This window comes from Bufo bufo, chromosome 8, assembly GCF_905171765.1.
Source record: "Bufo bufo chromosome 8, aBufBuf1.1, whole genome shotgun sequence".
Taxonomy (NCBI): Eukaryota; Metazoa; Chordata; class Amphibia; order Anura; family Bufonidae; genus Bufo; species Bufo bufo.
The window spans coordinates 108423366-108495454 of NC_053396.1; the positions used below are offsets into that span (position 1 = coordinate 108423366).

The following is a 72089-nucleotide window of genomic DNA, read 5'->3' on the forward strand; positions in this document are numbered from 1 at the left end:
TACAAGAAGCCTCTGCTGCCAGATCCCTAACCCTTGTCACACATAATTCAATTCACGATTTGTTAGCCACAGAGTGTATTCTTGATACTGTATTATCCTGCTTTGCTCTCTACTAATGGAAATGGCCAGACAGATCATCTTCTTTCTCCCTGTTCAAAAACTGACAGATGCAGAGAAATCCTATTTTCTAATCTCATTTTGGTTATTGGATATCTTTCCTTCTGCTTTCTTACTTCGAGCTGCAAAACTATGAGGGACTCCCAGGGCAGAAGCCGCATCGAGGAGGGAGGATGGAGCCTGAATCATCAATTACTGTAATTCATGTTGTGAGAATCCTGGATGGATGGTATATTTCTACACCACTGAGCGAGGCACTTTAGTTTGCAAGATAGACAGAAAAAAAAAAATTGCTTCCAAATTGAGTTTGGTGTGACCTCAATGTTGGAGGTCAAGTGGAAGACCAATATTATGTGCACTTAGCAAAAAATACAGTTTCAGAAATACATAGCTACATATGTTTTGTTCAAGGCAGGGATACATAATATATATTCTACTCTGGCTTATGTCAAAAATAAAATGTCACCGATGGTCTACCATTATTATGGCAATGGCAACATAGTACACAATAAATCTATTTATCCTGTATTATTAGAGAATGAGATGACCCTGTTGGAGATGATCAGATTTCACTTTGCTGGTGTTTCTTCAAGTCATCTGTGTCAAAAAATATATAGGAATCTTGCGGTTTTCTTTGCCTTATCCTTAACAATGGTTATCACTATAAACTATTATGGTATGTCAGTAATTTATGCAATTCCCGCTCCCATACTATTAGTACACGTGACGGAGCTGTGCCCATGCCGGTTCCAGTTGTATTATATAGCTGGTACCCTACTCTTACTGCTGGCATTGGAGTTAACGCCAATCCCAGCAGTTTAACCCCTTAAATGCCACTGTCAATGTTGACTGCAGCATCTAAGTGGTTAGAACGAGGGAGGGGTGTTCACACTCTCACCCCATCGACCTTGTGGGGTGACGGGGGGTTGTTATGGCAGCCAGGAGCCTAACAATGGCCCCTGGATGTGCCACATACAGATGCCTATTTGGCCATTGCCATAGTCATAATGTCAGTTATTACAGTTCCTGATATAATGCACTGTAATGCAGAAGTATTCTTGTGTATTATATAAGTGATCGGAGGGTCACACCTTTGAAAAAGTAAAAAAAAAGTGTTTGGAAAAACAAAAAAAAATTCAAGTAACTAAACTGAAAAAAAATCACTGTAGCGGTGGTGGTCTGTGCTTACTGACAATCCACCCCAGTTGGTGCAGCCTTGCTCACCCACTGCATAGGTTCAGGGCTCCGGTGGCCTGTTCCCACATGTTCTCTGTTCCGACCCTGAGCTGCCCGCCCTGACCTCGGAATGTTTATCTTGTTGCCCATACTCTGGATTCCCAGACCTGGCCTTTCCCTGACTATGGTCTTGACTGATCCCAGTGTGCTCCACACTGGTGTCTTGACTCCTGTGGGTCAGGTGTCATTAGAATAGAGACTATTCTAAGAGGTAGCAGCTTGGTGGTTCCCCTGCAGCGGAGTCTAGATCCTTGTATGGGGGTAAAGAATGATGGGATGGGCACTTAGTTAACACCTGTCATCTTGCCTCTCATTCTGCGGTAGTGCAGGAGAGAAAATGGAGGCTGCTTTGCAGAAATGGTGAACTGGATGTTGGGACATGTGACAGGAAGCCTGTGCTGATCTGCATACATTTGAAGAGACTGCAGACTAACAGAATGTGATGAAATAGCTTTCTGCTGGGGGTCTGAAAATGTAACTAGTCCAAAATTTCTTCGCCGCAGAGCAAGCTTGTCAACCTTTGGAAGGGCAGCATGGTGGAGAGAGACTGGAAGCTGATCTGTGGAGGTGGTGAGACAGAAGACCTGTGCAGATTTGCTTAGGAGGTATAAAGAAAGCGAGTATGACTGACTGGTTGAGCGGAAGTCTTGAAGGCATGTCATAGAGGGAAATGACATCATCCACACCTTCATTACAACGATATGTGCAGCAGCACTCCAGATGTCTATATGCTAATATAGGACATAAGGAAAGAGTTGCCCTAGGCTGCAACTACACATATCATCACGCAGCAAATTGCTGTGAAATCACTGTTCATAGGGAAGGCATTCAGTAATTTGAAAATCTCTTTAAAATCACTGCAGCAAACGAGTATTGCTGGAGCAATTTAATCACTAGAGATTAGAGGAATTTGCTATGAAATTGCTTCAGACAAGTGAGTAGGTAGAGATTATTAAACAGAAATAGGCCTAAATTAGGCGTACTTCTGGCGCACATTGCGGCGCAAAGGTCCTTCGAGCCGCAATCTGCGACTTCTCCTCGCTCGCACCACATCTAAAAGAGTGCGAGTGGCGTGGTCAGGGAAGGGGTCAGGCCGGCAGGAAAAGGGACTAAATGTATGACATCAAGGAAGCTGTCTTACGTTTAGAAGTGGCGGAGGATCCACTGAAGTGGCGCCTCTACGTAACTGCGGTGATCCACCGCCAGCGCAGGTGCTTATTAAGACCGGTATATAAAACGCTGGTTTTAATAAATGACCCTGTCACGAACTATGGATCCGATCGCTCCGGATCCCACAGCTCTGACGTAGTGGTCTGTGACGGAGTCTGCGCACACACAGAGACCTCACGTGACCGGGGTATTACCATTCGGCTAACACCCCCACACTACACTTCGGTAACTGCCACCACGTGGGTTCCCGGTCCACGAGCCGACTATCCGGGTCATTCACTATCACACAGATCAGTGGATGAACCGGATATCACTTACTGACCAACCACAGTCAATCACCCCCAGCTACAATTCCTAAATGCAATTTAACTAACTACCTGGTAACGTCTCTTCAAAGGCAAGGTACGTTGTTCAGCAGCTTAGAATATGGAAGACTTGGCCACTTAGATTTTATCATCTTTAATAAGAGGTAAAAAGCAGTGCATACGAGTCTAATGAAAATGACTATAAATCTACAGAATAATAATAACAATATAAATAATCACGACAGTTCAAATGAAAGGGAAAAAGGTGAAAGAATACTTAGTTTCTCTGGAGGCTTTCAGATGGTCGTTCATATGTCCTTTTTGAATCCTTGCAAACCCCGTTCAGTATGTATCAGGGGAGACCCTCAAAGTTCTTCTGATACAGGGATATGCTGTCAATGTCCAATTAAGTGTCTGGTGATGTTCCATGGGTCTCTCTCCTCTGTCCTTGTGCACAGATTTTTATGAACTCTGCCATGGGCAGGAGACTTACTCCTGTCAGCCAATGGCAGCAGAGTGACTGTGAAGCCTAGGGATTGGCCTCCAAGGGTTTTATGACCCCCATCAAAGTTCAGTTCCTACAATGAGGATTATACTTAAGCCTGTATCTCCCTGATACATCGGCATATTTTTATACAGAATACATATTTGCGATCCTTATTTATTTACATACAGAATGAGACCACACACGGTAATGCTGGGACCTGTAGTTCTTCTACCACCCATAGGTGAGCTACAGAATCACATCCTCTGGTCATATTTGATACCCAATTAACCACAATACTCTGTAGAGCCTGGATCTGGTGTCAGAAAGGGCATAAGTTGATTCATAACTGAAATATGAAAGTGGACTGGTTTTATGCCCAGAGCTAATTAAGGGCTATTAGCTCTCCTCAAACCAGACCTGGAAATTAATGACGTCACGCTCCAGCCAGGCTTGACAGCGAGCTGATCTTTATCTTATAGGACAGGATGAGCTGGGCCTGGTATAGCCTTTATGACCTTTTATAGCCGGCCTCACAGAGTAGTGGTAATAAAAGTGTCCATCTATATCATACTTGACCCAGGCTTCAGGAAGATGAGAGTTCACTGTTCTTTTACATAGGCCAGAAGCATACAAAATGGCTACCCAGAGGAGTAATGTATGTATGCCGACACAGACCCCCTATATGCCTGGGTTCCAGAGCTACTTTTTCCTCTATATAGTAACATGAAAATCTCTTGCCATTAAAATCGATTTGAAATCAGTTCTTAATCTTTAGTCACAGCTCCTTTAACAAGCACCCCTTGACATTTATTCTGGAGCAGATGTAAGGCCTCTTGAACGCGAACGTTGTGCATCCATTCTGTGCATTGGGGACCGTCTGTGTGGCGGCCGGGACGGATTGAGACCCATTCAAATCTGTGATCCGTCCGTACTGCAAAAAAATTGTTGTTTTATTTTTTTGCGGTGCGGAGGCACGGACAGAAACACCACGGAAGCACTCCGTAATGCTTCCGTGGGGTTCTGATCCTTGCTTCCGTTCCGCATCTCCGTGATTGCGGACCCATTCAAGTGAATGGCTCTGCATCCGTAATGCGGAGTGCACATGGGCCGGTCCCCCATGTATTGCAGACCCGCCGTATGTGGGCCGCAATACGGCCATGGTGGACACAACGTTCGTGTGCAAGAGGCCTTACTTTGATTTAATAAAATGAAAAGGAAAGGAATGTTTTAGCTTGCCTCCAGGTCAGTTGACCTCTGTGCGAGACGGACTGGTGACGAGATGGCACTCTCACAGTGTAGTAGAATAGTTAGAGGAATAACATCTTGCCCTTATGTCTAAACGATATACATACTGTATGATGTGGACATGCCTGTCAGGTGTGAGGGAAAAAAAGATGAACAATTTCAGTGAGAAATAGTTCAGAATTTTGTTTCTCCAACCTTGAAAAATCAGAAAATGGCCAGTTCACAATTTTTTGTCACTTTACCTCCCCCCACAATATTGAATAAAAAGTGATCAAAAAGTAATGCACACTTCAATATCACTGAAAAGTACAAATAGCCCTGCAAAAAAATGAGCCCTCACACAGCTCCGTACATATAACTACAAAAAACATTATAAGGGTCAGACTATGGCAATGAAAAAATAAAAAATAAAGTTTACAAGGTTATTTTTTTCAGTATTAAAATGCTATAAAAACTATACAAATGTGGTATTGCCATAATCGTACTGACCCGGAGAATGAAATCACATAGTGAACGCCGTAAAAATAAAACCTACAAAAACTGGCTGAAGTGCGTTTTTTTCCAATTCCACCCCATTTGTAATTTTTTTTTTTACTCCCTGCTACATCATATGCAATATTAAATGGTGCCATTAGAAAGCACAACTTGTCTTGCAAAAACAAGCCCTCATACAGCTATGTGAACAGAAAAATAAAAAAGTTATAGCTCCGGGAATAAAAAACAAAAATGCGAAAACGGAAAATCGCAGGATCCTCTAAGGGTTAAAGGGTTTCTGTCATGAGAAATAACGTTATGTCAGCAGTACATAACAGTGTGCTTTATAACTCCCTGCCTGCCGCCGTTCTCTTAAAATAAAGACTTTTAAAATATGCTAATGACCCTCTAGGTCAGGCATCCTCAAACTGCGGCCCTCCAGCTGTTGTAAAACTACAACTCCCACAATGCCCTGCTGTAGGGTGATACCTGTAGGCTTGAGGATGCCTGCTCTAGATGCTATTAGGGCATTGCTTCAGCACCTAAAGGCTCGGTCTATGCACCCTTTGGCGCGCCCAGGTCCCGTTGATTGACTTTCGAGTTCTCCTCATCGTCCCGTAAATCCCGCGCCTGCGCCGTCCCCTTTAGTATTCGGCGCAGGGGCAGTGAGTGAAGGGTGCGCATCGGCTGCCGGCTTCCTCATTGCGCCTGCGCCGAAGGAAGGAAGCCGGCAGCAGGAGCGCATCCGTCACTCACTGTGCCTGCACCGAATACTAAAGGGGACAGCGCAGGCGTGGGGTTTACGGGACGATGAGGAGAACTCAAAAGTCAATCAACTGGTCCTGAGCGTGCCAAAGGGTGCATAGACTGAGCCTCTAGGTGCTGAAGCAACGCCCTAATAGCCCCTAGAGGCTCATTAGCATATTTTAAAAGTCTTTATTTTAAGAGAACGGCAGGGAGTTATAAAGCACACTGTTATGTACTGCTGACATTAGCACAGCGCTAATGTCAGTCAGCTGCATAACGTTATTTCTCATGACAGAAACCCTTTAAATCTGTCCTGATGATCACATAGATGCAGGACTGACGACAGTACAGTTATCAGAACTTTCCCCTGTATTCTATGTGATCCACACATGACCAGGACAAATGATTGAAGTAAAAAATTACATTTCACATTCACTTGTGTTAGTGTCGGTTGGTCAATCAGCAGCAGGGGCGGAATGGCCATAGACGCTACAGGGAAATTTCCCAGTGGGCTGATGCACGGGGGCTTCCCAAGCCCTCAGCAGGGTACATCAGATCGCTGCTTTCATTTTCCAAAAGACTTCTAAAAAAGAGAAGTGACATTTTAAAGGGGTTGTGCCAAGTTTGTAAGTTATCTGCTATCCACAGGTGATTGCTGGAAGCCCAACCACGGATCCTGAGAACAGGGGTGCCGTTTCCCTGATATGATGGAGCGGCAAGTCGGGCATGTACCCTGCTTCATTCATTCTCTACGGGGGTGTCAGAGATAGCCAAGTACAGCGTTCGGCTATCTCCAGTAGTTCCTTAGGCCTCTTTCACACGAGCGTGAAGGATTGGCTCCGGATGCGTTCAGTGAAACTCGAACAATTTTGCAAGCAAGTTCAGTCAGTTTTGTCTGTGATTGCGTTCAGTTTTTTCCGCGCGGGTGCGATGCGTTTTGATGCATTTTTCACGCTCGTGATAAAAAACGGAAGGTTTACAAACAACATCTCCTAGCAACCATCGGTGAAAAACGCAATGCATCCGCACTTGCTTCCGGATGCAATGCGTTTTTCACTGAAGCCTCATTCACTTCTATGGGGCGAGGGCTGAATGAAAAACGCTGAATATAGGACATGCTACGTTTTTCACACAACGCAGAACTGATGCGTAAAATGAATGGGTCAGGATTCAGTGCGGGTGCTATGCGTTCACGTCACACATTGCACCCGCACGGAAAACTTGCTCGTATGAAAGGGGCCTTACGGAATGGAGCAGCAGGGCAGATGCCTGACCTGTCATCAGATTGGGGAAATGACACCCCCATTCTTGGGATCGTTGGGGGTCCTGGTGGTCTGCCCTCCAGCAATCAATTATTTATCCCCTATTCTGTGGTTAGGAGATAACTTGAAAACTTGGCACAGTCCCTTTAAAGGGGGGTTGTCTCACTTCAGCAAATGGCATTTATCATGTAGAGAAAGTTAATACAAGCCACTTACTAATGTATTGTTATCATCCATATTGCCTCCTTTGCTGGCTGGATTCACTTTTCCATCACATTATACATTGCTTGTATCCAGGGGTTACAACCACCGTGTAATCCATCAGTGGTGGTTGCGCTTGCACACTGTAGGAAAATGCGCCAGCCTACGTGCACGCCAAGGTCTTGGTCACAAGAGAGGCCAGTGCTTTATCCTATAGTGTGCAAGCACGGCCACCACTGATGGATTGCAGGGTGGTCGTAACGATGGAAACGAGCAGTGTATAATGTGATGGAAAAATGAATCCAGCCAGCAAAGGAAGCAATATGGACAATCACAATACATTAGTAAGTGCCTTGTATTAACTTTCTCTACATGATGTTTGCCATTTGCTGAAGTGAGACAACCCCTTTAATGGTTGCCAAGGCAACCTTTGCACAATTTTTGACACATATCCCCATTTGTATGTGAGAAGCCAGACCTTGAATGTGAGAAGCGGTTGTCATGGCGTCCTCAGGGCTCACGACGGCCTGTAGTCGTGCAACATAAGATGCTGCTACATTGCACCTCGCTACCATGCAACTGGAGTGGTTTTGGACAAGTGGAATATTCAGGGGTGCTGCCAGGACAGGCTGGCACGCCACATAGCTATTGCCTTCTTGTCTTCTGTGATGGCAACCAGTATACAGAACCCATTACCACAGGGAACTGCTTCATTTATTACTTTCTGCAATTCCATTAGTGTGAATGCCCTGAACATGGATACATTATACAACCCCTGCAGCGACTCATCCTGTGGAGGTTACTTTCTATAGGAACTGAAGTCACCAGTCGCGTTTGTGGAGGGGCTTTATTCCTGCTGCACAGTGTAACCATGGAGACGGTGGTGTGCGGGAACAGAAGGGGAGCTCCTCTCAGGCACTGGTGTGTATGTTGTTGGGTGTTGCAGCATGGGCTGTGCCCGCTCGTGCAGTGGGTGACTATTGGTTTGTATTGTCTCTATGGTTTCAGATGTATGTCAGCGTTCAGAAGGGCAGGTTGCTATGGATACCAGCGGTGTACCTGCTCCTGTTAGTGTTCACATTACTGTACACAGTGTGCAGCAAACCTCCCAAGTGTCCCTCTTTTTGACCTGGAGAATGAAGGCATAAATGTGCATTACTAAATGTACTAAATTGCTCCTTCCTATTAGACTCCAGGGTGGCGTTAGAGGCGTGGCCTAGTATGAAAAACACTGCCGCCATGTGCGCTGCAGTCATTGTCCCTCCTATTTCAAAAGTAGGGAGGTTAAAGGTGTAGATCCTGCCGCTGTCAGGACCCCTGTATGTGATGGAAGGGGCGTCTTATCACTAGTACATGCACCTGGATGAGAGCCATGCCCTGTAAGGGTACGTTCACACGCAGCAGATGAGAGCCATGCCCTGTAAGGGTACGTTCACACGCAGCAGATGAGAGCCATGCCCTGTAAGGGTACATTGCCACGCAGCAGATGAGAGCCATGCCCTGTAAGGGTACATTCACACGCAGCAGAAGAGAGCCATGCCCTGTAAGGGTACATTCACACGCAGCAGATGAGAGCCATGCCCTGTAAGGGTACGTTCACACGCAGCAGATGAGAGCCATGCCCTGTAAGGGTACGTTCGCACGCAGCAGATGAGAGCCATGCCCTGTAAGGGTACGTTCGCACGCAGCAGATGAGAGCCATGCCCTGTAAGGGTACATTCACACGCAGCAGGTGAGAGCCATGCCCTGTAAGGGTACATTCACACGCAGGAGGTGAGAGCCATGCCCAGTAAGGGTACATTCACACGCAGCAGGTGAGAGCCATGCCCTGTAAGGGTACATTCACACGCAGCAGATGAGAGCCATGCCCTGTAAGGGTACGTTCACACGCAGCAGATGAGAGCCATGCCCAGTAAGGGTACGTTCACACGCAGCAGATGAGAGCCATGCCCTGTAAGGGTACATTCACACGCAGCAGATGAGAGCCATGCCCTGTAAGGGTACATTCACACGCAGCAGATGAGAGCCATGCCCTGTAAGGGTACGTTCGCGCGCAGCAGATGAGAGCCATGCCCTGTAAGGGTACGTTCGCACGCAGCAGATGAGAGCCATGCCCTGTAAGGGTACATTCACACGCAGCAGGTGAGAGCCATGCCCTGTAAGGGTACATTCACACGCAGGAGGTGAGAGCCATGCCCAGTAAGGGTACATTCACACGCAGGAGGTGAGAGCCATGCCCAGTAAGGGTACATTCACACGCAGCAGATGAGAGCCATGCCCTGTAAGGGTACATTCACACGCAGCAGGTGAGAGCCATGCCCTGTAAGGGTACGGTCACACGCAGCAGATGAGAGCCATGCCCTGTAAGGGTACGGTCACACGCAGCAGGTGAGAGCCATGCCCTGTAAGGGTACGGTCACACGCAGCAGATGAGAGCCATGCCCTGTAAGGGTACATTCACACGCAGCAGGTGAGAGCCATGCCCTGTAAGGGTACGGTCACACGCAGCAGATGAGAGCCATGCCCTGTAAGGGTACATTCACACGCAGCAGGTGAGAGCCATGCCCTGTAAGGGTACGGTCACACGCAGCAGATGAGAGCCATGCCCTGTAAGGGTACGGTCACACGCAGCAGGTGAGAGCCATGCCCTGTAAGGGTACGGTCACACGCAGCAGATGAGAGCCATGCCCTGTAAGGGTACATTCACACGCAGCAGGTGAGAGCCATGCCCTGTAAGGGTACGGTCACACGCAGCAGATGAGAGCCATGCCCTGTAAGGGTACGTTCGCACGCAGCAGATGAGAGCCATGCCCTGTAAGGGTACGTTCGCACGCAGCAGATGAGAGCCATGCCCTGTAAGGGTACGTTCGCACGCAGCAGATGAGAGCCATGCCCTGTAAGGGTACGTTCGCACGCAGCAGATGAGAGCCATGCCCTGTAAGGGTACGTTCACACGCAGCAGGTGAGAGCCATGCCCTGTAAGGGTACGTTCACACGCAGCAGGTGAGAGCCATGCCCTGTAAGGGTACGGTCACACGCAGCAGATGAGAGCCATGCCCTGTAAGGGTACGTTCACACGCAGCAGATGAGAGCCATGCCCTGTAAGGGTACGTTCACACGCAGCAGATGAGAGCCATGCCCTGTAAGGGTACGTTCACACGCAGCAGGTGAGAGCCATGCCCTGTAAGGGTACGGTCACACGCAGCAGATGAGAGCCGTGCCCAGTAAGGGTACGTTCACACACATGCATCTGAATGGGGATGTTTTTACAGCAAGCAGATTTTTGCCAGTGCGATGCAGTGATGTCATCATGGAGAGAGCGCAAGCTGTGATCATCAGGGAACAAGCTAGAGATTAGTTTTTTATTTTATTAAAACTAAAGCCTCACACACACGTCAGTGTTTCACGTATGTGTGCTGGACGTGTTCTCCGTGGACAGCACACGTGTCCATTCATTTAAATGTGTGTATTCACACATCAGTGTTTTAGCACAGTCCATGGGTCCGTGTTTTCAGCACGGGTGCATGTCTTATCTTGGTCCGTGTTCCCGGATCCCTCACGCCCATTATAGTCTATGGGTCCGTGAAAAACACGGATGCCATCCGTGTTTCACGGATCATTAGGGAGAGATGCTTTGAAAATTATTTTTCAGCTGTTCAGTGTCAGTGAAACCCGGACAGCAAAAAACGGACACACAGAGCTTCACAGATGCATCACTGACCACCTGCTCATGGATTTGAGCACAGACACGGACGTGTGAATGAGGCTTAAGGTGGCAGCACTATATTAAGATGGGCACTAAGGGGGCAACACTATTTTAAAGGAGCAGCACTATTGTATGGGGGTTCTAAAGGAGCAGCACTATTGTATGGGGGTGCTAATGGAGGCAGCACTATTGTATGGGGGGGCTAATGGAGGCAGCACTATTGTATGGGGGGGCTAATGGAGGCAGCACTATTGTATGGGGGTTCTAATGGAGGCAGCACTATTGTATGGGGGTTCTAAAGGAGGCAGCACTATTGTATGGGAGGGCTAATGGAGGCAGCACTATTGTATGGGGGGGGCTAAAGGAGGCAGCACTATTGTATGGGGGTGCTAATGGAGGCAGCACTATTGTATGGGGGTGCTAATGGAGGCAGCACTATTGTATGGGGGTGCTAATGGAGGCAGCACTATTGTATGGGGGGGGCTAATGGAGCAGCACTATTGTATGGGGGTGCTAATGGAGGCAGCACTATTGTATGGGGGGGCTAATGGAGGCAGCACTATTGTATGGGGGTTCTAATGGAGGCAGCACTATTGTATGGGGGGGCTAATGGAGGCAGCACTATTGTATGGGGGGGCTAATGGAGGCAGCACTATTGTATGGGGGGGCTAATGGAGCAGCACTATTGTATGGGGGGGCTAATGGAGGCAGCACTATTGTATGGGGGTTCTAAAGGAGGCAGCACTATTGTATGGGGGGGCTAATGGAGGCAGCACTATTGTATGGGGGGGCTAATGGAGGCAGCACTATTGTATGGGGGTTCTAATGGAGGCAGCACTATTGTATGGGGGTGCTAATGGAGGCAGCACTATTGTATGGGGGTGCTAATGGAGGCAGCACTATTGTATGGGGGGGGCTAATGGAGCAGCACTATTGTATGGGGGTGCTAATGGAGGCAGCACTATTGTATGGGGGGGCTAATGGAGGCAGCACTATTGTATGGGGGTTCTAATGGAGGCAGCACTATTGTATGGGGGGGCTAATGGAGGCAGCACTATTGTATGGGGGGGCTAATGGAGGCAGCACTATTGTATGGGGGGGCTAATGGAGCAGCACTATTGTATGGGGGGGCTAATGGAGGCAGCACTATTGTATGGGGGTTCTAAAGGAGGCAGCACTATTGTATGGGGGGGCTAATGGAGGCAGCACTATTGTATGGGGGGGCTAATGGAGGCAGCACTATTGTATGGGGGGGCTAATGGAGGCAGCACTATTGTATGGGGGGGCTAATGGAGGCAGCACTATTGTATGGGGGGGCTAATGGAGGCAGCACTATTGTATGGGGGGGCTAATGGAGGCAGCACTATTGTATGGTGGGGCTAATGGAGGCAGCACTATTGTATGGGGGTTCTAATGGAGGCAGCACTATTGTATGGGGGTGGCTAATGGAGGCAGCACTGTTGTATGGGGGGGCTAATGGAGGCAGCACTGTTGTATGGGGGGGCTAATGGAGCAGCACTATTGTATGGGGGGGCTAATGGAGGCAGCACTATTGTATGGGGGTTCTAAAGGAGGCAGCACTATTGTATGGGGGGGCTAATGGAGGCAGCACTATTGTATGGGGGGGCTAATGGAGGCAGCACTATTGTATGGGGGGGGGGCTAATGGAGCAGCACTATTGTATGGGGGTGCTAATGGAGGCAGCACTATTGTATGGGGGGGCTAATGGAGGCAGCACTATTGTATGGGGGTTCTAATGGAGGCAGCACTATTGTATGGGGGGGCTAATGGAGGCAGCACTATTGTATGGGGGGGCTAATGGAGGCAGCACTATTGTATGGGGGGGCTAATGGAGCAGCACTATTGTATGGGGGTTCTAAAGGAGGCAGTGCTGATCTTGTCCCTCCTTGGGCTTATTAAACGTTGGTACCTCATTTGCAGTTCTCTCTGCTCCGAGGGACGATCACCCTGATCACTCGGCTCTCTAGGGGAGGCGCTGCTTGTTGTGAGACCTGGTGACACCGAAGGCTCAGCTTTCCTTTCTTCTTTTTCCCAGAGAAGCATTGCAGTCTAGAAATAGTATCCCTGGTGACACACTTCAGACATTTTCTGTTTGTTTTACTGGTTTTATTGCGGTTTTCGAATTGGTAAATCATTTAGATGTTGTTTTTGGTCATGTGTTTCATAACCTTCTTCTTCCTTTTCCATTTCATCCACCATGACGGCCCACATTGAGATTGACCCTTGACCTCTGTAGGGGCAGGAACACATAGAGAGTTTAAATTCCCCCCACCCCTCCACCTCCTCAGTGCTTTCCTGCCCCTACAGGGGCCAACATGTAGAGAGAGCCCTCCTTCCAGGAGGGTAGTAGCTTTATTCTCTTACAGGAATCTCCTGCTGGCCTCCCACGGCGGGGGCTAAGGCTGGCCAGCTTGGAGCAACAAGGACCCTCGTCTTAGCTTATGCTGAGGCCTGCGGTCCTTCCCTACCTCAGACTTCCTTCCCTCCTCTGGGTAATAGTCGGGGGTGCCGGCTTCACAAGGCGCCTCGCGCGCGGCGCTTGGCGTCCTTCCTCTCAGGTGACCGGCAGGAGGAGTGGTGCGGCGCATGATGCGCATTAGAGGCGGGCCGGGCGGCGCACGTACCTTTTTCTACAAGCTGGTGCGGCGCAGGCTCACGCTGTCAGTCGGGGCGCTGCTTGATGACGTCAGACGCCGGGACAAGAATTTAAAAAAGCGCGGTTGTCAGCCTTTGCCTGCTGCACCGTGATGTCTGAAGCACCTACTCCTCGCCAGGAAGGCTCTGATCCTTCGGCCATCAGTACAGTGAGTCCCCTCTGGAGGGAAATTGTATTTTGAATTTTACTTCTGTTCCAATTCTAAGCATGGTATATCTGGTTGCTTCCTCCAGGGCAGCAAAGAAACTAAAACTAAAGCAAAGCTCTCAAAGTGCTGTGCATGCTCAAGAAGGTTACCTGAAAATTACAAAAAAAAAGGCTGTGCAAGCCTTGTACTGCCGAAATATGGAAGGAAGAGCAACCAGATATTCTGTCCGAAATGAAAACTTTTATTACGGACGAAATCAGATCTTCTTTGGCCACTATGTCTGTCCCCGCTAGTGTCCCCAACCCTCCCAAGAAACGCAAACTGTCGGTCGTCTCCTCATCTGAGGGCGAGGATGTAGAGGAAGCTTCCGTCACATCCAGACAGATTCCTGCTGAGGACCCCTTGTCAGAGGGGGAAATTTTGGAGGAGGACAAAAAATATTTTTTCTCCACAGACGAGATGGAGGATTTACTCAGAGCAGTCAGGTCCACAATGGGAATTGAGGGTACCCCTAGACCCCGGACCGTCCAGGATGAAATGTTTGGCGGCCTTAGATCCAAGACTTCCATCGTCTTCCCTATAAACGAGATTATACGGGAAATGATTATGGAGGAGTGGTCAGATCCTGAGAAGAGATTAGGTGTCCCCAAGGAGTTCAGGAACCGACTCTGCTTTGATCCAGCAGAAAGCAAAATATATAATCAGACCGCCAAAGTCGACATACAGGTGGCTAGGGTTGTAAAGAAAACCGCTCTTCCCTTTGAGGATTCCTCCCAACTGGGTGATCCAATGGACAGAAAGGCAGACGGGCTCCTAAAAAGATCCTGGGAGTCAGCAATGTTTGGGGTAAAAGCAAACATTGCAGCAACTTCAGTAGCCAGGGCTATGTATATATGGCTGGGGGAATTGGACGAACACCTAAAAAATAAGACCCCAAGAGAAGAAATCAGGGAGTCTATTCCACTCCTTCGTTCTGCCACAGCATTCTTAGCGGATGCCTCTGCGGAATCCATCCGTTTCTCAGCCAAAGACGCTGCACTCTCTAACGCAGCCAGGCGAGCATTATGGATGAAAGCATGGTCAGGGGACAAGGCTTCCAAAGCCAAACTCTGCTCTATCCCATTTTCTGGGGAGTTTGTCTTTGGTCCCACTCTAGATAAGATTTTAGAGGGAGCGGCGGATAAGAAGGGATTTCCGGAGGACAAGGAGTCTAGAAAGAAGCCCTTTCGTCAGTTCTAGCCCCAGCAGAGATCCTACAGGGGGAAAGGAAAAACTGGCAGGTGGAGCTATCCCAAAGGGGGAAGAGGGAGAGGCTTCATTCTCAATCCCCAAAACCGTCAAAATAAACAGCAATGACGCCAGAGTAGGGGGGAGACTGAAGGGGTTCTTACTAGGGGTGCACCGAAATGAAAATTCTGGTCCGAAACCGAAACCGAAAATTCAGGATGCCCTTGACCGAAAACCGAAACCGAAACCGAAACTGCCTTTTTGCCCAAATACTTTTAAAATACTTTTTTTTTAATGATTTTATTAATAATTCTTTTTCATGAATGAAATTCATCTGTGGGTGGCGCTGTTATGGAGAGGGGGATCTGTGGGTGGCTCTGTTATGGAGGGGGGGATATGTGCACTGTTATGGGCATAACAGTGCACAGATCCCTTTCCCCATAACAGTGCACAGATCCCTTTCCCCATAACAGTGCACAGATCCCTTTCCCCATAACAGTGCACAGATCCCTTTCCCCATAACAGTGCACAGATCCCCCCTCCCCATAGCAGTGCACAGATCCCCCCTCCCCATAGCAGTGCCATAGACCGATCCCCCTACCCATAACAGCCCCGGCCCTGCTGCTCACAGCAGACTAATCACTCACTACATCTTTATTTTACCTTACAATCGTGAGGCTCCAGTAACTAACAACTCTGCAGGCAGAGCGGAGGGCGGCGTAACGTCACTTACTCACGTGACGCACCTGCTCCGCCCACTTTATGAATGAAGGAGGCGGAGCAGGCGCGTCACGTGAGTAAGTGACGTTACGCCGCCCTCCGCTCTGCCTGCAGAGTTGTTAGTTACTGGAGCCTCACGATTGTAAGGTAAAATTAAGATGCAGTGACAAAGTAAACCGCCCGCCCGGCGCCCGCCCGCAGATGGTGGGTGACAAATCCCACACCCCATATTTTCGGCCGATATGTAACAATATCGGCCGAAGTGGATTAGGTGCATTTTCGGCCGATATTTTCGGCTGCCGAAATTTCGGTGCACCCCTAGTTCTTACCATCTTGGGAGCAGATCACCTCAAATCCCTGGGTTCTAAACGTAGTCTCTCAAGGCTACAAGATAGAATTCACATCAATCCCCCCAAGAAGATTCTGCATCTCATCCCAGAACAAAACAGAGCTTCCAAAAATATGGCAGGGCGTCCGAGACCTCTTAGATCTAGGGGTAATTCAGAGGGTCCCGCAACTAGAACAAAGGAGAGGTTTCTACTCCAACCTCTTCCTAGTAAAGAAACCAGACCAATCCCTGCGAACCATCATAAATCTAAAACCTCTAAACAGATCCATCTTATACAGGAAATTCAGGATGGAAACCATCACATCCACTATTCCCCTAATCCAGAAAGGAGTGTTTATGTCGTCAATCGACCTCAAAGACGCATACTACCATATTCCTATTCATCATCTTTCTCAAAAGTACTTAAGATTCTCCCTAAAAGGGCCGGACGGCTTGATCCACCATTTTCAATATGTCGCCCTCCCTTTCGGCATCTCCTCGGCCCCCGGGGTCTTCACAAAGGTGGTAGTGGAAATGGTGGCCTATCTTCGTCAGGAAGGTATAACAATTATCCCATACCTAGACGACTTCCTTATTCTTGGCAATACAGAAGCCGGAAATCTGTCTGCAACTCAGAGATTCTCAGAGTTGCTAAAAGATCTGGGTTGGATCATAAATATAAAAAAATCCACTCTGATCCCATCCAGAAGAATAAGATTCCTAGGCGTAGAACTGGACTCAGCCCTGTTAAAGACCTTTCTTCCCCAGGACAAAACAGTGGCGCTAGTAGAGAAGATCCGAATGTTACAGAGTTCTCACAGGTGCTCCATCAGACGGTCCATGAGTCTTCTCGGAAGTCTAACTGCCTGCATCCCCTCGGTTGCCTGGTGCCAAAGCCACACAAGGGTAATCCAGAGTTGGATCCTAAGTGTATGGGATGGAAGACAGACAAACCTAGACAAAAATGTATGGATTCCTCAGTCCGTAAAATCGGATCTAAGCTGGTGGAAAGAAAGAAGAAGACTGCTTGGAGGTCTACAGTGGCGGAACTACCCGGCCGTCCAGGTAATAACAGACGCAAGTCTGGAAGGCTGGGGAGCAAAAATAGGAGACCATCTTCTACAGGGTACTTGGCCAGAAGACATAAGAAAAAGATCCTCCAATTACAGAGAACTGTACGCTGTCCTCGAAGCATTAACAAAAGGAGAAGACCTACTGAGGGGTCATCATCTAAAGATTCTATCCGACAATACCACAACTGTGGCATACCTACGACACCAAGGAGGGACAAGGTCACGCCTGTTGGGCGCTGTAGCAATGAAAATCTTCTGGGCAGAAGAGAACACCCTGTCGCTCTCCGCCATCCATTTAAAGGGCTGCGAAAACACAGTAGCAGACTACCTGAGCAGGGAAAAAATAGATCCAGGGGAATGGTCCCTGAACCGAAAGATCTTCCAGAGGATCTCAAAAAGATGGGGTCATCCGGAAGTAGACTTATTCGCTTCAAGAAAAAATACGCAGGTAGAATGCTTTTGCTCCCTAAACCAGGAGGACGGCCCGTGGGCAATAGACGCCCTATCAATTCAGTGGAATTGGAGACTGGCTTATGCATTTCCCCCGATACCACTATTACCGCGAGTCATCCAGAAGCTTCTAGGAGAACCAACTACTCTCATCCTAATAGCCCCCCTATGGCCAAAGAGGAGCTGGTTCTCTACTCTAAGACAGCTATCGCTGGAGGATCCCTGGGAAATTCCTTTTCAGAGAGACATCCTAGTCCAGGGCCCACTTCTGCATCCAGACCCAGGAATCTTCAGACTGGCAGCCTGGATCCTGAGAGCGAAACCTTAAAGAACAGAGGCCTGTCAGATAAGGTGATTCTCACGCTCAAGGCCAGTAGAAAAAAAGTGACATCTTCCATCTATTTAAAGATATGGAAAAGATACTGTTCTTGGTTAGGAATTGATCACCCGGACACCTCTTCTCCTCCCATCAACAAGATTCTGGACTTCCTCCAGAGCGGTCTGGAATTAGGTCTGAGACCTAGTACTCTGAAAGTACAAATATCAGCCCTCAGTACCTTCTACGACTGCAGCTTAGCCAATCACAGATGGGTCAGGAGGTTTATTAGAGCAGCTTCAAGGTTAAGACCCACCCTTAAATCTAGAGCTCCAACTTGGGACTTGAACATCGTCCTAGAAGGCCTAACAAAGCCTCCATTTGTACCGTTATCAGAGATCTCCTTAAAACACCTTTCTCTGAAGACTGCTTTCCTGATAGCAATTACTTCAGCCAGACGTATTGGAGAACTTCAGGCCCTCTCCTGCAGGGAACCATATCTCCAAATCTGTAATGATCACATCCGCCTAACGCTCGACCCTGGGTGCCTCCCTAAAGTAGTCTCCTCCTTCCACCAGGAACAGGAGATCTTTCTACCTTCTATCACTAGGTCCGAAGTTGCAGGGTCTAGTGATAACATGTACCTCTTAGACGTTAAGGATACAGTAATTCAATACCTAGAGGCTACCAGGGCTCTTAGGATAGATAATAATCTCCTAGTTCAGTTCTCTGGAAAAAATAAAGGGAAGAAGCTAGCTAAATCCTCCATAGCTAGATGGATCAGGTCCACCATCGAGTGTTGCTACAGGATACAGGACAAGCCCAGTCCCGGCAATATTAAAGCCCATTTCACTAGGGCCACTGCCTCCTCTTGGGCTGAAAAAAGAGGCGTCTCACTAGACCAGATTTGTAGGGCCGCAACCTGGGCTAGCACAAACACCTTTTGTAAGACACTATCGCCTTAATCTTCCAGACTCGAATGAGGCTCTTTTTGGTCGGAAGATTATACAGGCCATATCCCCACCCATGTAGTCATTTGATACATCTCAATGTGGGCCGTCATGGTGGATGAAATGGAAAAACCGCAATTAGACTTACCGGTAATTCCGTTTCCTTGAATCCACCATGACGGCCCCGTACTATTCCCATCCCAAAAAAAAAAAAAACACATATCATATATGTGTAATAAAAAAAAAAAATATATATATATATAAAATACGAGTTTAAGGGTATGAATCAATATCTTTTACTCTCTTTTCCACCTTTCGGATAATTTGTAAAGCACTGAGGAGGTGGAGGGGTGGGGGGAATTTAAACTCTCTATGTGTTCCTGCCCCTACAGAGGTCAAGGGTCAATCTCAATGTGGGCCGTCATGGTGGATTCAAGGAAACGGAATTACCGGTAAGTCTAATTGCGTTTTTTTTTAAATTATTTTTTAAATATAATTTGGCTTAAAGGGGTATTCCTATCTCACCCAGAACACCCGTCTTAGGCTACTTTCACACTAAGGCCTCATGCACACAACCGTTTTTTTTTGCGGTCCGCAAAACGGATTTCCATTGTTCCGTGACCGTTTTTTCTTCCGTGGGTCTTCCTTGATTTTTGGAGGATCCACGGTCATGAAAAGTGAAAAAAAAAAACTAGGTCAAGTTTCCATTGAAAATGATAGGAAAAACGGACACGGATCACGGACGCGGATGACTATCTTGTGTGCATCCGTGATTTTTCACGGACCCATTGACTTGAATGGGTCCGTGAACCGTTGTCCGTGAAAAAAATAGGACAGGTCATATTTTTTTCACGGACTGGAAAAACGGATCACGGATGCAGAATCCAAACGGTGCATTTTCCGATTTTCAGAAAGTCAATGGGTCCGCGAAAAAAACCGGAACAACGGCCGCGGATGCACACAATGGTCGTGTGCATGAGGCCTAACGTTAATATTTTTCCAGTATTGAGATCTGTTATCGGAGAAAGACGCTCCCGTTTTGTCCCCATTCATTGTCAATGAGGACAAAAACGTAACTGAACAGAAAGGAGCGCTCCAAAATGCATTCCGTTCCGTTCTCATACCAGAGTGCAAACCGCAGCATGCTACGGTTTGCTTTCCATCCTGGGATGCGGAGCAAGATGGATCCGTCATGACCCACAATGCAAGTCAATAGGGACGGATCCGTTTTCTCCGACACAATCTGATACAATAGAAAACGGATCCGTCCCCCATTGACTTTCGCTTTATACTTTTTATTAGTTTTAGAAAAAACATACATTGTTATCATTAAAGAAACACAAGTGGCTGCATAGTTAACACCATACATAATCATGTTGGCGACGTTGGTAAAACATATACGTGCCACAATGAAATACTGGACAAAAAATAAGAAAATAACTAACAATACATCATAAAAAGAACATAAAAACATACTAACATACGGCAGACGTACAGTGCAATTATTGGGGTACGTTTGCGCAGGCATATTTTTCCAGATATACGCCCATGTGCAGGACCTCGATTACACAGGTATAATATACTTAATTGTATCAAACAGGGTATGGTACTGCGAGCGGTGAAGCTCTCCATATGCCCCATTCCCTCTCAAACCTCGCAGCAGCCTCCTCAGTTCCCGCCAGCACACGCTCATATATATAAGTAGAGTTTAACCTTCGGATAACCTCCGTTAGGCAAGGAACATACCGTGATTTCCAATTTTTAACTATGGCCAGTTTGGTTGAAAGGAAAAGGTGTCCCAGAACCACCCTCCTCTCACATGGTATCTCAACCAGATCAATCCATAAAAGAGCTAATGAGGGGGATGGCGGGAGCTGGCATCCCAGCAAATCCGAGGCGAGAGAGAATGTAGCCCTCCAAATATCTTGCAGCCTCGGACAGGACCATAGAATGTGATACAATGTGCCCATATCGCCCCATTGACTTTCAGTGGAGTTCATGACGGATCTGTCTTGGCCATGTTACAGATAATACAACCGGATCCGTTCATAACAGATGCAGATGGTTGTATTATCAGTAACGGAAGCGTTTTTGCAGAACCCTGCCGGATCCAGTAAAAACACTAGTGTGAAAGTAGCTTTAGGGCTCATGCACACAACCGCATGTATTTTGTTAGTACGCAAAACAAGGATCCGCAAATAAAAAGGGATGACATCCTCGTTGCATCCTTTTTTTTTTTTTTTCTCCATTGTAAAAATTCCTGTCCTTGTCCTATTCTTGTCGGTTTTGCGGACATGTTCTATTTTTTTGTGGAACGGACATACGGAAAGGGAATGCACACGGAGTGATTTCAATGTTTTTTTTTTTTTTGCGAACCCATTGAAATGAATTTTTGCGCATACGGACGGTAAGGCCTAATACGGAGACTGAAATGACAGGAACAGGCCCTCTGGTTGTGCTACACTGTTTCTGTGGCTCCCATTTATTTTTATGTGATACAGAAACGGCATTAACCCTTTTCTGACATGGCAGTTTTCTGTTTTCATTTTTCACTCCCTGCCTTCCCGGTGTCATAACTGTACTTTCTAATGGCACCTTTTTAATATTATATACTGTGTAATGGGAAGCTGAAAAAAAATTCCAAATGGAGAGGAATTGGGGGGAGGAAGCACAATTCCACCACAGTTTTATGGGTTTCGTTTTTACAGCGTTCCCTATGTGGTAAAACTGACCTGTTACCTTCATTCTCTGGGTCAGTATAATTACAGTGATACACATTTAATACTTAAAGGGATTCTGTCATCAGAAATGAGCCCTATAAGCTAAACATATGGCGATGTCCCTTGTAAAACACTGAATCCTAAAGTGAGTTCATCAAATGCCCCTGTGGCTCTATATTCCTAAAAAAGCGGTTTATATCACCTGTCAATCACTTCAAAATGTGTCCAAGGGGACGTCTCATGGTGAAAGGTGCCCGGCCGTTTAGGTGCCCAGCGCCGCCTTCTGAGCTGAAATCACCGCCCTCCCTTTCATTCGATCCGCCTACCTCAGGTGACTAACCTTCCTTGTGCCCAGCCACGCCCGCCTGTGAAGGAGCCCAGCACCGCCTATGTCTCCTCCTTTCATCAATGATAGATAGCCGTAATCTCGCGATGCGCAGTTCTTTCCCTGAGGCTGATGCCAGCACAGGGAAGGAACACTATACCGGCACTGCGCATGTGCGAGCTCCTTCAATCGCGAGATTACGGCTATCTATTGTTGATGAAAGGAGGAGACATAGGCGGTGCTGGGCTCCTTCACAGGCGGGCGTGGCTGGGCACGGCTGGGCACAAGGAAGGTTAGTCACCCGAGGTAGGCGGATCGAATGAAAGGGAGGGCGGCGATTTCAGCTCAGAAGGCGGCGCTGGGCACCTAAACGGCCGGGCACCTTTCACCATGAGACGTCCCCTTGGACACAATTTGAAGTGATTGACAGGTGATATAAACCGCTTTTTTAGGAATATAGAGCCACAGGGGCATTTGATAAACTCACTTTAGGATTCAGTGTTTTACAAGGGACATCGCCATATGTTTAGCTTATAGGGCTCATTTCTGATGACAGAATCCCTTTAAATAAATAAATAAAAAAAACTAAAAATTTGAAAAAAATAATTCTTTTTTCTTTTCTTCACCATATTCTGACACCCACAACTTTTTTTTTTATATTTACTTCGATGGAGCTATCTGAGTGATAATTTTTTGCGGGATGATCTGTAATTTTCAGTGATACCACTTTGGAGTGTGTATAACTTTTTCATCACTATTTATAACCTTTTTTTTCGGAGGTGAAGCAATAAAAAAAAAAAACCCAGCTTATTGGCTATTTAGATGTTTTTTTGCCGTTATGGGATAAGTACATTTATATTTTAATCGTTTGGTGTTTTGGGATGTGGCCATGCTTTTTGATGTTTTCTTTTTTTTTTTATTATGGGGGGTGCTTTTGAATATTTTAATATTTTTACTATTTTAAAAAAAACAACACTTTTTTGTACTCTGGTGGCTATGGCGCTAAGCAGAGCTGGTGCCGTATTTGAAGACCTGACATCCTCTGTACATGTATGGCGGATGTCGGGAAGGGATTAAATAAGATGGGTATTCTGATCATATGGGAATACCCCTTTAGGCTACCTGCACACAGGTGCGTATTTCCAGACAGGATTTCCACGCACATTTTAGTGATGATTTGAGAACCAAATTCACATGTGCTATTGCAGATTTTTTATGAGGTTTTGCCCCCATCTTGCAGTGCCAATGGTGAAATCTAGGGGTGGGCGATATGGCCTAAAATCTATATTGCGATATAATTTTAAGCATGTGCGATATGCGATATATATTGCGATATATTGTTTTCTATATTTGGGGGGGCGTGTTTAAACTTTTTTTTACTTTTTATTTAATAACTATTAATCTCCTTAAGGGCTAGAACCCTTGTCATATTCACCCTAATAGAGCTCTATTAGGGTGAATAGGACTTTACACTCTCCATGCTGCCCTGTGCATAGTGCACACAACAGCAGGGAGCTGATCCCCCTCCCCTAAATGGTGCCATCCACAGATCCCCCCCCCTCACCTAAACGGTGCCATCCCCAGATCCCCCTAAACGGTGCCATCCACAGATCACCCCCCCCCCCTTCCCCTAAACGGTGCCATCCACAGATCATCCCCCCCCCTCCCCTAAACGGTGCCATCCACAGATCCCCCTAAACGGTGCCATCCACAGATCATCCCCCCCCTTCCCCTAAACGGTGCCATCCACAGATCACCCCCCCCCCTAAACGGTGCCATCCACAGATCATCCCCCCCTTCCCCTAAACGGTGCCATCCACAGATCATCCCCCCCCCTCCCCTAAATGGTGCCATCCACAGATCCCCCCCCCCTCACCTAAACGGTGCCATCCCCAGATCCCCCTAAACGGTGCCATCCACAGATCATCCCCCCCTTCCCCTAAACGGTGCCATCCACAGATCATCCCCCCCTTCCCCTAAACGGTGCCATCCACAGATCATCCCCCCCCTTCCCCTAAACGGTGCCATCCACAGATCATCCCCCCCTTCCCCTAAACGGTGCCATCCACAGATCATCCCCCCCCCTTCCCCTAAACGGTGCCATCCACAGATCATCCCCCCCCCCTTCCCCTAAACGGTGCCATCCACAGATCATCCCCCCCCCTTCCCCTAAACGGTGCCATCCACAGATCATCCCCCCCTTCCCCTAAACGGTGCCATCCACAGATCATCCCCCCCCCTAAACGGTGCCATCCACAGATCATCCCCCCCTTCCCCTAAACGGTGCCATCCACAGATCATCCCCCCCCCTCCCCTAAATGGTGCCATCCACAGATCCCCCCCCCCCTCACCTAAACGGTGCCATCCCCAGATCCCCCTAAACGGTGCCATCCACAGATCATCCCCCCCCCCTTCCCCTAAACGGTGCCATCCACAGATCATCCCCCCCCCCTCCCCTAAACGGTGCCATCCACAGATCATCCCCCCCCCCTTCCCCTAAACGGTGCCATCCACAGATCATCCCCCCCCCTCCCCTAAACGGTGCCATCCACAGATCATCCCCCCCCCCTTCCCCTAAACGGTGCCATCCACAGATCATCCCCCCCTTCCCCTAAACGGTGCCATCCACAGATCATCCCCCCCCCCTAAACGGTGCCATCCACAGATCATCCCCCCCTTCCCCTAAACGGTGCCATCCACAGATCATCCCCCCCCCTCCCCTAAACGGTGCCATCCACAGATCATCCCCCCCCCCCCTCCCCTAAACGGTGCCATCCACAGATCATCCCCCCCCCTCCCCTAAACGGTGCCATCCACAGATCATCCCCCCCCCCCTCCCCTAAACGGTGCCATCCACAGATCATCCCCCCCCCTCCCCTAAACGGTGCCATCCACAGATCATCCCCCCCCCCTCCCCTAAACGGTGCCATCCACAGATCATCCCCCCCCTCCCCTAAACTGTGCCATCCACAGATCCCCCCCCCCGACGCTCACAGGAATACATTTAAAAACTAATCAGTAACTTTAACTTTATTCATTGGTGATCTCTTTACTGTATACCTTACTAGGTCTTCGCTTCGGTAACAGCAGGCAGTGCGGGGGGCGGCGCTCACTCACTGACGTCACGCGCCTGCGCCGCCTAGTGGGAGGAGCAGGCGCGTGACGTCAGTGAGTGAGCGCCGCCCGCCCGCACTGCCTGCTGTTACCGGAGCTAAGACCTAGTAAGGTATACAGTAAAGAGATCACCAATTAATAAAGTTAAAGTTACTGATTAGTTTTTAAATGTTCTACTGTCAGCGGCGTGGCCCTGTATGTTCTAACCCCCAGGCAAGCGTCCCTGTCACCATGGGAACGCCTGGGGGTTAGAATATACCATCGGATTTGAGTTTTCACGCGCTCACTGAGATCGTGAAAACTCAATGATTTACTGTCAGTCCCTCCCCTCCTCCTCTTGTCATTGGTGGTCAGCGGCAGCCGCGCACAGTGGGGAGGCAGGGACTCTCTCCTTCTCCACTGTGCCAGCTCAGGATCATATCGCGGTCCGGCGATATGCTCAAAATCCATATCGTGGCACAAATTTATATTGCGTATCGCCTATATCGTCTATATCGCCCACCCCTAGTGAAATCCACACTAAAAAGCGGCAGAAACAATTGAATGCTGTGGATTTCAAAATCTGCATGGAAAAAAAGCACCAGTACATGGGATTTGTCAAATTTCGTTCACTTTGCTGGTTCGGTATTATACTGTGCGTTTTTTTCTGACCAGGCAAAATCCACTCCATGTGATGACCCCTCTGGTCAAATACACTGCACCTACTCTAAGCTCCTAACTGTGCAGATGGCAGGTCCAGTGAATGGAGGAGACATGACATGGAGGGGATTTGCCTGGTCACATGACCGTCCACCAGCGGCCATCTTAGGGACAGGACCTCTGTGTGGACAGCACAAAAGACCTAGCAAACAAGGGGGTATACCTTATTAAATATAGAAAATGACACAGAATTTTAACAAAGGCTGTATTCGTAAGTCCCATATAGTCGCCTTATGTGCACATGGGTCAGTAATAACCAGGATAGGTCACCAGTGCCAGATTGTTGGGGGTATGACACCCAGCACTACTATTTGAATAGGAGCTGAGCTGCACTACCCCAATATGGCCACTACAGGGTGTATGGAGCTGTCTGCTTCCTGCTCTGTGCTGTATAGTTTCTGGAGATGGTGATTGGTGGTGATGACTACATCACATGTTGCAGGTACACTGTGGACTTACCTACTCTTAGGCCTCTTGCACATAATTTTTTTTTCCCGTTTACTTTCCATTTTTTCCATATATGGAACCATTCATTTCAATGAATCCGCCAAAAAACTCTGTATGCCTTCCGTTTCCGTATTTCCGTTCCGTTCACAGATAGAACATGTCCTATTATTGTCCACATAACGGACAAGGATAGTACTGTTCTATCAGGGGCCAGCTGTTCCGTTCCGCAAAAAAAAACGGAATGCACACGGACGTCATCCGTATTTTTTGTGGATCCGTTTTTTGCGGAAAAATTGCAGATATCCATTCTTATAAGCTGTGAGCTCTGTTCACACCAGCGGCATGGATTTTCTTTGACAGCAAGAATAGCACTGCAGATATAAAGGGGTTGTTCATCTTCTGGCGGGGGGAGGGGGGGTTCGCAGACGCCTCTCATGGCTAATTGGCAGGGTAGGCAGGTCAGTGCTCTTGCCTTTTATTGGCTGCAGTAGCGTAAAACCAGATGTTGACAGCTTGGACCCAAGTGCAGCAGGGATCAGGTAAGTATACTTACCTCCACAGGTCCAGCCATGAGGCCGGGGGGGTCTGCCAAAAGGCCCCTAGGAGATGAAAACCCCTTTAACTCTCTATTCAAAAATGTACAGTTTCTGGGTTGTAAAACCATGAAAGACTGTACAGATTCTGACTGTTTTATGTAGCATTCTACTGGTTACACTATTAGCCTACAGTTCAATGTTCTTCTATGTTTCTTCCTTTTTCATTCCCAATTTAAGACGTTGGCCATCAGATTGATTGATTAGTGTTCATCCCCTTATTTTATGACCTTTCCAAACCCATTAGTGAGCACAGTTTGGAGTCCTAGTGCCAGTACATGGCCCCATGAGAACACGGCTAACCCTTCAAATGCTGGTGTGATGGACTCACTTTGTCGCTGACCTTCTCAGTCACAGTCACAATAATTTTTACTGATAGTATACCGCTGATTTATGTCTAAAAAATGCTGCCAGTAGCTTTTAGAGAACTGGGATTCTACAGATTTTCTTCTAAGTTACGTCATAATGTAAATGAAACCATAGCGAGTTAATAGGACATGCTAATGTGGTCTCATCTGTACGCTCTACCTCGTAGGCTCAGGACGCACCCTGTAAACGAACACAAAAACGGGGTGGTAGAGGTTTAAGGCATGAAATCCGTGTGGCAAGTTCCCTTTAAGAGCACACGTGATATAATAACAGCAGCACTGGTCGCGCAACATCCGTCTTGGCCGTGTGGCCTTGTAGCCCTAACCTTAAGCAGTTGTCCAAGATTAGAAAAACATGGCTGCTTTCTTCCAAAAACAGCACCACCCCTGTCCACAGGTTGTGCGCAGTATTGCCCCATTGACTCCAGTAAAGCTGAGCTGCAGTGTTTATTTTGGAGAAAGCAGCCATGGTTTCCGAACTCTAGACAACCCCATTAACCCTAGGTTTTTGGAACTGGCAAAAGATACTTGGACATGCATAGAAGAGTAAATATGAATAAAATAAAATGGGAAGTTTAATAAACGTTATCATAAAATAGACAAAATAAAATGGGGGGTGCATTTTATAGTTAGACTCCCGCCAAAACTGCCCTTATAAGTCAGACAGTCATGCAATAAAACATGTACATCCATGTATGCATTTACAAAGGGTTAATGGCAGCCAAACTTCGGCTCCTGCTTGTACCAATGGGGAATTTATCATTTGCGGTAGTTTTGGTTAGTGATGAGCGAAGCAAGCTTCAGATCCTAGATCCGAAGTCGCTTCACTCAAAACTTCGTTTTAGATCCATCTCCGTACAGCATTAAAATGTATGGCCTCCGACGAGGCGAAGTCAGTTATTCCTGAAGTCTCGTGAGACTAAGGTGAATAACTTCAGTATTTGACTTTTCAACTGGCAAACCATTTTAAAACATGGATCCGAACTCTGCTTTGGTTCCGAGGTGCCAATCGGAACCGAAGCCGAGTTCAGATCCAAGTTTTAAAAATCAAATACTGAAGTTATTCACCGAAGTCTCGCAAGACTTCGGGAATCACTGACTTCACCTCGTCGGAGGCCATACATTTTACGGAGATCTGTTTTCGTGTAGCATTAAACCGAAGTTTTGAGCGAAGCGACTTCAGGTCTAGGGTCTGAACCTGCTTCGCTCATCCCTAGTTTTCGTGTCAGGTTTAAATCTGTCTTTGCTTTGTGAGGTTGCACTAAATTTATTGAATGGTGCACAGAGCCGGTGACGACACCGAACACACTGCCGGGCAGAAGCCTCCACCCGGCAGTGTGTTATTGTAAACAAAAGAGCCCTTGCCCTGCGCGATCTAGCGCAGGGCAAAGGAGAGCTTCGGAGCAGGAACTGCTCCGATGCTCAAGTCAGGGGGGCTGCCTGGGGGTAAATGGAGGTTTGTCCGGGTTCAGCTCTGACACCCAGATTTCTCTCTGTCACCCAGATTTACTAATCCTGTAGATGGTGTAAGTTTAGAGAGGCTGTCTGGACTGCATCAGATTTATCACAGGGCTCAGGCTGGATGATGACTCTGGTTCAGGGATAGACACTTTTCTTTGACTCTGTTGGTCGGCTTTCAGACAGATTTTTACGCCAGAATGTTATGCCACAACTGTGTGTTGTTCGCTGTCACGTGGAAAGTCCCCCCCCCCCCCCCCCGCGCTATCTGTATTAATCCAGCATGTTTTATTGCGCAGAGCTGTGATGGCGCTATCCCCTGTCAGCGAAGAGAGTCCATACGATGAGGAGCTGCTCAGGAGTGACCCTTTGAGCGGTGCATCCGGCTATTCTGGAGAGTCATTTGAATCCAGCACTGATGGATCAGATAGAAGATATACAAGTGATGCCTTTGACTCCATTACCAATGAAAATACAGAAAAGTATCCCAGTGAATCATTTGAATCCTGTGCAGGTGAAACCAGTCGATTGCAGAGACGTGATTCCTTTACGGATGACTCTGGTAGGGACTATGAAAGTGAGTCTTTTGAGTCTCTGTCCTCTGAGATAGATGTTCATCAGACATATTCTTCTGAGAACTCGTATATAGAGTCTGCTTCAGCGGAAGATGACCACAAGGAGAGTGATCAAGGTATTATTGCACTGAACTACTTTATATGTGCATTTGTGTATAGTCATTGCTCTTTTTTATAATTTTTTTTATTTTTTTATGTTGCACACGTTTTAAATGACATAAGATGCCTCTAGAATGATGCTAGCAACTTGAACTAGGCCAATTAGGCACATCTAAGGAAGTCCGTAGACCTAGAGAAAAAAAAACTGCACCGGCCCCTGTTAGTAAATTTGCCTGAGTCGGAGTCCGAGCACGACCTCAGAAACGCCCCCGTTCCAGCCCAACTGCCAAACACGGCGTTGAACTGGCCGTGCGTATAAACATTGTCGCACGACCATTTAAAATAGGGTCGTAAAAATAGTCCCTTTATAAATGTCCCCAATAGTCTTGCAGCATTCGGTTCAGAATTACAAAAACATAGTAACATAGTACATAAGGCCGAAAAGACATTTGTCCATCCAGTTCGGCCTGTCATCCTGCAAGTTGATCCAGAGGAAGGCAAAAAAAAACAATGAGGTAGAAGCCAATTTTCCCCACTTTAGGGGGGAAATTGGCTGTTTTCTTTCTGTAACAGCGCCACACTTGTCTACAGGTTGTGCCTGGTATTGTACTTCAGCCTCATTTACACCAGTGAGCTAAGTTGCCATTGTAGACCTAACCTATGCAAAGATATGGCGCAGTTTCTGGAAAAAAGCAGCCATGGGGGGTTTATTTACTAAGACTGGCTTTTTACACCAGTATTAGATTCTCCCCTGCACTGCTATAAGATTTGGCTAATTAGGTGCATCCATGGCAGCCAGGCATCGGGAGAGAAAAAACACTCCACTCCCAATTGGCGAACACAGCACAAAAACACTTTGTAAATGACTCCCATTATTTTTTAATCCAATACAACCCCTTTAACTCCTTCCTAACCAGCATCGTACTAGTACGGCGCTTGCCGTGTCTCTAAAGATGGCCAAAGCAGCGGGGTGCCAGCTGTTTCATACAGCAGACACCCGCGGCTAATGTCCGCGACCAGTGGTAATGCCGGTCGCAGACATTTTACACCTTAGATGCCGTGATCAATCCTGACCATGTCATCTGAGCGTGCGAAATACCAGTAGCGCAAAACTAAAAAGCAAAAAAAAAAAACTCCAGGGTAGAAGGGGGTTAAAGGATTTGACCTTATGGATAAACTTTTCTTTAAATGAGGATCCTGAAAGTTGCAGTTTTTAGCTGCCAAATTTATTTTTTGCTGCTCCTTGTGTTGAGCAGTTAATGGAGCTTAGAAGAAAAGCTGGCGGCCGTGCTCGCCATTGATTTGGAGTAACAGTGCTATATTCCAGCATGTAACACAAATCCAAACAGGAATCTGCCTGATAGTCCATCAGTTTAGGACATTTTAGGCTATGTTCACATCTCCGTCCAGCAGATCAGGCACAAATGAGGTCGGCTGGACCAAATAACCGCTGCATGCAAAGCCATTTATGCCGGAAAGCAGCCGGATCACTGCCGTATTCCATTGTAGTCAGTAGGAATCCAGCAGCGATCTGTTGAATCCAGCAATGCCGGATCCAGTGAACACCGGCAGGCTGTTCTCTGCCGGAAACGTTCACCAGAGATGAGGTGAACGTAGCCTATCTGGCCCACAGGATATCACTGGTAGGGTGGCCTTACTAGGTACTTTATGATCATGTACTCCATGAATAGTCCACATTGCCAACTCCTGATATTGATGGACACCTACATTACTGATGTGTGTCATTGTCACATTTTCTCACACACATTCATCACTTGTCACATTGTAAGTAACCTTTATATATGTATGGTACCTTTAGAGCCCAGAAGATTAGGACCATTGTGAACCTCGCCACTAGCGATCACCATGGAACCATACTATGGGCCTCCCATATTTCCATGTAAGTGCAGAAACCCCCGGAAGTTGATATTTTTATTTTTTTTACAAATAAAGACCATTATAAATGATGTAGTTACCACATGGTAAAATGGAAACACAGCAATATATCTTTCTGGTGTCCTAGATCACGGAGCATTGCCGTCTTCATTCTCGACCCACCATGCAGAAATGGTGAAAGCACTTTTCTTATACTGTAGTGTAACACGCAGTTGCTCCTCAATAGATCGGGTTTTCCAGCAGATTTCATTAGTGAACATGTAGTAAATCATTGAGGCTAGCATGGCATCAAGACACAATCCCTGGAACATCTAGAATCACATTGTGAGCATTTATCAAGCTTTTACCCTTATTTCCCTATAGGCAACACCTCCAAGTTTCCTTTACAGTATTTTTTTTATTAAAAAAAAATTGTGTTATATATTTCTAGATTTAATTTGTGCTCTAAACTTTACTATATATCTGTATTTAGGATTTCACTCCCCACTATTACTCCCTTCAGGACCCTACCATTTTTCACCTTAAAGGGGTTCTCCGGGAATTAAGAAAATGAAAATACTTAAAATATTACTTTATTATAAATATATTCCCAAATACCTTTCTTTAGTTATAATGGCTCGTTTCTTCTAGGGAGTAGTCATCAGGAAAAATAAAATGGCTGCCATCCTATTAGTCCACACAAAACCTGTCCTAAAGAGTTGCCTCATCTTCCTCTCTGCTCTATTTGTCAGGGATTATGATCCTGAATACAGTTGATAAGATCTGCAGCAGAATCTGTAGAAATGGAGTTCATGAGGAGACATGAAGTACAAAGAGGAGGTGAGGTGTGGCTGATGAGCAACAGCACTTGTATGCAGTCTCTATTACCACAGCCCCACATTACCACAGTCTGTCTTGTCCGTCCTCTGTACTTCATCTCTCCTCATGAATTCCATTCCTACAGAGATTCAGCTAAAGTTCCTATCAGCTGTATTTGGGATCATAATCCCTGAAAAGTAGGAGAGGAGGATGAGGCCGCTCTTTATCTCAGTGCTCTGAAGTAACTTGTCCTCCTGTGTGATTAGGACAGGTTTTTTGTGTATTAATAGGATGGCGGCCATTTTATTTCTCTTAATGATTGTTCCCTAGACAAAACGAACCATTATAACTAATGAAAGGTGTTTGGGAATATATGTATAATAAAGTAATATGTAAGTATCTTCATTTTCTTAATTCCCAGTAAACCCCTTAACGCAAAACGCAGTGCATGTACGACGGGGGATGCGTTGCCAGAATGCATTCCGCCGTACATGCATGGCGGGCTGATCGGGTGGGCACCGGAGCGGCGCGCCCTATCATTGCAGAGGTCCAGCAGTCCCTGGTAGCCGGGCCCCTGCTGTATCTGCCGGCATCGCTGTAAAAGCCGATGCTGGCAGATTGACCCCTTCTATGCCGCGGTCCGCGCTGACTGCGACATAGAAGGGGTTTGTGTCGGGTGAGGGAGCGCATCAAGTGCCCGCGCTGCTGTGGCGGGCACTCGATGTGTCAGAAGGCAGTCCGATGCCTTGCACGGCATTGGGACCTGCCTTCTACGGGTGCCGAGGAGATCCAGCCTCAGTTATTCAACAACTCCATCGTTTTTTTTTTTTTTTTCACCGATTGTTTTTTTTTGAGCACAGTTTTTATTTTATTTTTTCTACGGCGTTCAGGTGAGGGAGTGGGTCATGTGATATTTTTATAGAGCCGGTCGTTATGGGCGTGGCAATAGCCAATATGTATTTTAATTTTTTTTTTTTGTGTGTTTTATTTTGGGAAAGGGCCTTTTTTTTTTTTTTTTTTGTCCCACTCTGGGACTTCAACTTCTGGGATCTGATCCCCTCTGCAATGCATTACAATACAACCTGTATTGTAATGCATTGGCTGTCAGCTTTTATGCTGGACAGGGCTGGATCTCACAGGCTTCCGTAGAAGGCAGCCCCGGTGCCTGTGGAAGGCATCGGGCTTGCCTTCTCTGCCATCGGGTCCCCAGCACTGCAGCGCAGGGACCCGATGGATGTGCTGAGAACACGCGTACCCTCTGCATGCCGCGATCATTTTTGACCTTGGCATTCAAGGGGTTAATACGCCGTAAAAACACCAATGCCAGCGTATGCAGCAGGGGCCCGGCTGTCAGTGACTGCCGGGTCCGTGCCGCGGATCGGCGGGTGCAGCTCCTGCACCTGCCCGATCAGCCCGCTGTACATGTACGGCGCTGTTCCAACACCTCCAAGTTTCCTTTACGTGACGTCCACCAGCGCTGTACATGTACGGCGCAGGTCCTTATGGAGTTAAAGAAGTTCTCTGGGAATGATTTCAAATGGCCGCCAGTAACCTGTCCTAAAACGGTTGCCTCCACATGCAGAGCTGCCTAGAGAGGTGAGGGGCGAGGGCTCACTACACTCTACACTGCTCTACAATAGATAGTAATTATGGTATGGCTGAGCAGCCTGACAGGAACACCCACCAATATATAGTATATGCAGGTGCCCGAGCGTAGTGTGTAGTGAGGCCCCCTCACCCTCCCAGGCAGCTCTGCAAGTGGAGGCAACCAGTGCTGCTCACATTCTAGATCAGGTGGCTGGTGGAATTTTTAAATCATTCTCAGAGAACCCCTTTAACCACATCTGTTTTATAGATTTATATTTAGAATTTGACTCTAAATCTATGCTGTGGCAGGAGATAAGCCACTGCCAGAGGCTGTCTGGAAGCACCTTACTTGGATTTCCCTGCAGACAACACATGCACGCTCGGCCGAGCATGCATGTTTAAGGGGTAGTCAGAAAGAAAGACTGTCAGATGAGTGAGTGTTTGGTGACAGCCCTTGAATGTTTATGGGCGCTGTTTGTGCCTGCATAGAGAGGTATCTTGAGGTTATTCAAGCAGGTGGCACTGAGGTTGTCATGATACAAAGGAGATTGGAGCTTCCTATCTTCCTATCTTGGCTTTGCAAGACGTCTGCTAACTTCTGTTTTTTTTTTTTGCCTTGAGATGCACTTTTAAGATAGTTGTAGTGTATACATAGCATTTATTTTCACAACTAAAGTTTCTATCTGACTTTTGATTTTGAAGCTTGTATCGCCATGAGCACCGCCTCTTATCTCCTTTTGTTCTTGCATGTTTAAAGACAATTCTTCACGGTCGGCAAAAAAACAGCAGCAATCAAAGTCATCCTCTCAGACTGTGAAAATCACGAACTTTCTTCCACATGGTTTTTCTCTGTAACATTTTTACTTGATCTTTGTTCCCTTTATGCTTCTCCTCCAATGGCATGAGATACCTGTGACAAGGTGGTAAAGGTGAACCAGGAAATTCTAGCCCTTGCGTGTCAAATATTTGTCTCCGTTCCCTTCTTTCCTCTATTGGACCGTTTGACTCATTGTAGAGAGGACAAGCGAAAATAAATTCTCATGTCGGATTTTCTAACTATCCTGTTTAACTGCGTTAGTGTCTGTGGGAATTGTCTCGTAATGAACAGATGGGTCTGTCCTTATGAGAGCCGAGCAGGATAAGCTACACTCTTGTAATATCTTCCTTTGTGACCTTGTGGGTTCCCTGTAGGAAAAGGCCTGATTGAGAAATGGATAAAGACTCTTGTTGATGGGACCCTCCAGCCAAATAATTCATTCCGACATCAGCTTAAAACCGGTGAGTGTACTTATGGAGGACTCTGGAAGATTGGGGTGTGTGTAGTGTACAGAGGCTGGTCAGGACCTAAATCGGACAGCTGTCTAGCAGAAAGACTGCCAGCGGCACACACAAGGACATGACGTCCACGCACAAGCTGCTTTATGAGGCGTCTTCAGATTTATAACGCGTTAGATGTTTATTCTAGAAGGCCAGGTATTGTAAATCAGGAACTTGCTTTGCCTGTTTGCAGTCAGTTGGATTATCTTAAAGGGAACCTGTCATCAACTTTAAGCTGACCTCACTGTGGGCAGTATAAAATAGTGACCGAAATGCTGAGGTGATTGGATAAATATATTTTAGCGGCTCATCACCTTGGCTGTTCTGAATAAAGGTGCTCTGTCTGTATGACTCACCCCGTCAAAGATCATATTAAGACAGGGACTCTTCATTTGCAACCACCCAGGGACATCCAGTGTATCTATTATAAGAATATTTTTTATTACACAAAAAAATACCTTATTACAACCATATATCCTTATAATTATTCCAATCGTAATGGTGATATTCCTCTTATTTTTAATCTAAATAGTTCCCGCTTATGAACATAGTATCTTTATTTATCGTGCATATAGATATACTATTTGTTCAGTGACATAAGGTAATATGTATTTTATATTATGTCCCTAATTCTTCTAAATCCCCATTAGATTATTTTCTCCATTCCCCTTTATGTTGATAGCAATTCTTCTTTAGTGGTATGCTCCTAACAGTAGTCAATAGTGTGTACTCACCGACCGTGGCGTCCCACGTGGTAGCAGTCGAGCTGACCTCTGCCTCCGCATCTCTGTACTGGGTACAGCTATTGCCTGTACTGCAGTGGTAGTTGCTGGATCCCGATGTTTCGCGTGGTGCCACTGCTCAGTTTCGGCGTTCCACGTGATGCAGCGTGATATGTTCAAGCTGCCCAGGTTTTCATGGGATCATACCTTCAATGTCCGTGTAGCGCTCCACACTTTATTTTTTTTACTTTACCAGCAAGGAGGTATTTCCTCAACAAATTGATGGGTTCTTAGGTGGGTCTTGGATTCTGTAAATAATCTTATTGACACCAGACGCCACCAGTGGCCACTGAAGAAGGAGTTGGATAAACTCCGAAACGCGTCTGAAGAGCCACAGTCTTGCACAGAAACTTCTCCATTCACTCAGCAGTCAGAATGGGGGTAAATGAAAAGGTGTAGGTCCCTGAGATGTGACCCACGTCTTTCAGACATTTATGGCATATCCTGTGAGTATGCAAAAAATAAAATTAGACCAGCACCTCAAAACAATATGAAATGTAGTACAGGTGCATGCTACAATGGCTGACATGCAAAAGCAAACAAAGACTATATGTAGAAGCTAACTGCTCTGTGTAAAGACACAAGCTGGAAACGTGTTGTTCTGAATTGCATAACTGCTATACTTAATATACATGAAAATATAAAACTTTTTTTTTGCACTTTTTTGATCAAAACCGTGTCGTGCCCATTTTATGAACAAGAAGGTGTCCTCTGCAGATCTGACCTACTGTATCAGAATTGATTTATTCTTCTGGGCCTAAGCCTTCAAAATTCAGAACAATATAGGATCAACCTACACAATGCTCGAATTAAATGCATTTGGAGCATGCAGTCCTAAGTCCAAGGCTTAGAGCATAGTATAGTTGAATCTTAAATTGCCCTAAATTTTGTAGACCTAGACCCAGGAGAGTCAAGTCTGATAGTATAAGTTCCCATCTGAAGAAGCTGGATTGCCATTGGTAGATGGGCCCAACACAGTTTTGATCAAAGATTTGTACAGAGAGCTTCAGATTTTCATGTATAGCAGTAGTGCAATTCAGAATACCCCTGTTTCCAGTGTTTGCATGTGTCATTTGTGCATAGAGCAGCGTGCTATCACATATAAGGGGTCATTTATGATGCTGAAATACGTCTATATTAGGCGCATCTCAGGCGCAGATTGCGGCGCAAGGGTTAGTTTCGCCGCAATCTGCAACTTCTCCCTGCTCACACCAGGCCTAAATAAGTGCGCGTGGTGTGGGCAGGAAAGGGGATGGGCTGGCAGGTCAGCGTCATTTACCATTTTCTATGCCTGTTTCTGGTGTAGAAAAAGGTCTAAATGTAAGACAGCTTGGAAGTTGTCTTACATTTAGAACTGGCTGAGAATCCGCCGAAGTTATAACTTCAGCGGAACCACCACCAGCTTAGGGGTTTATTAAGACCGGTGTCTAAAATGCCGGTCTTAATAAATGTGCCTTGTAGTTAGGGCTGAGATACAAAAAATCCGCAGCACTCGTCAGTGTAGTAAATCCAAAGTGGTTTATTCCATAAACAGCAAGGTGATGCGACGTTTCGACCTAACTAGGTCTTTCTCAAGCAACAATCGTAGTTAGGGCTGCAGTAAACTAATAGAATACTCGATTACTAAAATATCAATTTTATTTTTTACGATTAATCGAGTAATCTAATAAGAAAAAAATGAATTAATAGACTGTTTTCCTTTATTAAAACACATCAGACCCCCTGCCATTAGTCCCCAACACCCTTCGTTCCCCTCTTTGTGATCAGCCCAAGTGCATCAGCTCTCCCCCACCCCAGTGCCATCAGCTCTCCCCCACCCCAGTGCCATCAGCTCTCCCCCACCCCAGTGCCATCAGCTCTCCCCCACCCCAGTGCCATCAGCTCTCCCCCACCCCAGTGCCATCAGCTCTCCCCCACCCCAGTGCCATAGTCTCTGCTGCCCTGCACCTCCTGACACCTGGATTGCACAGCGTCATTGGTTGCTATGACGTTGTGCACTCCGGGCGCTCGGCCTTAGTCGCGCCCCCATCCCCTCGTTTTCACCAACTTACCTTTCCAGCAGGGGCGCTGCTCTGCGCCTGACGTCACACAGCACGTCAGGTCACAGCATGCGTATGTCAGGAGGTAAGTGCAGCGCGGGACCATGGACGTGCTGTGAAGTGTCCGGAGGCCCCCTGCTGGAAAGGTGAGTATTCTAAGCGCAGCGGGAGACCACGGAGCGGGAGTAATAGCAAGTGCTTCACTCCCGCTCTGTTGTCACATGACACAAACAAATTTGCATCGAGGATTTTTTGTGTCGAATTACTCGATTTAACCTCCTCAGGACCGCCGTACGCAGGATTGCGTCTTTGCGGCGGCCCTGCTCTTCTGGGTGGACGCGCCGGCGCGTCCTCTCGCGAGACGCGAGATTTCCTGTGAACGCGCGCACACAGGCGCGCGCGTTCACAGGAACGGAAGGTAAGAGAGTGGATCTCCAGCCTGCCAGCGGCGATCGTTTGCAGGCAGGCTGGAGATGTGTTTTTTTTAACCCCTAACAGGTATATTAGACGCTGTTTTGATAACAGCGTCTAATATACCTGCTACCTGGTCCTCTGGTGGTCCCCTTTGTTTGGATCGATCACCAGAGGACACAGGTAGCTCAGTAAATATGTTGCACCAAGCACCACTACACTACACCCCCCCCCCCCCGTCACTTATTAACCCCTTATTCACCCTTGATCACCCCTGATCGCCCCATATAGACTCCCTGATCACCCCCCTGTCATTGATTACCCCCCTGTCATTGATCAACCCCCTGTAAAGCTCCATTTAGATGTCCGCATGATTTTTACGGATCCACTGATAGATGGATCGGATCCGCAAAACGCATACGGACGTCTGAATGAAGCCTTACAGGGGCGTGATCAATGACTGTGGTGATCACCCCATATAGACTCCCTGATCACCCCCCTGTCATTGATTACACCCCTGTCATTGATCAACCCCCTGTAAAGCTCCATTCAGATGTCCGCATGATTTTTACGGATCCACTGATAAATGGATCGGATCCGCAAAACGCATACGGACGTCTGAATGAAGCCTTACAGGGGCGTGATCAATGACTGTGGTTATCACCCCATATAGACTCCCTGATCACCCCTCTGTCATTGATTACACCCCTGTCATTGATCAACCCCCTGTAAAGCTCCATTCAGATGTCCGCATGATTTTTACGGATCCACTGATAGATGGATCGGATCCGCAAAACACATACAGGCGTCTCCCTGGAGCCTTCCAGGGGGGGTGATCACCCCATATAGACTCCCTGATCATCCCCCTGTCATTGATCACCCCCCCCCTGTCATTGATCACCCCCCCCTGTCATGCTGCATTCAGATGTCCGTATGATTTTTACGGATCCACGGATACATGGATCGGATCCGCAAAACACATACGGACATCTGAATGGAGCCTTACAGGGGGGTGATCAATGACAGGGGGGTGATCACCCCATATAGACTCTCTGATCACCCCCCTGTCATTGATCACCCCTCTGTAAGGCTCCATTCAGACATTTTTTTGGCCCAAGTTAGCGGAAATTATTTTTTTTTTTCTTACAAAGTCTCATATTCCACTAACTTGTGTCAAAAAATAAAATCTCACATGAACTCACCATACCCCTCACGGAATCCAAATGCGTAAAATTTTTTATACATTTATATTCCAGACTTCTTCTCACGCTTTAGGGCCCCTAGAATGCCAGGGCAGTATAAATACCCCACATGTGACCCCATTTCGGAAAGAAGACACCCCAAGGTATTCCGTGAGGGGCATATTGAGTCCATGAAAGATTGAAATTTTTGTCCCAAGTTAGCGGAAAGGGAGACTTTGTGAGAAAAAAATAAATAAAATCAATTTCTGCTAACTTGTGCCAAAAAATAAATAAATTCTATGAACTCGTCATGCCCCTCATTGAATACCTTGGGGTGTCTTCTTTCCAAAATGGGGTCACATGTGGGGTATTTATACTGCCCTGGCATTCTAGGGGTCCTAAAGCGTGAGAAGAAGTCTGGGATCCAAATGTCTAAAAATGCCCTCATAAAATGAATGTGGGCCCCTTTGCGCATCTAGGCTGCAAAAAAGTGTCACACATGTGGTATCGCCGTACTCAGGAGAAGTTGGGGAATGTGTTTTGGGGTGTCATTTTACATATACCCATGCTGGGTGAGATAAATATCTTGGTCAAATGCCAACTTTGTATAAAAAAATGGGAAAAGTTGTCTTTTGCCGAGATATTTCTTTCACCCAGCATGGGTATATGTAAAAAGACACCCCAAAACACATTGCCCAACTTCTCCCGAGTATGGCGATACCACATGTGTGACACTTTTTTGCAGCCTAGGTGGGCAAAGGGGCCCACATTCCAAAGAGCACCTTTTAGGATTTCACAGGTCATTTACCTACTTACCACACATTAGGGCCCCTGGAAAATGCCAGGGCAGTATAACTACCCCACAAGTGACCCCATTTTGGAAAGAAGACACCCCAAGGTATTCCGTGAGGGGCATGGCGAGTTCCTAGAATTTTTTATTTTTTGTCACGTTAGTGAAAAATGATGATTTTTTTTTTTTTTTTTTTCATACAAAGTCTCATATTCCACTAACTTGTGACAAAAAATAAAAACTTCCATGAACTCACTATGCCCATCAGCGAATACCTTGGGGTCTCTTCTTTCCAAAATGGGGTCACTTGTGGGGTAGTTATACTGCCCTGGCATTCTAGGGGCCCAAATGTGTGGTAAGGAGTTTGAAATCAAATTCTGTAAAAAATGACCAGTGAAATCCGAAAGGTGCTCTTTGGAATATGGGCCCCTTTGCCCACCTAGGCTGCAAAAAAGTGTCACACATCTGGTATCTCCGTACTCAGGAGAAGTTGGGGAATGTGTTTTGGGGTGTCATTTTACATATACCCATGCTGGGTGAGAGAAATATCTTGGCAAAAGACAACTTTTCCCATTTTTTTTATACAAAGTTGGCATTTGACCAAGATATTTATCTCACCCAGCATGGGTATATGTAAAAAGACACCCCAAAACACATTCCTCAACTTCTCCTGAATACAGAGATACCAGATGTGTGACACTTTTTTGCAGCCTAGGTGGGCAAAGGGGCCCATATTCCAAAGAGCACCTTTCGGATTTCACAGGTCATTTTGTACAGAATTTGATTTCAAACTCCTTACCACACATTTGGGCCCCTAGAATGCCAGGGCAGTATAACTACCCCACAAGTGACCCCATTTTGGAAAGAAGAGACCCCAAGGTATTCGCTGATGGGCATAGTGAGTTCATGGAAGTTTTTATTTTTTGTCACAAGTTAGTGGAATATGAGACTTTGTATGAAACAAAAAAAAAAAAAAAAATCATCATTTTCCACTAACTTGTGACAAAAAATAAAAAATTCTAGGAACTCGCCATGCCCCTCACGGAATACCTTGGGGTGTCTTCTTTCCAAAATGGGGTCACTTGTGGGGTAGTTATACTGCCCTGGCATTCTAGGGGCCCAAATGTGTGGTAAGGAGTTTGAAATCAAATTCTGTAAAAAATGACCTGTGAAATCCGAAAGGTGCTCTTTGGAATATGGGCCCCTTTGCCCACCTAGGCTGCAAAAAAGTGTCACACATCTGGTATCTCCGTACTCAGGAGAACGTGGGGAATGTGTTTTTGGGTGTCATTTTACATATACCCATGCTGGGTGAGATAAATATCTTGGTCAAATGCCAACTTTGTATAAAAAAATGGGAAAAGTTGTCTTTTGCCAAGATATTTCTCTCACCCAGCATGGGTATATGTAAAATGACACCCCAAAACACATTCCCCAACTTCTCCTGAGAACGGAGATACCAGATGTGTGACACTTTTTTGCAGCCTAGGTGGGCAAAGAGGCCCATATTCCAAAGAGCACCTTTCGGATTTCACAGGTCATTTTTTACAGAATTTGATTTCAAACTCCTTACCACACATTAGGGCCCCTAGAATGCCAGGGCAGTATAACTACCCCACAAGTGACCCCATTTTGGAAAGAAGAGACCCCAAGGTATTTCGTGATGGGCATAGTGAGTTCATAGAACTTTTTATTTTTTGTCACAAGTTAGTGGAATATGAGACTTTGTAAGAAAAAAATAAATAAAAATCATCATTTTCCGCTAACTTGTGACAAAAAATAAAAAGTTCTATGAACTCACTATGCCCATCAGCGAATACCTTAGGGTGTCTACATTCCGAAATGGGGTCATTTGTGGGGTGTTTGTACTGTCTGGCCATTGTAGAACCTCAGGAAACATGACAGGTGCTCAGAAAGTCAGAGCTGCTTCAAAAAGCGGAAATTCACATTTTTGTACCATAGTTTGTAAACGCTATAACTTTTACCCAAACCATTTTTTTTTTTTACCCAAACATTTTTTTTTATCAAAGACATGTAGAACAATAAATTTAGAGCAAAATTTCTATATGGATCTTGGTTTTTTTTGCAAAATTTTACAACTGAAAGTGAAAAATGTCATTTTTTTTGCAAAAAAATCGTTACATTTCGATTAATAACAAAAAAAGTAAAAATGTCAGCAGCAATGAAATACCACCAAATGAAAGCTCTATTAGTGAGAAGAAAAGGAGGTAAAATTCATTTGGGTGGTAAGTTGCATGACCGAGCAATAAACGGTGAAAGTAGTGTAGGTCAGAAGTGTAAAAAGTGGCCTGGTCTTTCAGGGTGTTTAAGCACTGGGGGCTGAGGTGGTTAATCGAGTAATCGTTTCAGCCCTACCCGTAGTGTTTATATCTGCTCTTTTCTTGAACCTCAACTTGGCCTAATAGGGAATTTATGTCACGCTCATGCAGGGGCGGACTGACCGGTCGGGCACAGCTGTGCTAAAGAGCTATTTTTCACCACCTATTTTGCGTTCCCTCGTCACGTGACCTATACTTCCCAGGAGCCCATACATTAAAGGCTTTTTCTAGTTGGAGGAGGCTAAAAGACCTTTCATGATGTCACGACCATGTGATCCTAGGCTGTTCAGCGGGAGGAGGTAAAGGACCTGTGATGATGTCAAGATCATGTGATCCTGTGTGGGAGGAGTCAGGCTCACAGGCTGTGCAACTGGAGGAGGTAAAGGACCTGTGATGACGTGATGCTGTATGGGCGAAGTCAAGTGGATCACATGATCATGTGCTGCTGTACTGGTTGGATAGTGACTAGAGTAGAGTCGCTGCTGGTAGGTGTCATGTCACCCAAGGAGGTGGAGGCTGGTAGTCTAATGGGCAGGGCCTCTTTCTAACAACTCCAGTCTGCCTCCCCCATACATGCAGTGTACAGAAATGCAGGTGGAGGTATGTGTGTAGTCTCCGCCATTTTCTGTCATTAACACCTTCACTACCAGCTCTCTGCTTTTGAATTACCTCCTAATCCTTATTAACACCAGGAGGCGGTTAAAGAGGGTTCTCTGAGCACAGACCTCCTGGGAGTATTATTTCTATACTGTCTAATGGACTTATATAAGGGGCCACGTGACCCTGAGGCTAGTCCCTCTCCTGTGTGTGTCCTCCTGCCCCTTACCTCATCCTAGTGGTGGTCCCAGCCCTTCTGTACCTTGGTGCCTCCAATACAGCACCTGTGTTAGTGTGTCAGCACACAGAGAGCCCTGCATACAACCTGCTGACTGTCTCCATCTAACATAAGCTTTTCCAGGGTGAGATCCACCTGAAGCTGCTCGGTTCTTTCTTTCAGCCAGATGTTCTCTGTAATTTCTGGGATCTGTCTACAAACAAGCTGTCGGGGCCGTACTCTGTGAGAGTCTGTCCCTGTGTGTCACCATCACCATGCCCACAGTGTTCCTGTGTCTTGACGCAGCTGCATCAGGACGTTCTGTGCGAGGCAAGAAGAAAAGGAGGAGGCAGCGCCGCCAGCATGGAGTCCGTGGGAGAGACATAGGGAGTAGTGTTGAGCGAACTTGTGTTTTAAGTTCGGCGTCTAAAGTTAGGTTTCGGGTTATCGAAGTATCCCGTTATGGATTCCGCTACCACGGACCATAACGAAATTTAGAATCCATAACGGGATACTTCGACAACCTGAACCTGAACATTAGCCGCCGAACTTAAAACACAAGTTCGCTCAACACTAATAGGGAGGCACACTAAGGACGTAGATAACACTACCACATTATCAGCACTAGTGTTATCTGTGGTGTTACATAGGACTGCAGGTAACACTACTAAATTTTCTGTACTCAGATAGCCATCACTGTGTTATCTGTGGTGTTACATAGGACTGCAGGGGATATCTACAATTTTTTCTGTACTCGGAGAGTTATCACTGTATAGGGAGACCCACTGAGACTTTATCGCCCAAGGGCCCACATGAGCCTGGAGCCGGCACGGTGCGATGTGGGTGTGGCTTGAGGGTGGGCGAGGACACAGGGGCCCCATAATCTCTTATTGCCGAGGGGCCCCATGAGTTGTCAGTCCGCCCCTGCGCTCATGTGTGGGAGGAAAACACCACACCGAGCATAGGAGGGAAAGGGGATACTGGAATAAGGCGTGGAAACTAGGGAAAGAAGGTGGACGCCTCCTAGAGAAAACCCTAACTCCAGTTCTGACAGACTACCAGTATGAACAGGCCACAAAGGGAGGCAAGTTCATACACCGGTTACCTAGATTTCTATCTCACCCTGTAGGACCCTGGAACTAATGTCAGGACTGAGTCTACCTGTTCCTCCAAAGGGAAGGACGTACAGGAGTCTCCCTCAGGCCTAATGACAAACATATAAACAAAATTCAAAAGTGAAAGGAAACACTTATCTTCAATGAAGCTTTGGTAGCACCAGGAACTCAGCCGAGAACCAAACACAAGCTAACCACAAGTCCAACAGAAGCTAAAAACCGCAATGCATAATGGGAGAAACAACAATAAATAGAGAAGGTAAAATGACCACAATAGCCACACCTGGGGAAAGAAGGTGTGGCAAGCACCAGAAACAACACAGATGTCATTTGATCCAAAAGGAAAACATGTCAGATCAAACCACATGTTGCCAGTCTCACAGATCTCCTGCCACCTGTCCCAGGAACGTCCGTATGTCTCGGTATGTCCATGACAATTTATCAGGAAGGTGTTTAATAAGTAACTAAACTTTTTAATCAATTTTTTATTTTTTTTTAAATGTCCCAAATTCCCTAAAAATAATTTTTCTAATATACTTTATTGATTTAGAATTTTGATATTCCCTGATTTCTAGGGTGCTTAAAATTCACTATTCTTCGGATCGCTGGCTTCTCAGTGGTGTGCAGAGTTCGGACTGTGCATTGGGGCTGCAGAGAACGGAGTAAGGGCAGGAGCACACATTGCTGCTTCTGCCTGTGCCCCCCGAGGTTGGCTAAATGCTGGCATAGCACAAAGGTACCCTGTAACTATGTGCTGTGCCAGGATTAGCTGAATGGGCTCTTGTGCCTGCTTCGCTAAGCTAAAAGCTTTCATGCAGGAATCTTAGCGAAGCACGCACAGGCAGGAGCTGCTCCGCTCAGCTATTCCTGGCATAGCACATGGTTAACAGGGTACCCATGTGCTATGCCAGCATTTAGTAAACCTCAGGGGGCACAGGCAGGATCTGCAATGTGTGCTCCTGCCCGTGCTTTATTCTCTGTGGCCCCATTGATAGAGTACACAGTCCGTACTCTGCACACCATTGAGAAGTCAGCAATGTGGAGAATAGTGAATTTAAAGAGGACCTGTCATCACTCCTGACATTCCTGTTTTAAAAGCTCCTTGCATTCCCCATGTAATAACAATTCTGGAGCATCTATTCTTATGACTCTATGATGTGCTGTTCCTTTATTATTTCTAATAGAAGTTATGAATGAATTACTAGCAGTCTGCAGTAAGGGTACAGAGGGGCGGTAACCAGTTAGGGGTATGTACCTGCACAAACTCACTCTATCCAATCAGTGCTGCCATTTTCAAACTGTGCAAATACACCCCCCCCCCCAACTTGTACAGTCTTAAAATGACAGCACTGATTGGATAGAGGGAGTCTGTGCAAGGACACCCCCCAACTTGTTACCACCCCTCTGTACCTTTACTGCAGGCTGCTAGCAATTCTATCATAACTTCTAGAAAAGTAGAAATAATAGAGGAATGGAATAACATAGAGCCATATTACATGGTATTACATGGGGAATGCACGAAGCTATTAAAATAGGCAGGAGAGGTGACAAGTCCTCTTTAAAGGGAGCAGGAATTCAGGGCTTCAGGGGGAAATATCTTTAGTGAAAATTCTAAATCAATAAATAAAGTATATTGGAAAATTTATTTTTAGGGCATTTTGAAAAAAATAAAAAAATAATTAGAAGTTTAGTTACTCTTTAACCTCTTGGGGACATAGGGCGTACAGGTACGCCCTGATGTCCCGGTACTTAAGGACACAGGGCGGGCGGTGATCAGAACTGGGTGATCAGCAGGCACCCTGGGACAATGCTGAGGGGGATTCCTGTGACCCCCCCCGTATCTGCAATCGCTGCGGATTAACCGCATGATTAACATGATTACATAATCATGATAACATGATTAATCGATGACGTCACCTCTAAACCCGAAAGAGAAGACGTCATCGGCGCAGGCGCACTGAGGGAGTGCTGAGGAAGCAAGCGTCCTTCTCAGAGCGCCTGCGCCGAATGAAGCCACGTAAGGCGCAGGCGCCCGATTTGAATTGCAGACAGGGCCAGCTGGAGGAGGAGAGCGCTCGCTGGCCCTGTCAATCAACAGGAGGAGGGGGTGTTTTTTTGAAAGGAGGATGCGGCGGCTACCAGCAAGTAACCGCCCTACTTGCTGGTAGCGAGGTAATAAACATATTATAAAAGTGCGGTTTTTAAAGAAACGAAGCCACAGAAAAATGTAAGAGCACTATATATTGAATAATCGCTCTATAAGGATTTTTATTAGCCCAAAAATGAAAAATGACTTTTGGGGGGTGACAGAAGCCCTTTAAGTTTACCACTGTCATGAAGTACAATATGTGACGAGTAAACAATCTCAGAATGGCCTGGATAAGTAAAAGCGTTTTAACGTTATCACCACATAAAGTGACACATGTCAGATTTGCAAAAAATGCCCTGGTCCTTAAGGGGTTAAATCAGGCACCTTATCGTCATCATGGCTGGATTTTATTAATCTATTCTGTTATATTAGAGAGTTGCATAAATAGCAGTTCCCTGGTTCCTACACCTGGAGAATGGACAAGTGTTATCCACAAAATACTTCCCTTTTTGAGAATAAAATAAGGAGAAGGAGGCTTGTATTTATGGTCACATGGATGGTTTAGCAGTTTGAAAAGATCCGCATTTTACATACCTGTTCAGAACAGATTTTTGAAAACCTTTGAAATAGGGCTGCACGATATGGGAATTTTGTGCGATTAGGGCCCTAAAAATTGCGATAACGATATGCGATGCGATATTTTAAGGAAATTGTGCTAGAGGTCTATTTGCTTGGATTTTCCCATATGAGCCGCTGACGCGGCTGGGTATGACATAGTTATAGGGGATCTGTGGATGGCACTGTTATGGGGGATCTGTGGATGATGCACTGTTATGGGGGATCTGTGGAGGACGCTGTTATGGGGTGGATCTGTGGAGGACGCTGTTATGGGGTGGATCTGTGGAGGACGCTGTTATGGGGTGGATCTGTGGAGGACGCTGTTATGGGGTGGATCTGTGGAGGACGCTGTTATGGGGTGGATCTGTGGAGGACGCTGTTATGGGGGGGATCTGTGGAGGACGCTGTTATGGGGTGGATCTGTGGAGGACGCTGTTATGGGGTGGATCTGTGGAGGACGCTGTTATGGGGTGGATCTGTGGAGGACGCCGTTATGGGGTGGATCTGTGGAGGACGCCGTTATGGGGTGGATCTGTGGAGGACGCCGTTATGGGGTGGATCTGTGGAGGACGCCGTTATGGGGTGGATCTGTGGAGGACGCCGTTATGGGGTGGATCTGTGGAGGACGCCGTTATGGGGTGGATCTGTGGAGGACGCCGTTATGGGGTGGATCTGTGGAGGACGCCGTTATGGGGTGGATCTGTGGAGGACGCCGTTATGGGGTGGATCTGTGGAGGACGCCGTTATGGGGTGGATCTGTGGAGGACGCCGTTATGGGGTGGATCTGTGGAGGACGCCGTTATGGGGTGGATCTGTGGAGGATGCCGTTATGGGGGGGGATCTGTGGAGGATGCTGTTATGGGGGGGATCTGTGGAGGACGCTGTTATGGGGTATCTGTGGAGGACGCTGTTATAGGTGATGTGTGCTATGACACATAGGGCCATGAGGGGGGGGGCCAGCATAAGACATATAGCATCTTATGCTGGTCCCCCTCATGGCCCTATGTGTCCCCTCATGTGTCCTAAACTGCGACCATAACTGTCTTTGTGTGTAAAGTATTTTACTAGTGTGTGAAACAATCTCTCTCCTATTGATAACATTGCCAGCCTCTGTACTCACGGTCACTATGAATGCACTACAGCGAGCGGGAGCGAGCTGGCCGGCCGGCGCGTGACTGACGTCACTTAGTAACGCTCCTCCCACTTCAGGAAGCAGGAGCGTTACTAAGTGACGTCAGTCACGCGCCGGCCGGCCCGCTCGCTGCAGTGCATTCATCGTGACAGTGAGTACAGAGGCTGGACCTGTTATCAATAGGAGAGAGATTGTTTCACACACTAGTAAAATACTTTACACACAAAGACAGTTATGTGCACGGGGCCCCTTCATATATAATCGCGGCGTTTTCGGGTCGGCCAAATCGCCATATCGCATTTGCCGATTATCGCGATTCGATTATTTTTATGATTTATCGTGCAGCCCTACTTTGAAATATAGCGTATGGTTCTGGAGCTACATACACAGATATTCCTGTAATGAATTTAACAATTTGATGTGTGTTGTGTGGAAAATATCATGGCACAAGTGTATGGTTATTACCACTCTCTAAGGCTTTTTTCACACTAGCGTTTTGTATTCCGTTTCTGAGATCCGTTCAGGGCTCTCACAAGCGGTCCACAACGGATCAGTTTTGCCCTAATGCATTCTGAATGGAAAATGATCCGCTCAGAATGCATCAGTTTGCCTCCGATCAGTCTCCATTCCGCTCTGGAGGCGGTCACCAAATGCTGCTTGTAGTGTTTTTCTGTCCGCGATGTGGTGCGGAGCAAGACGGATCGGTCCTGGCACACAATGTAAGGGTCCATTCACACGTCCGCAAAATGGGTCCTTTCCACAAAAAACGCTAATGTGAAGGCTAGTCTAATGTTATCTTTGTAAATATTATCACCTGGCGCACCTCTGCTTATTAATTTCTTTTAGGATACATATTGGCTTTGTTCTTTTTTCATTTTTTAAGCAGAGTTAAATTGGAACTAAATTAATTTCCATGGCAATCTTCAGTTTCCAAGTGCAATAAGCATCTGTTTATTGCCTGCACTCCTGATGCTTTCGCCATTATCCCTTGCGGCTTTGTCTTATTGTGTTATACACTTAGAGGCAGACTTGATTACCTCGTAATTGTTTTTGCATAAAACTGGAGATGATCTTGCTTAATACATTCAGCTGCATAATGAGTAAGCGGCTTTCTAAAAGTAACATAGTGCATTAAGGCGTTAATTGTCATTAGTGCATTAAGGCGTTTTAAAGGGGGTCTATAGCTTTAATTCACTAAGACTTAATGAACACGTGGCACGCTCTGCTTTTGTAATATAGTCTATTTTTGAGTCTATGATTGTTGCCATGTGTTTCAAGGATTGTTATTCAGGCACAAGATGTACTGAAAGGGCTGATTTAGATGAGTGATGTTCACGTCCGTGTGCTGTCCAAATGTAAAACGGAGAGAACGCGGATGAGCACCGACGCATTATAGTCAGTGGACCAGCTCACATGTCTGATTTTCTGCATGGTCCAGAGAAAATCGCAGCATGCATTACTTTGGCCCAATTTTCATGCAACACTCACCTACTCAAGTGGGTCAGCAAGCAAACTGGACAACACACGGGCACCATCTGTGTGCCGTCCATTTAAGAACCATCTGTTTTTAGCGGCCGGCATTGAAAAAAACTTAAGAACCACTTTGAAAAAATACAGAACTGGTTCAGAAGTCACTATCTTTTCAACGTTGAAGCAAAAAATAGTAACATGCAAGCAAGTATAAAAGATGAGTGAATCTTGCAGTTTTCCTAATCCTTTGCATTTGAAGCAGCATGATGGGAAAGCTTGCACATATTCAATTATAGGGCAACTGCATTACACATTTCAGATCAGACATCTTCCTCCTATATTTGCCATCTAGACCTGGGCTTATAAAGCAAGAGGTGCAGGCAGTGTTGAAGAGCAGGGTAGCACTGTGATGGATCAGGAACGATGGTGAAAGGAGCAACGAGTGTCCTAAAATAGGACAGAAACAGCCCTCATCTCTTCAATCCCTCGCTGATCCAGTGCCAATGCGATGATGTGCTTACTGGCATTGTGACCACTACGCCCATTAACTATTTTAAAAGGGTGGCTTTCTGTAGTTATGTAAAACACTATTATGAAAGATTATGCATTTTTGGAAAATAATTGATTTTCATTTATCACCATTTGTTTTAGGGAGTGTTCGCATCTGTTTTTTGTTTTTTAGCAGAGATTTGACTACGACTGATAAAACACTCTTAAAGGATTTGTCCAGTCATAATCTCCCCCCTGACCTGGCATCCGCGCCTTTGCACAGTGGGCAGACCAGTTGGTTTGTGGCATCGTGCACAGGTCCTTTTCTAACTAAAAGGAGCGAGCATGGTACACTGAGGTTGTTAGACATCAGGTTTGGGGAATGTGCCTGGACGACCCATCGTTGACTATTTTTGCTGTTCACACAGGTGCATGGCAGGACAGACTTCGGATACACGTAGGGCTCATGCACACGATCCATGTGTTGGCCGCATCTGCCAGGCCGACCGTGGCTCTCTTGACCCGAACTTACTGTATCATAGCCATTTATGTTACAGTTAGTCTCTATCTGATCATGAGGTTATTGTATGATACTCACCAGGGGCATAGCTGCAGGGGAAGCGGCTGCTTTGGGGCCCTGACCCAGAAGGGGCCCATCCAGGAGGAGGAGGACTAAAAGATTTTGACAGGGCCCCCTCAACAGTATTACACAATGAATATACAGAGACAGTGTAGAAAACGGACGGAACAGCTGCCGGGCCTAGTCTGAGAGAGCGATCTTTACTAGCCACAGGAATGGGGGCGGCATGAAAGGAAGGGGTTGCGAAAAAATTACTGGGGGGGGGGGTGGGCCCCTATTCAAAAATTTGCTGTGGGGGCCCAGTCATTTCTAGCTATGCCACTGGTACTCACATCATCAGGTGAGTACACTGAGTCCTGAAATCAGATACAAACTGACTGTATTATAAATGACTATGATACAGTCAATTTGGGTCATGAGAGCCGCGGTTGGCCTGGGAGATATGGCCGACACATGGACCGCGTTTCCCCGGCCGATCACTTGTCAGCTGGACAGGTTTCCATCCTCTGGATGTGAAAAAACGTTCACTGATGGAAAGCAACAACCTTGAAAATAGTAGACAACTGAGCCTTGCAATAATAGTTTGGGTTAACCCGTTTCTTACATCTAAATCAAGTTGAATGGTCCACGTACCGTGAATTAAGCTGTAAATGAAAAAATATAAACGCAGTGGTCACCTGTCCTGTTAGGTAGTCACTTATTGTCACTTTTTACAGTTGCTTACAAAGAGTCTTCAACAAGTGGGAGTAGAGCACTGCAGTCTTATTGCTCCTTAAAGATGGAACATCTGCGCCAGCTACCAAAAAGTCACAGGCAAAGAAGAGGACAACCACCAACACATCCTACCAAAACAAAAGACACGCAGCAGTCATTTCCAGTTCCTCGTGCACTGATGAACAGGCTTGAACTACAGCGAACCAAGGAAGCTGTAAACCAGGTATCATAAATATTCAGATTTTAGCAAATAGTGTCGTCATTTTGGCTGTCTAGATCTAGGTGTCGCAGATTTAGCCAGAGCACTCCTCTGTGAAGATTGTCCAGGAATAATTCACTATTTACTGATGTCCTCTAGCCTGCATTGTCCATTGAAAGATTCATACTGTTCCCAGCCTCTCTCGGCTTGTTGTCTTCCAGCTGGGATGTGGACATTGTGGACATGTCACTGCTAAAGCCATTCATTGGCTGCAGCAGCACACATGACCATGTCATACACAAGCCATGGACAGGAGGACAGGTAAATGGGAGCCAGTACACAGGACCAGAGCGGCAGGGAGATGCAGACTAGGGGCCATCAGTAAATAGTGAATTATTCTAAGCTAGTCAAGATTAACACAAATGAAGATTATTCATGATGAGGACAATAATATCTGCAGTAGCTTACTCACCATTTCTTGTTTTCAGGTGATGAAGGCTGAGATGCATGACCCAGCCGCTTGCCCAAACTGCTGCAATAAAAAGGCTGATCTGGCTCAATATCAGTTTATTAGGATGAAGAAGACAAAATTAGAAGCAGATTTGCTACATAAGAAATTGGAGGAATGCATGTATAGCAAGGTATAGTTCTTTATGAATCGGTGGCGGTATGAATGGAAGTTTTCTCCTTGACAACTGAAGACTCAGGGCTTTGACCCCAAATGTAAAATCAACAGTGTGACTTACTGACTTCTTCCTGTAAGATGTACAGTATGGTATTAAGATGGGGAATATACAGGGTGGGCCATTTATATGGATACACCTTAATAAAATGGGAATGGTTGGTGATATTAACTTCCTGTTTGTGGCACATTAGCATATGTGAGGGGGGAAACTTTTCAAGATGGGTGGTGACCATTGCGGCCATTTTGAAGTCGGACATTTTGAATCCAACTTTTGTTTTTTCAATAGGAAGAGGGTCATTTGACACATCAAACTTATTGGGAATTTCACAAGAAAAACTGTGGTGTGCTTGGTTTTAACGTAACTTTATTCTTTCATGAGTTATTTTACAAGTTTCTGACCACTTACAAAATGTGTTCAATGTGCTGCCCATTGTGTTGGATTGTCAATGCAACCCTCTTCTCCCACTCTTCACACACTGATAGCAACACCGCAGGAGAAATGCTAGCACAGGCTTCCAGTATCCGTAGTTTCAGGTGCTGCATATCTCGTATCTTCACAGCATAGACGATTGCCTTCAGATGATACAAGATGTGCAGCACCTGAAACTACGGATACTGGAAGCCTGTGCTAGCATTTCTCCTGCTGTGTTGCTATCAGTGTGTGAAGAGTGGGAGAAGAGGGTTGCATTGACAATCCAACACAATGGGCAGCACATTGAACACATTTTATAAGTGGTCAGAAACTTGTAAATAACTCATGAAAGAATAAAGTTACGTTAAAACCAAGTACACCATTGCTTTTCTTGTGAAATTCCCAATAAGTTTGATGTGACACATGACCCTCTTCCTATTGAAAAAACTAAAGTTGGATTCAAAATGTCCGACTTCAAAATGGCCGCCATGGTCACCACCCATCTTGAAAAGTTTCCCCCTCACATATACTAATGTGCCACAAACAGGAAGTTATTATCACCAACCATTCCCATTTTATTAAGGTGTATCCATATAAATGGCCCACCCTGTATATTGAGGAGTGCTGCGAGTATTCTTAGAGCTGGAGAACTTCTATTCCAGTAGATTGATTTTGGATATGTGTAACAACTTTTAATGACTGAAAATTAGTTTAACAAAAGAGCAACTTTTTGAGTACTAGCCAGCACACTGCTTTGTACTTTACTGTTCCTAAACTCAATTCCTTTTAAAATAATTTAAGCACCATAAAAATGTTAGTATTTAAAAACCCCTGGAGTAAGTAGAAATTTTAGCAATGATTAACCACCTCAGCCCCCAGTGCTTAAACACCCTGAAAGACCAGGCCACTTTTTACACTTCTGACCTACACTACTTTCACCGTTTATTGCTCGGTCATGCAACTTACCACCCAAATGAATTTTACCTCCTTTTCTTCTCACTAATAGAGCTTTCATTTGGTGGTATTTCATTGCTGCTGACATTTTTACTTTTTTTTGTTATTAATCGAAATTTAACGATTTTTTTGCAAAAAAATGACATTTTTCACTTTTAGTTGTAAAATTTTGCAAAAAAAAACGAGATCCATATATAAATTTTGCTCTAAATTTATTGTTCTACATGTCTTTGATAAAAAAAAAAATGTTTGGGTAAAAAAAAAAAATGGTTTGGGTAAAAGTTATAGAGTTTACAAACTATGGTACAAAAATGTGAATTTCCGCTTTTTAAAGCAGCTCTGACTTTCTGAGCACCTGTCATGTTTCCTGAGGTTCTACAATGGCCAGACAGTACAAACACCCCACAAATGACCCCATTTCGGAAAGTAGACACCCTAAGGTATTCGCTGATGGGCATAGTGAGTTCATGGAAGTTTTTATTTTTTGTCACAAGTTAGTGGAATATGAGACTTTGTATGAAAAAAATAAAGTCTCATATTCCACTAACTTGTGACAAAAAATAAAAACTTCCATGAACTCACTATGCCCATCAGCGAATACCTTGGGGTCTCTTCTTTCCAAAATGGGGTCACTTGTGGGGTAGTTATACTGCCCTGGCATTCTAGGGGCCCAAATGTGTGGTAAGGAGTTTGAAATCAAATTCTGTAAAAAATGGCTGGTGAAATCCGAAAGGTGCTCTTTGGAATGTGGGCCCCTTTGCCCATCTAGGCTGCAAAAAAGTGTCACACATGTGGTATCTCCGTATTCAGGAGAAGTTGGGGAATGTGTTTTGGGGTGTCATTTTACATATACCCATGCTGGGTGAGAGAAATATCTTGGCAAAAGACAACTTTGTATAAAAAAATGGTAAAAGTTGTCTTTTGCCAAGATATTTCTCTCACCCAGCATGGGTATATGTAAAATGACACCCCAAAACACATTCCCCAACTTCTCCTGAATACGGAGATACCACATGTGTGACACTTTTTTGCAGCCTAGGTGGGCAAAGGGGCCCATATTCCAAAGAGCACCTTTCGGATTTCACTGGTCATTTTTTACAGAATTTGATTTCAAACTCCTTACCACACATTTGGGCCCCTAGAATGCCAGGGCAGTATAACTACCCCACAAGTGACCCCATTTTGGAAAGAAGACACCCCAAGGTATTCAATGAGGGGCATGGCGAGTTCATAGAAATTTTTTTTTTTTTGGCACAAGTTAGCGGAAATTGATATTTTAAATTTTTTTCTTGCAGTCTCCCTTTCCGCTAACTTGGGACAAAAATTTCAATCTTTCATGGACTCAATATGCCCCTCACGGAATACCTTGGGGTGTCTTCTTTCCGAAATGGGGTCACATGTGGGGTATTTATACTGCCCTGGCATTCTAGGGGCCCTAAAGCGTGAGAAGAAGTCTGGAATATAAATCTCTAAAAATTTTTACGCATTTGGATTCCGTGAGGGGTATGGTGAGTTCATGTGAGATTTTATTTTTTGACACAAGTTAGTGGAATATGAGACTTTGTAAGAAAAAAAAATAATAATTCCGCTAACTTGGGCCCAAAAAATGTCTGAATGGAGCCTTACAGGGGGGTGATCAATGACAGGGGTATGATCAATGACAGGGGGGGTGATCAATGACAGGGGGGTGATCAGAGAGTCTATATGGGGTGATCACCCCCCTGTCATTGATCACCCCCCTGTAAGGCTCCATTCAGATGTCCGTATGTGTTTTGCGGATCCGATCCATGTATCCGTGGATCCGTAAAAATCATACGGACATCTGAATGCAGCCTGACAGGGGGGTGATCAATGACAGGGGGGTGATCAGGGAGTCTATATGGGGTGATCACCCCCCCTGGAAGGCTCCAGGGAGACGCCTGTATGTGTTTTGCGGATCCGATCCATCTATCAGTGGATCCGTAAAAATCATGCGGACATCTGAATGGAGCTTTACAGGGGGGTAATCAATGACAGGGGGGTGATCAGGGAGTCTATATGGGGTGATCACCACAGTCATTGATCACGCCCCTGTAAGGCTCCATTCAGACGTCCGTATGCGTTTTGCGGATCCGATCCATCTATCAGTGTATCCGTAAAAATCATGCGGACATCTGAATGGAGCTTTACAGGGGGTTGATCAATGACAGGGGGGTAATCAATGACAGGGGGGTGATCAGGGAGTCTATATGGGGTGATCACCACAGTCATTGATCACGCCCCTGTAAGGCTCCATTCAGACGTCCGTATGCGTTTTGCGGATCCGATCCATCTATCAGTGTATCCGTAAAAATTATGCGGTCATCTGAATGGAGCTTTACAGGGGGTTGATCAATGACAGGGGGGTAATCAATGACAGGGGGGGGGATCAGGCAGTCTATATGGGTGGATCAGGGGTGATCAAGGGTGAATAAGGGGTTAATAAGTGACAGGGGTGGGGGTGTAGTGTAGTGGTGCTTGGTGCAACATATTACTGAGCTACCTGTGTCCTCTGGTGGTCGATCCAAACAAAGGGGACCACCAGAGGACCAGGTAGCAGGTATATTAGACGCTGTTATCAAAACAGCGTCTAATATACCTGTTAGGGGTTAAAAAAAACACATCTCCAGCCTGCCAGCGAACGATCGCCGCTGGCAGGCTGGAGATCCACTCTCTTACCTTCCGTTCCTGTGAGCGCGCGTTCACAGGAAATCTCGGCTCGCGCGAGATGACGCATATATGCGTGACTCTGCGCAGGGCTGCCACCTCCGGAACGCGAATCTGCGTTAGGCGGTCCGGAGGTGGTTAAAGTGAATCTTTAGGTTGGAGCCATTTTCTACTGTAGAATTCATAAGGAAATCCCTTAAAGGGTTAGTCTGGCATTTATCATGTACAGAAAGTTAATACAAGGCACTTACTAATGTATTGTGATTATCCATATTGCCTCCTTTGCTGGCTTCATTCATTTTTCCATCACATTATACACTGCTCGTTTCCATGGTTACAACCACCCTGCAATTCAGCTGCGGTGTCCAGGGGCAGGCTGGGCCAGTACTAGTTGGGCCGGTCTACAGGCCACAAGTCCAGCGAAAAGAACTGCGTTCCGACTGGCTGCGCCGCTGCTGTGATCACCCTCACTCAGTCACTACAGCTACCGGCCGTCTAGGGCGGGATCAAGATGCTGCTTGCAGCCAGGATGTGGATGCCCTGTTATCTCCACCCCCTAGTGACATCAGTGGTGGGTCACATGACAAACACACTGACCGGCACGTCGCCATTAGGGAGACCCGAGAGAGCGAACCGCATGACTGCAGTGGAGACTGGAAAGTCGGACTTGGACTGCTCTGGTCTCGGCCCTGGCCGCCTGGGTTACTGGTTAGACACGCTCAGCCAGTGAGTTTGGGGGTAATGGGCTGCTGCTTGGACATAAAATAAGAGAAATAATGAGTGATTTGATGTAGTAGAGAGCATGTAATATTGTTATGATGTGCAGCCAGCAGGTGAGGTGCTGGTGAAGCACATGGCAGCAACAGAAGGCTGCACAATACTGTATAGCTGACACATATATACACTCACCTAAAGAATTATTAGGAACACCATACTAATACGGTGTTGGACCCCCTTTTGCCTTCAGAACTGCCTTAATTCTACGTGGCATTGATTCCACAAGGTGCTGATAGCATTCTTTAGAAATGTTGGCCCATATTGATAGGATAGCATCTTGCAGTTGATGGAGATTTGAGGGATGCACATCCAGGGCACGAAGCTCCCGTTCCACCACATCCCAAAGATGCTCTATTGGGTTGAGATCTGGTGACTGTGGGGCCATTTTAGTACAGTGAACTCATCGTCATGTTCAAGAAACCAATTTGAAATGATTCGAGCTTTGTGACATGGTGCATTATCCTGCTGGAAGTAGCCATCAGAGGATGGATACATGTTCTCATTCTGTTTACGCCAAATTCGGACTCTACCATTTGAATGTCTCAACAGAAATCGAGACTCATCAGACCAGGCAACATTTTTCCAGTCTTCAACAGTCCAATTTTGGTGAGCTCGTGCAAATTGTAGCCTCTTTTTCCTATTTGTAGTGGAGATGAGTGGTACCCGGTGGGGTCTTCTGCTGTTGTAGCCCATCCGCCTCAAGGTTGTGCGTGTTGTGGCTTCACAAATGCTTTGCTGCATACCTCGGTTGTAACGAGTGGTTATTTCAGTCAACGTTGCTCTTCTATCAGCTTGAATCAGTCGGCCCATTCTCCTCTGACCTCTAGCATCCACAAGGCATTTTCGCCCACAGGACTGCCGCATACTGGATGTTTTTCCCTTTTCACACCATTCTTTGTAAACCCTAGAAATGGTTGTGCGTGAAAATCCCAGTAACTGAGCAGATTGTGAAATACTCAGACCGGCCCGTCTGGCACCAACAACCATGCCACGCTCAAAATTGCTTAAATCACCTTTCTTTCCCATTCTGACATTCAGTTTGGAGTTCAGGAGATTGTCTTGACCAGGACCCCACCCCTAAATGCATTGAAGCAACTGCCATGTGATTGGTTGACTAGATAATTGCATTAATGAGAAATAGAACAGGTGTTCCTAATAATTCTTTAGGTGAGTGTATATTACTAATTATGGCAGCCTTTTTGAAGGCTATGGGCATTATAGTATATATAGAAAAAAAATACAGTGCCTCTGGGACCCCCACCTATCTTGTAAATGGAGCCTTGAAAGTCACAGACAGCGCACCGTGCTTGTGCCGCCATCGCTCCCATTCAGATCTATGGGGCCAAAGGAAATAGCAGAGTCAGCTCAGCTATTTTTGGTGGCCATATAGAAATGAATGGAGGGCGGCTGCGCATATGCAGTACGTCCGCAGGGACTTTCAAGGCTCAGTTCACGAGATAGGTGCGGGTCCCTCCTCTAGGACCCGCACCTATCAGCAATATGTTCGCATTGTCTGAGATGATACAACCCCTTTAAGATCAGCCTCTCCAATACAGTCCCATGTAAATAACATTCTCAGTCCCCCTCTGTCAGCTCCTCCAACATACAGCCCCTCCCAACGTGCAGTCCCAGCCCATCCAACATGCAGTTATCTAATCTCATACGCTTGGGCTGCTACTGTAATACACAGCGGTTTTTCCACATGAGAATATGTGGAGAAAAAATGGACGTAATCTGCAACAGTGAAAAAAACATCCTTTAAAATGCATAAACTGTCCGTTTCCCCTTGTCATTTTTAGATGGCAGGTGGAGGTAAATAGGTTTAGGATGGGCCGCTACTCATGGGCCGCTGCTTTTACAGACTAGGGCATACTGAGAAAATGTAATTATTGTTGATTTACTTTTGTTTTCTTCCCCCTTATGCTAATATCGGCTTTATATTTTCTTTAAGGATTTGGTTACGTGTATTGGAGAAATCCACCAATCTCTGCCCAAACCCTCTGAGGAGCAAACTACCATCTGGCAGAGACTGTACATGAGTGCCATCAAGACGTAACCTCAGGTTTCTGTGAAGTATATTCTTTCGAATTGATACATGGAAAGAAGCTTTGAAGAAATGACAGTGCAAAGAGAAACGAGCGAGACCTGTCCCAATGTGCCCTCTGTTTCCAAACCCCTTACTGTTGACACCAGTACAAATGGTTTGCATGATCAGTGACTGGTTTTATTTTCATTTTTAACGTTTGTTTAGGTGGTATGGAGCCTTGAGACATGACAAGGGCAAATAGCCAAATAAATTTTTGAATCCAGAGGGGAAACAAACCAGGCTGGTGTAGTGAGCTGCATTTATATTTATATAAGGAGATATATAACGCGAGTTTGACCGCGACACGTAATTGATTAAGTGTGGTTGCGTAAGTGTGTTACTTAAGATTAAGTGACTTTAGATTCAGGGACTTCAGTGGGGGACTGCAATTAGCCTGTTTCTTATTACTACATTGTATTGTATTTTTTGCTTTTGTGGTGTAATCCCCATTTAGTATGAGTTGCACAATTGACAGCTCAGTCCAGTGCACATCTTGCATGATGTATGCAGTTCTGGAACAGCCGTTCCAGGGTGTATATCTTTGTTCAAGATGTGAGCAAATTACCCGTTTGGAATCGCTAATCGAGTCTCTAAATGGGCAAGTTGCAACACTGAGAGGCATTGACAATTTGCAAAAGAGTTTGCTTCTCACCGAGCAAGCACTCTTTGGGGTAGATGAGGGGGAGGGTGGCAGAGAGGAGGCTGAGGAAAGTGAGGTAGCTAGCTGGGTAACAGTTAGAAAGCGGGGTAGAGGGAAGAGGGCCAGGGAGGCTAGCCCTGATCTGACACACCCCAACAAGTTTGCACGTTTGGCAGATGAGGGGGATGTCAGTCCAGGGACAGCACTGCCGCAGCCGGACACTTCCTCTGCCAGTCAGGGGAATGTCAGCTCTGGTAAGCAGGGGACCAGGAGAGCAGGGCAGGCCAGACAGGTGCTGGTAGTGGGAGACTCAATTATTAGGGGAACAGATAGGGAAATCTGTCACAAAGACCGTGATCGCCGAACAGTGTGCTATCTTCCTGGCGCTAGAGTTCGACATATCGCGGATCGGGTTGACAGATTACTGGGAGGGGCTGGAGATGATCCAGCGGTCATGGTCCATATCGGAACCAATGACAAAGTTAGGTATAGGTGGAGAGTCCTTAAAAATGATTTCAGGGATTTAGGTCAAAAGCTTAGGGCAAGGACCTCAAAGGTAGTATTTTCCGAAATACTGCCTGTACCACGGGCCACACAAGAAAGGCAGCGGGAGATTAGGGAAATTAACAAGTGGCTCAAGAACTGGTGTAGGAAAGGAGGGGTTTGGGTTCCTGGAGAACTGGGCCGACTTCTCTATCGGCTACAGGCTCTATCGTAGGGACGGGCTGCACCTCAATGGGGAAGGGGCAGCTGTGTTGGGGAAGAAGATGGCTAGAAGGTTGGAGTAGTGTTTAAACTAGGGACTGGGGGAGGGTAATTACACTATAGGAGGGGAAGATAGTGCAGATAGAGACCGGGGGCAAGGTAGTGGGACTGGGGGAGGAATGGAAGGAGGGACTAGAACAGTTCAGAAGGAAAGGTGTAGGGTAAAAATATACATAAACCTCTCAAATGTATGCATACTAATGCCAGAAGCCTGACTAATAAAACTGGTGAACTGGAATTAGTGATGTGTGAAGAGGACTATGACATAGTGGGAATAACTTCATCAGATCCAGAGAGGGGGAGGGGTTTGTCTTTATGTAAAGTCCTGTCTAAAGCCCACACTCCGTGAAGATATAAGTGAGGGATATGAACATGTGGAGTCACTGTGGGTAGAGATACATGGAGCTAAAAACAACAATAAATTACTAATAGGAGTTTACTATAAACCACCTAATATACCAGAGTCCACAGAAAATCTACTACTAAACGAGATAGACAAGGCGGCAAATCATAATGAGGTGGTTATTATGGGGGACTTCAACTACCCAGATATAGACTGGGAAACTGAAACTTGTATATCTCATAAAGGAAACAGATTCTTGGCAATAACCAAAGACAATTATCTCTCCCAACTGGTTCAGGACTCGACTAGAGGGACGGCCATACTGGACTTAGTATTAACCAATAGACCTGACAGAACAACAGACGTGCAGGTTGGGGGACACCTGGGAAATAGTGACCATAAAGTAATAACCTTCCAATTATCATTCAAAAGAGCGTTTCTACAGGGAGGAACAAAAATGCCAAACTTCAAAAAAGCTAAATTCAGCCAACTAAGAGAGGCCATAGGCCTAACTAACTGGGATAAAGTCCTCACAAATAAAAATACAGCCACAAAATGGGATATCTTTAAAAGCATCCTAAAAGCTCATTGTGAGAGGTACATACCGTATGGGAATAAAAGGTTAAGGAACAAAAAGAAACCAATGTGGATAAACAGAACTGTAAAGAAAGCAATAAATGACAAAAAGGAAAAAAATAGAACATGTAAACAAATAAAAGCGGCCAAACTAGAGACCGAGAGATTAATTGCCAAAGAGAGTAAAACTAACCCTAAAATGTTCTTCAATTATATAAATGTTAAAAAGTATAAATCTGAAGGTGTCGGTCCTTTAAAGAGTAATGAGGGGGGAGTCGCAGAGAGCGACGAGGAGAAAGCAAAGCTGTTAAATATTTTTTTCTCCAATGTATTCACTGAGGAAAATAAACTGTCAGATGAAATGCTGAATGTAAAAATAAATTCCCCATTAAGTGTCCTGTCTGACCCAGGAAGAAGTACAACAGCGACTTAAAAAGATTAAAATAGACAAATCGCCAGGGCCGGATGGCATACACCCCCGTATCCTAAGGGAATTAAGTAATGTCATAGCCAGACCCTTATTTCTGATATTTGCGGACTCTACTGACAGGGAATGTCCCACAGGATTGGCGCATGGCAAATGTGGTGCCAATATTCAAAAAGGGTCCAAAAACAGAGCCTGGAAACTATAGGCCGGTAAGTTTAACATCTGTTGTGGGTAAACTGTTTGAAGGTTTTCTGAGAGATGCTATCTTAGAGCATCTTAACGGAAATAAGCAAATAACGCCATATCAGCATGGCTTCGTGAGGGATCGGTCATGTCAAACTAATTTAATCAGTTTCTATGAGGAGGTAAGTTCTAGACTTGACAGCGGCGAATCAATGGATGTCGTGTATATAGACTTCTCCAAAGCATTTGACACTGTACCACATAAAAGGTTAGTATATAAAATGAGAATGCTTGGACTGGGAGAAAACATCTGTATGTGGGTAAGTAACTGGCTCAATGATAGAAAACAGAGGGTGGTTATTAACGGTACATACTCAGATTGGGTCACTGTCACTAGTGGAGTACCTCAGGGGTCAGTATTGGGCCCTATTCTCTTCATTATATTTATTAATGATATTGTAGAAGGCTTGCATAGTAAAATATCAATTTTCGCAGATGACACTAAACTGTGTAAAGTAATTAACACTGAAGAGGACAGTATTCTGCTACAGAGGGATCTAGATAGATTGGAGGCTTGGGCAGATAAGTGGCAGATGAGGTTTAACACTGACAAATGTAAGGTTATGCACATGGGAAGGAATAATGCAAGTCACCCGTACATACTAAATGGTAAAACACTCGGTAACACTGACATGGAAAAGGATCTAGGAATTTTAATAAACGGCAAACTAAGCTGCAAAAACCAGTGTCGGGCAGCTGCTGCCAAGGCCAATAAGATAATGGGTTGCATCAAAAGGGGCATAGATGCCCGTGATGAGAACATAGTCCTACCACTTTACAAATCACTGGTCAGACCACACATGGAATACTGTGTACAGTTCTGGGCTCCAGTGAACAAGGCAGACATAGCAGAGCTGGAGAGGGTCCAGAGGAGGGCAACTAAAGTAATAACTGGAATGGGGCTACTACAGTACCCTGAAAGATTATCAAAATTAGGGTTATTCACGTTAGAAAAAAGACGACTGAGGAGAGATCTAATAATGTATAAATATATCAGGGGTCAGTACAGAGATCTATCCCATCATCTATTTATCCCCAGGACTGTGACTGTGACGAGGGGACATCCTCTGCGTCTGGAGGAAAGAAGGTTTGTACACAAACATAGAAGAGGATTCTTTACGGTAAGAGCAGTGAGACTATGGAACTCTCTGCCTGAGGAGGTGGTGATGGTGAGTACAATAAAGGAATTCAAGAGGGGCCTGGATGTATTTCTGGAGCGTAATAATATTACAGGCTATAGCTACTAGAGAGGGGTCGTTGATCCAGGGAGTTATTCTGATTGCCTGATTGGAGTCGGGAAGGAATTTTTTATTCCCCTAAAGTGAGGAAAATTGGCTTCTACCTCACAGTTTTTTTTTTTGCCTTCCTCTGGATCAACTTGCAGGATAACAGGCCGAACTGGATGGACAAATGTCTTTTTTCGGCCTTATGTACTATGTTACTATGTTAAATTATTCTAGATTTGTTTTGAATTATACTAGGTGGAATCACAATTTTAGCATGTAGGGGGAGATCTGGCCAGTGGCATTGCAAGGGGGGTGCGGGCCACATCGGGTGACACCAGTCTGATGGGGTGTCACCTGCCCCCACCGGCTGCCGTACTGACTTACTGCAGTGCAATTTGAATGTGTTAAATAATTTAATTAATCACCTAGGTACAGTACAGACCAAAAGTTTGGACACACCTTCTCATTCAAAGAGTTTTCTTTATTTTCATGACTATGAAGGCATCAAAAGTATGAATTAACACATGTGGAATTATATACATAACAAACAAGTGTGAAACAACTGAAAATATGTCATATTCTAGGTTCTTCAAAGTAGCCACCTTTTGCTTTGATTACTGCTTTGCACACTCTTGGCATTCTCTTGATGAGCTTCAAGAGGTAGTCCCCTGAAATGGTCTTCCAACAGTCTTGAAGGAGTTCCCAGAGATGCTTAGCACTTGTTGGCCCTTTAGCCTTCACTCTGCGGTCCAGCTCACCCCAAACCATCTCAATTGGGTTCAGGTCCGGTGACTGTGGAGGCCAGGTCATCTGGCGCAGCATCCCATCACTCTCCTTCATGGTCAAATAGCCCTTACTTTCAAAGTTTTCCCAATTTTTCGGCTGACTGACTGACCTTCATTTCTTAAAGTAATGATGGCCACTCGTTTTTCTTTACTTAGCTGCTTTTTTCTTGCCATAATACAAATTCTAACAGTCTATTCAGTAGGACTATCAGCTGTGTATCCACCTGACTTCTCCTCAACGCAACTGATGGTCCCAACCCCATTTATAAGGCAAGAAATCCCACTTATTAAACCTGACAGGGCACACCTGTGAAGTGAAGAGACTGTATTGTAACAGAGAGGGGAGGAAAATAAATGTGCCACCCATGGGGGGGGGGGGAAGGGATGACATGATGAGGGGACCCGGGACAATGATGAAGGGAGGGACAATGTTGGAGTCTGTGCCATGGGGAAGGGGGGGGTGACATCATGTCACCCCCCACCCCCTTTGGCACAAACTCCAACATTGTCCCTCATCATGTCACCCCCCCTGATGGTGCAGACTCCAACATTGTCCCCCATTAGGGAGCATAATGGATGGGGGGTTGACTACTGACATGAGGGGCATGATGGACGGGGTGCTGAAGGCTGACAAGGGGGGCATGATAGATGGGGGCTGACGGCTGATATGGGGGGCTGATCTGAGGTATGATTAACATTGGGGGTCTGATTGGTGGTCTGACCTGAGGTATAATGGAAAATATTCTTTCTTATTATACTCCTCTAAAACCTATGTGCGTCTTATAGGGCGAAAAGTACAGTCATCAAACCAGCGATTGAAGCAGAGCGAAGATACCAGCGCAATGCTTCTGTCAGAATGCACATCAGTGCTGCAGCTGGTTCATCGGTGCACAACCGTCCACCAAGAACAGGGGTGCACAACGTTTCCTGGTTGGGGGCCACATTGCCAGACTGAACCAATGACGAGGGCCGAAATAAAAATTTAAAGGTGTATTAACAACTGAAATATTGTACTTGTGTGTTCAATATGCCATATTATATAACATAAATGTCTGGTTACACTTCCAGGACTCCCATCTAATGGGAGAAATACATGAAAAATAAATGTGAGCAGCCACAAGACATAGGCATACATGTCTGTCACCAGATGGTTGGGGGCCGCACAGAATGGTATCAAGGGCCGCAGGTTGTGCACCCCTGACCTAGAAGGTAAAAAAACAAAACAAAAAACCAGGCTGCAACGCAATCAATTTATTAACATTAACTTCCTATAACATTTGAAACAGAACATTAACTTTTATAAACTTTATTGAACTTTTGGAACATTAACTTTTTTGCTTACCTGTGATTTTTTTTTTTTAACCTTTATAGGACAAACCTCTCCTTCCCCATGGGACAATGTGCAAAGCGCAAATCGCCCAGAGATGTGGCGAAGTACGTTATGCACTTTGTCCCAGGTGAAAGGAGAGGTTTGCAGCAGCTCTGTGTGAAAGGGCCCTAAGACCCCTGTGTGCCTGTCCTGTGTCACACAATCCCTATACCTGTGTGTGGTACTTCCGAAACACTGATCGGTTCCGAAAAACTGCGTTTTGGGTGGAGGGCGAACTAAGGTGACACTAATACTATTATAGATCTGACTGTGATCAGTTCTGATCACTTACAGATACTATAAAAGTACCATTGCTGATTAGCGATACGCTAATCAGCAAATCAGTGACTGCGGTGGGCTGGGCTGGGCGCTAACTGAAGCTAACTACCAAAGGGGCCTAAACTAATCTAAACCTAACAGTCAATACTAGTGGGAAAAAAAAGTGACAGTTTACACTGATCACTTTTTCCCCTTTCACTAGTGATTGACAGGGGTGATCAAGGGGTTAATTGGGGTTATCTGGGGCTAAATGTGTAGTGTTAGGTGTACTCGCAGTGATCTGTGCTCTCTGCTGGGACCAACCGACGAAAAGGAACCAGCAGAGAGCACAGAAGCCATTTAACACATTATATTTATAAATATAATGTGTTAAATGGCTTGTGATTCAATTTTTTAAAAGTCACCAGCCTGCCAGCGGTGATCATTGGCTGGCAGGCTGGTGAGGAACTTTTCCCGGCCCGCACTGCGCATGTGTGGGCCGGCTATGCTCGTAATCTCGCGAGATGACGCGCCTATGCGTCTACGAGGAATAACCCGGCCGCCCGCAGGACGCATCTCTACGTTAGGCGGTCGGGAGCTGGTTAAAATACTTATCCCATACGGCAAATGACATAATGGGGGGGGGGGGGGAAAATCAAAATCACCAGTTCGCCTTTTTTTTTTTTTTTGTTTTGTTTTTGTTACTTCACCTCCCCCAAAAAATTTAATAAAAAATGGTCAGAAAGTCATTAAAACACAAGAAAAACTATATAAATGTGGTATCATTGTAATCATACTGACCGGGAGAATGGCGTTAAGTGGTCAGTTTTACCTCATGGGAAATGCTGTAAAAACAAAACCCACAAAAATGTGGTGGAGTATTTTTATTCCACCCCATTAAAAAAAAAATATGTCCCATTTTATTGTATGCAACCATAAATGGTGCCATTAGAAAGTACAACTTCTCCTGCAAAAAGAAGCCCTCATATGGCTATGTGAATGGAAAAATAAAAAAGTTATGGCTCTTGGAAGGCTGAGAGTAAAGTCCTGAAGGGGAACCTGTCACATTGAATAAGCATTCTGGTCTACCCTTATCGTAGTATAGAGCAGGAATAGCAGAGCAGATTGGTCGATTTGTTTTGTGGTTGAAAAATCATTGTAAGTCATATTTTATTCATTTCTGGGCTTCCAGTGGGCGGTCCTGCTCGGGGATTGTGTCACTTCTAGGACCACCCACTGGACTCCTAAGCATAGAATGTACAGAGATTTCAACCAATAAATGACAAGTTGCACTGAAACGATATATCAGTCTGCTCCTCTCCCCCTCTATAACATGCTGCCGGCAGATTGGATAGCAACGTCATGCTGACAAATTGCTTTTAAATACGAAGATTCAGACGGCGACTTACCGGAATTGTACGTACAGCAGATAAACCTAATGTATACGGGCATTATACTGTACTATAGATCTGTGCTGTATCATTCACAATACGTCCAGGTCTATTAATATAAGACGTGCCAAAAATAGGACCTTCCACTAGAGAAAAATGTGCACGTTCCCATTCACCTCTTCCATGTGTGGGCAGCAAGCTGCTCTCCCAGCTGCAAAGGAATAACATTTTCTTCTCCATTATGAATTCAGGATAGTGTTAAATAATTATAATGCGCGAAAATCAGGTTAGCAGAACGTGGAGGAATATTTTAATCTCGGTTGAACTGCAGCTTTTTTTTTTTTGCACCAGCAATCTCATGTCTTCCACACATACGGCTGCTCTCTAATCTTTGTGTGTCTTATGAGAAAGTGCATGTGTTTGATGTGATACATTCACAATGGCACCTATTTGGTTGGCAGGACGTCACTGCATGACCTGGTACATTCATATAGGCTGTTTTATATGGATGAGGCTTGTGCAGAACGCCAGGACTTGCTTACCTCCACAGCAGAAGTCATAAATATTGTAATCCATCATTAAAGACGTGGATACATTTCATGTAGCAGCCTATCCCTTTCTACTAGTCCTTCGGAGCAATCATAAATGTATTGTGCCCAGGGAAATAATCCTGGACAAGTGGCAGAGACATTGAGTTCTCCTCATTGTGTGCAGTTCTTATTTGACAGATCTTCTACATTAGAAGTACATTTCTACTGTGAAAACCGAGAATATAGCTGTTACATTCAATACCATAACTTTTTTTCACATGAATTTATATATTTTGCCAAGTATTATGTTCTGAGCTCTTTGACACTTAAAGGGGTGTGCCGGTTTTACAATTAGGTCACTGTAATAAGCCTCCCGGCGAATGGTGGAGCAGGGAGGCTCTCTACTTCCCCATTCTATTCAACTACCGCTATGTCTGCTTTCTTAGGATGCAGATATAATTACATTTGGGACATGCCACAGCTCTCCAGGGACCGTCCCACCGCATCCAGGACGGTTGGGAGGTATGCTGCACTATTTAATAATTAAGTGTCTTCCAGCCTGATTGGCCTAGATGAGCCCTGTGGCTATGGCAAAAAGAAGTGTGGTGGTCATTTATATATTTAATTTTTAATAAATGTGTAGGGCAGATGATATTATAAAGTTTTTCTATACACATTATTCGCCAAATCGGCCTAATTTTCGATTAATTTTTGGTACTGGACAGGAGCCCCAAGCTCTGCCGGTTCCAGGAAAAATCCATACTCAGAGCTGAGAATACAGCCCTATAGATGCTAGAGGCGCAACTTCTTAGCCTGGCTGCTGCTGTTACTACTCCAAAAAAAGCGGAAGAACCTGATGTGTCAGTGCCAGGAAGGCATGGGTGTTGGTGATCAGGTGTTATAAACAGGCAGGACAGTCCATTGTAGTACTGTAATACCCAATGCACTGAAACATCGGGCAGATCAGGTATTTGAGCAGCAGTGTCGGTAGACAGGCAGAGGAGACGCGGTGCCTCTAGCCTGTACAAGAGCCGTATTCAGAGAATACTGAGTGCCGAATACATGTTTTCTCTACCAGTTGCTGATAGCATAGGAGCTGTGGCTTAGAACCAGGATAAGAAAAGGAGGCTGAATTGGCTTATAAAGTGTACAGAATAACTTAAAGGGGTTATCCCATGACCAATGTAAAAAATTAAAATCAGACATCATATAGTACATGACAATATCTTTCTAATAAAGCTGGACCAGCCCTGTACCCCACATGGAACCAAACTTCTCCCCATTTATTGCTCTGCTAGATTTATGCCAAGCTGAAGGGGAGTCTCTTTTCTGCTGCAGCTCAGGGGGGTGTCTCAGCTCTCCCTATCACAGCTCAGGATTCAGTTGAAGGATGAAACTGAGCATGTGCGGCCTTCTCAGTGAGCAGGTCAAAGAAATAAGAAAAAACAAACAGCAGATGGCGCTCTACAGATACATTTTATTGAATAACTCAGTGGGTATGCTACATTTTTAATTACATGCAATTACAAAAGTATTCAGATCCAGGTGCTGGTTTGAAAACTGTAGAATATTTTTCGTGGGACAACCCCTTTAATAAAATAAAGTGCCCTAATACTAAGTGACTGTTGCACTTTAAAGGGAACCTGTCATCACAAAATACAGTATAAGCTGTAGTTGGCATGGTATAAAGCAGGAGGAGCAGAGCAGATTGCTATATTTCTCAAAACGTGTAATTTATGCTTTCATACCTCTGCTCCTTTTATGCAGAGGAGTCATGTGGACAGTTCTGTTCAGTGATTGAAAGCTAACACTACAGGGAAGGCTGTCAATCAGTGATAGGACCGCCCACATGACTCCTAAGCATAAAAGGAGCAGAGGTTTAAGTGCATAACTTACAAGTTTTCCTGAATCTTTTCCTGCAAAACTGTATATCAACAATTCTGGAGCATCTATTCTTATGTCTGTATGTTGTGCTATTCCTTTATTATTTGCACTAGAAGTTATGATTGAATTGAATTATCTGTAGTAAGGGTACAGAGGGGAGGTAACCAGTTGGGAGGTGTACCTGCACAGACTGACTCTATCCAATCAGTGCTACCATTTTCAGACTGTGCAAATACCCCCCCCCCCCCCCAACTGGTTACCTCCCCTCTGTACCCTTACTGAAAGCTAATAGCAATTCATTCATAACTTCTAGTGCAAATAATAAAGGAATGGCACAACATACAGACATAAGAATAGATGCTCCAGAATTGTTATTACATGGGGAATGCATGGAGCTATTAAAATAGGCATGTCAGGAGTGGTGACAGGTCCTCTTTAAAGGGGTGTTCTGGTACTTACTGTAGATCAATGTTTAGTGCAGCGGAGCATGGGAGCCGATGTCTCCTTGTCCCACCATTCACCGTCATAGGCCATTAGGCTTTAAGTCTATGTCTGGATGGTGCACACTGGGCAATGACTTCATCACACCACCTGCACCAGGACGCAGGCTGGATGAGGACTGTGTCCTGCACCGCATCAGAGACAGGGGCAAGGAACAGAAGCGAGGAGAGTATTTGATTTTGCTACTTTCCTTTGCCACAGTGGAGTGGCATATTATTGAGCGGTGATTATTACTGATTGGTGCTATGGGGCTTTCTTACTACTGGGGGCACTATAGGGGGTATGCAGTGAGGTTTTTATAACTACTGGACACTATATAGAGGGCTTTTTTACACCTGGGGGCAGTATAGTAGGCATGAGTACTACTGAGGCCACTCTAGGCTGACACTATTGCTTCTTGGGGCACTACAAGGGTAGTATTACTACTAAGTGCACTATGATGGGCTTTATTATTACTGGGGCACTATAGGGGGCATTATTACTTTACACACTATGAAGGGCATTACTACTAACACTAGGGCTCTGGGGAGAAGTATTGCTATTGGGGCACTATTACTAGTGGGAGAACTTTGGAAGAGAATTATTGCTATTGATGGGACTTTTATGGGAGCAGTATTACCATAAGGGGCACACTGGCAACAGGCGGTAAAAGTACAACAAAATCAGTCACAGCTGACCAAAATCTGGCAACCGACGGGCATGTCCACATCGTGTGCCAGAAATCGGCATCAAGTTGTTGACATCTCAACAAAAGGGACTCTTCCCATCATAAACAGTCTAAGAGGAGTTGGATACGTTAGAGGAGGAGTTAGATACGTTTGGTGAATGATCCGCCTGTTGTTAACCGATGGGGAAACTTTGAGATCAGATTCCAATAAATTAGCAACTGAATCATCTGTGAGCAAATTTCTTTTTAATCTCTATTAATCTATGACATTCAAAGGAGAGTAAGGGAGTTTGTTAGCTGGGTTAAAATGATGCCAATAAGTGGAAAGTGTGAGATCCGTTTGCAGGGGTCTGGAAATGTTGAATCCAGAAATATCATACTGTAGCCCTGAAAAGGACTATAACACATTATGAGAAAAAAAGGTCTCCTAATATAGAAATCCCTGCCTTACACCATATGTCGACATTCTGAAAATGTAAAAGGTGAGAGAAACATGACTTGTCTCACAGCGGCATATCAGCTAGGATGTCATCAAAATTCTCCATTGTCCATGATTTAGCTTCCTTCCCAGCTATTAGAGCTATATGATGAAGTGGAATCAAGGGTTTTTGGGGAAGCAGTGGTACTTTCAGGAGGGCCACAGGTTAGAAAGATCTAACTAATGTTCCAGATGGTGCTTCGGGTTAGGGTCCATTCACATGTCCGCATTATGGGTCCGCATCCGTTACCGCAATTTTGCAGAACGGGAGCGCACCCATTCATTTTCAATGATGCAGACAGCACACTTCAGTTCCGCGGCCCCGCAAAAAAAATAGAACATGTCCTATTCTTGTCCGCAGCCATGGACAAGAAAAGGCATTTCTATTATAGTGCTGGCCATGTGAGGTCCACAAAATGCGGAACGCACATGGCCATTGTCCGTGTTTTGCGAATCTGCAATTTGCGGACCACAAAACACTTGCGGACATGTGAATGGAGCCTAAGGGAGAAATGCGTTAATAACGCCTAAGGCTACATTCACACGACCGTATGTGTTTTGCAGATCCGCAAAAAAAATTACGGATGACGTTCCGTATGGCATCCGTTTTTTTTTGATGATCCATTGAAACAATGCCTATGATTGTCAGCAAAACGGTCAAGAATAGGACATGTTCTATCTTTTTTGCGGGGCTACGGAACGGACATACGGATGCAGATAGCACACGGTGTGCTGACTGCATTTTTTGCAGACCCATTCAAATGAATGGTTTCGCATCCTATCCGCGGAACGGACACGGAAACAAAATAC

At 45.7% G+C, this 72089-nt stretch overlaps 1 protein-coding gene across 2 annotated transcripts; it reads left to right on the forward strand.

The window, feature by feature from the left end:
- The first annotated feature begins 8089 nt into the window (after window positions 1-8089).
- On the forward strand, window positions 8090-59402 carry C8H8orf48 (chromosome 8 C8orf48 homolog). Of its 2 annotated transcripts, XM_040406489.1 has the most exons (6): window positions 8090-8165; window positions 28863-29254; window positions 34710-34796; window positions 51401-51621; window positions 52086-52238; window positions 59062-59402. In XM_040406489.1, exons 2-6 carry the CDS (start codon window positions 28870-28872, stop codon window positions 59164-59166), a joined length of 951 nt encoding a protein of 316 aa, XP_040262423.1. In that variant the 5' UTR covers window positions 8090-8165; window positions 28863-28869; the 3' UTR covers window positions 59167-59402. The 2 variants fall into 2 exon arrangements, with proteins under 2 accessions (XP_040262423.1, XP_040262424.1); XM_040406490.1 differs by lacking the exon at window positions 34710-34796.
- Window positions 59403-72089: the final 12687 nt, after the last annotated feature.

What these genes read in the sequence shown, in the direction of transcription:
- C8H8orf48 (XM_040406489.1), top strand. Translation starts at nt 28,870, where the DNA reads ATGGCGCTATCCCCTGTCAGCGAAGAGAGTCCATACGATGAGGAGCTG. An exon ending in CCACAAGGAGAGTGATCAAG is followed by an intron (nt 29,255 to 34,709) that starts GTATTATTGCAC and finishes GGTTCCCTGTAG; the next exon opens with GAAAAGGCCTGATTGAGAAA. An exon ending in CCGACATCAGCTTAAAACCG is followed by an intron (nt 34,797 to 51,400) that starts GTGAGTGTACTT and finishes CACTTTTTACAG; the next exon opens with TTGCTTACAAAGAGTCTTCA.